Source organism: Triticum aestivum, chromosome 3A (genome assembly GCF_018294505.1).
Source record: "Triticum aestivum cultivar Chinese Spring chromosome 3A, IWGSC CS RefSeq v2.1, whole genome shotgun sequence".
NCBI lineage: Eukaryota > Viridiplantae > Streptophyta > Magnoliopsida > Poales > Poaceae > Triticum > Triticum aestivum.
The window spans coordinates 94,552,426-94,624,514 of NC_057800.1; the positions used below are offsets into that span (position 1 = coordinate 94,552,426).

Sequence of the window (72,089 nt, forward strand, 5' to 3'; positions counted from 1 at the left end):
AGAGGGTTGCTCGAAGTTTAGAATTTACACATCACAGACCATTTGTCGGTATTCCGGTTAGAAACATCACGGGGACCAAGAAAAGAATGGTGATGTTAATAAGTATCACTGGTATCAAGAATTCTTAAGGGTGGTGAATTTCTCACAACATTGAGGACATAAGAGATGTTAATGTTCCAAGGTAAAGAAGAACAATTACTGGATAGCAAGGAACTCAAGGTGTAACACCAAACAAGAACAAGCTTGTGTTGGTGGGAAGGCAATAAAGTGGTCGATGATAACGCAGATCATCGAGGGCAAGGATGGTATTTCTCATCATGAACTCATTTGATATCCTGGAAGAGCTCATAAGGTTGATGATGATCACGACACACTTTGTCGAGAGATTTCAAGATGTAATCGATCGGCGATGACATCAAGTCAAATGAATGATGAAGTGAAAGGTTATTGGAACCAAGGGTACGACACAAACTCGAAATCAAGCTTGTTGTCCAAGGAGAAATGATATGATGAGGAAGATCAACGTAAGCTTAGCTCATCATCAAATAATTGTGCTACGGGAAGAAGGACCGGGTAGCACAGTTAAAATTTAACATGGTAATGATATAGCCGATCAGGCTAGGAATGACTTGAAGGTTTATTAAACTCGTAAGCAACCAGATTTACTTAGATTTATTGAATTGGAGTGCGGAATCGATTCACTTATCGGTGTTCTCGGTTGACGACAACCCAGAACCCAGGAAAATTGGAATCGGTGAGAGATAACAGTTGATGAAGAACCCATAAGAAGTTATGTAGTACCCTGACATTCTCGCGGTACCAGAGGGTATACTCAAGGGTAGAGCGGGATAGAGGTTGGACAAGTGAAATCATTTGCAGAAGGCAAGCACTTAAACTTGTCCAAGAAATGGGAAAGAAGAACAATATGGTCGAAACCACGGTCGCAAAAGACCAAGCATAGATAAGAGAAGAAGTTATAACAAGGGGATTATTATTACTACGAGAAGCTTCCATGATAAGTTCCACCTCGGGTCCATGGGCATGAACACAAAGTTCAAGGTCGACTCCCACTTCTCCAAAGCATAACCTTACATTCACTTCTCGTTTCGATAATGGCATTAGTTGTTAAAAGTTTTACCTGGTGTAATACCAGATGAGTATGACTCGTGAAAACTTTCGAGTTCACACATATTAAGGAAGGCATAGGTTCAACCCATCGGGGCATCTTAGAATCATATACCAAATCTTCAGAAGTAATTAACTCAAGCTCGAAGGCAGAGCATGGTTGAGAAAGCAGAGGATACAATTTACCAAAGGCATTATGTATCAGAGGAAATGCTCACAAGGTTATTGAATATGAAGGGCGTTGTCAGATAAAACCCAACAAAGGATCTGGTGGTCCACAAGGGATCTGACGTGAGCATCGGTACTCAACTAGAGGAAGAAGAATGCAAGGAGGTTAGATTATAGAAACAACTGACTAACTCAATTTGTCAAATGCAAAGGAATTATGATTTCCAAATCAAGGGATCAGAAGCAATGCTCTGACTAGGGATGGATAAGTTGAATAGCCTTATGGTACAATCAACGACAATTGGATTGGTCGAGAACCAATTCCAGTTAAAAGAATGGCAGCTCAGCCGGAAAAGTAACTTATAAGGATCAAAGATGATTGCGTGTATTCGCAAACATATTGAGTCAACAGACTCAAAAATGATAATGACAAGGAATGTCAATAAGACTACGAGAGTTATGGGATTAACCATAATGCAAGCAAGCAAGAATTTCAAGAGCCAAAGGCTCCAGAGGATTTTCGGCAGATCGAATAGTATTTTGAAGACTTTTGTGAAGCACATGAACAACTGGGGATGAGCGGACACTCGATAAGTGCAAGAATTAACCGTAGGGGTATTCAAGTGACAAGAACAACAAGGTAGTAAGCTTAAGGGATTATCGTAACCACGACAAGTTTTTCAGGGTATCTTGTAATAACAAGACCACTGGGGATGAATGTAAGAAGAACAAATGCAAGTAGTTATCCATAAGGGTTTGCGGTGGAAGGTGAATTGCAAACGCGACGAACACAAGTTCTCGGGTTAACGACGGAGAGTATCTTCAGGGTCTTCTGGTGCAGCAGACGATCATTAGTAATAAGGGGCTCTCCGGGTGAAAATGATAACGAGATCCTAATGTTAGATTTAGTAAAATTCATTTAACCCGAATAGAAGAGATGTCAGAGTCCCAGAGTATAGACGAGGAATAAAAGATCCTAATACCACCCGATGGCGACGTGGGCCCGTAAGGCACACAGCCAAGTTAAAAAGTTTTTGCAATGTCTAGACTCGACTTCGGCCAAGGAGTGTGGAAGGGGGATTCCTACAGGCAGTCGGCTCTGATACCAACTTGTGACGCCCCCGATTCAATCGTACACTAACCATGCACGCAAATGTGTACGATCAAGATCAGGGACTCACGGGAAGATATCACAACACAACTCTACAAATAAAATAAGTCATACAAGCATCATAATACAAGCCAGGGGCCTCGAGGGCTCGAATACAAGTGCTCGATCATAGACGAGTCAGCGGAAGCAACAATATCTGAGTACAGGCATAAGTTAAACAAATTTGCCTTAAGAAGGCTAGCACAAACTGGGATACAGATCGAAAGAGGCGCAGGCCTCCTGCCTGGGATCCTCCTAACTACTCCTGGTCGTCGTCAGCGGGCTGCACGTAGTAGTAGGCACCTCCGGAGTAGTAGTTGTCGTCGTCGACGGTGGCGTCTGGCTCCTGGACTCCAACATCTGGTTGCGACAACCAGAAAGAAAGGAAAGGGGAAAAGGGGGGGGAGAAAGCAACCGTGAGTACTCATCCAAAGTACTCGCAAGCAAGGAGCTACACTACATATGCATGGGTATATGTGTAAAGGGCCATATCGGTGGACTGAACTGCAGAATGCCAGAATAAGAGGGGGATAGCTATTCCTATTGAAGACTACGCTTCTGGCAGCCTCCGTCTTGCAGCATGTAGAAGAGGGTAGATTGAAGTCCTCCAAGTAGCATCTCCAAGTAGCATCTCCAAGTAGCATCTCCAAGCAGCATCTCCAAGCAGCATCTCCAGTAGCATCGCATAGCATAATCCTACCCGGCGATCCTCTCCTTGTCGCCCTGTTAGAGAGCGATCACCGGGTTGTATCTGGCACTTGGAAGGGTGTGTTTTATTAAGTATCCGGTTCTAGTTGTCATAAGGTCAAAGTACAACTCCAAGTCGTCCTGTTACCGAAGATCACGGCTATTCGAATAGATTAACTTCCCTGCAGGGGTGCACCAACTTACCCAACACGCTTGATCCCATTTGGCCGGACACACTTTCCTGGGTCATGCCCGGCCGCGGAAGATCAACACGTCGCAGCCCCACCTAGGCACAATAGAGAGGCCAGCACGCCGGTCTAAACCTAAGCGCACAGGGGTCTGGGCCCATCGCCCATAGCACACCTGCACGTTGCGTACGCGGCCGAAAGCGGAACTAGCCCCCTTAATACAAGAGCAGGCTTACGTTCCAATCCGGCGCGCGCCACTCAGTCGCTGGCGTCACGAAGTGCTTCGGCTGATACCACGACGTCGGGATACCCATAACTACTCCCACGTAGATGGTTAGTGCGTATAGGCTCGTAGCCAACTCAGATCAAATACCAAGATCTCGTTAAGCGTGTTAAGTATCCGCGAACGCCGAACAGGGCCAGGCCCACCTCTCTCCTAGGCGGTCCCAACCTGCCCTGCCACTCCACCACAAAGTAACAGTCGGGGGCCGTCGGGAACCCAGGCCCACCTCTACCGAGATGGAGCCACCTGCCCCTTCAGCCCCCATCTCCGAACAGTATCACAGGTAATGTAACTGTGTAAAGTATATCGTATATGACCGTGATCACCTCCCGAAGTGATCACGGCCCAGTAGTATAGCATGGCAGACGGACAAGAGTGTAGGGCCACTGATGGAACACTAGCATCCTATACTAAGCAGTAGGATAGCAGGTAATGGTAACAACAGTAGTAGCAAGGACAGGCTATGCATCAGGATAGGAATAACGGAAAGCAGTAACATGCTACACTACTCTAATGCAAGCAGTATAGAGAAAAGAGTAGGCGATATCTGGTGATCAAAGGGGGGGCTTGCCTGGTTGCTCTGGCAAGAGAGAGGGGTTGTCAACTCCGTAGCCGTACACATGGGTATCGGCAGCAGTCTCGGGATCTATCGGAAAGAAGTAGCGGAGGGGGAACACAATAAATAACAGAGCAATCAAAGCATCATAAAGCATAATAAGGCAATACGCGGTGCTAGGGGTGACCTAACGTGGTACTAGGTGCTACTGGTGAAGGGGGGAAACATCCGGGAAAGTATCCCGGTGTTTCGCGTTTTCGGGCAGATGAAACGGAGGGGGAAAGTTGCGTGTTTGCTATGCTAGGGATGTGTGGCGGACGAACGGGCTGCGTATCCGAATTCGTCTCGTCGTTCTGAGCAACTTTCATGTACAAAGTATTTTCATCCGAGTCACGGATTATTTTATATGATTTTCTAAAGTTTTTAATTATTTTCAGATTTTAATTGTTTATTTAAATCCAACATTATCCAGAATAGTGCATGCCGACGTCAGCATGACGCCAGCATGACGTCAGCAGTCAACAGGGGTGTTGACTGGTCAACTGACGTGTGGGTCCCACTAGTCATTGACTGTTTAGTCTAATTAGTGTTTAACTAATCTAGTTACTGTTTAATTAAACTAACTAGTTAATTACGTTAATTACACAGGATTAATTAACTTAATTAATTCATTAATTTAATTAGTTAATTAATTATTCATATATTTTATTATTTTTATTTTTGTTTCTTTTTCTATAAACGTTCTGGGGCGGGGCCCGTTGTGGCGCGGTTAACGGGCGTGCGCCCGTGCGAGGGCACGGGGCAACAGGGGCGTCGGCGAGGCCGTAGCCCGGCACGGTGGTGCGAGGCCGTGGCCTCGGAGAGGCCAACAGGGGGCACGGGCGCGGCGCGGCCTATGGCCAGGCGCACGACGGCGGTCGACGGCGGCAACCGGGGCGGCTTGAACAGCGTCGAGGAGGGGTACAGGCGCGGCTGGGGCGTCATGCGCGGGGCTGTCGGGGCTGCAGCGGGCATGGCGTGGGCGCGAACGGGAGCTGCGGTGGCTTCCGCGGGCAGCGGCGAGGGAGGAGAAATAGGGGGGCGCGAGAGGGGTGCGAGGGAGGCTAGGACGGGGCAGGCCTTGTGGCCAGGGCGCAACGGGCGGCCGACTACAGCGGCAGAGCAGCGGGGTGCAGGCGCGCGCGCGTCAGCACGCCCAGGAGGGGGCCGGCCACGGCGCGGGCGCGTGCGGGAGCAGAGCTCCAGGCGCGGGGGGGGGGCGCGGTGGAGCCAGGGGGGCTCGTCCGACCTGAGACGAGGCGGGCGCGAGCGTGCGGCGGAGAGGGGAGAGGAGGCCGAGGGCCTCACCGGGGTGCGTAGGGTCTGGGGAGCAGGGGTTGAGGAGGAAGACGGTGACGACGTCGTAGAGGAGGCAGGCCGGTGGGGCGGAGGAAGCAGTCCGGCAGGGGAGGAGCTCCGGGCGCCGGCGTCAGGCGGTTCCAGGCGGCGACGGGGCACAGCGTCGGGGGAGAGGGGCGAGGGGATCGGGATCTCCTCCCGATCCGGATCCAAACGAGGGGAGTGGGGGGAGCGAGTGGGGCGATGGGGTGGTTAGGGTTTCGGGGTGGGGGGATATGGATTGGAGTGGCCGGCTGGGCCTTTGCTCAGTTGGGCCGGTGGCCGAATGGGCCAGCCTGTTGGGTCGGCTGGCCCCGGGGGGGCCTTTTCCTTTTCTTCTCTTTTTTTTGTTTGTTTTCTCTTTTGTATTTTCTTGCTTTTATTTATTTTCTTTTCTGTTTTAAATCATTTTAAATTACTTAGGCATTTTCTAAAAATGTGTTTACTTCACCATAATTACCGATGCAATAATTGACATAGCCCGAACATTTTTGTTTTAATATTTGAAAACTTTTGTCGTTTGACATATTTAGGATTTAAATTTGAAACGGTTTTGAATTAACCCGAGATTAATTACAGTGACAAAGGTGACGTGGCACCATTAATGTGAGATTACTGTAGCATGATTATCCGGGCGTCACAACTGCTCTTGTAAGTTGGATTAGTGCCTTCTCGATGCATTCATTGTTTATCTGTGGAGGAGGCTCGATCTTGCGTGCTTCTTTCTTCTTCGAGTCTAAAGAAGTAGAGGTTGCTTCCTCGCATCTAGTCTTATGTCTAGCCTCTAATCTAGCAACAAGTGCACTAGTCTCATCTCTAGTCTCTATGCTAGCTAAAAGTGCACGAACATTTACTAAATTGCGCTCTATCAATATATCGATGTACTCTTCTTTCCAATACCAAAACTTGCATCCATGCTACACCATAAAATTTTAAGTTAGCACAACTAGTCAAATCTAGGAGCACAAACCGAAGCTAAAAAGAACACATACCCCATCGTTTAAGCACTTGATGAACACCCATCCGGAATGTTCCGGCATTGTAGACACGCGGCGCATGACCTTCTTTGGGCAGTGGTCACACTTAATGTGTTGCAACGATGCGTCGGCAAGCTTTTCGGCTAGCACTGAGCCCGGCTGACCGCCATTCATGTATCTGCCGGCGGACCACCGACGGTGTAGATCCGAGCGGCCAGAGGAGGAGCCACTGCCTGCATGCGGCCTTGCGGCCCTGCCAGGGCCTTCCGGCCCGGTGCTCGGCCAGTCCATGGCGTGGCGCGGCCTCCCACAGTCGGGCGAGCTCAAGACCGACTGGATCCGCCCCAAATCCGGCCGGCGGGTGCGCAAATCAGGTGGCCGTGGTTGGGTAGCTCGGGGGCACTGAGGGGGAAAGGCTGGACGAGCGCACGTCCGAGCTGCATAGCTGCAATGGCAGTGGCGGCTGCGGCGACGAGGGAAGAGTGGGGATAGTTGAGAAGAGTGGAGGGGGTGCGGCCGGAGGGAGGGGGGCGGATAGAAAAAGGCGCCCCTCTGCCACCGACGGGTGAGCCAGGGGAGGACACGCGCAGACGCCCTGCCCGTCCGCGTGCTGTCCGTTTCACTTTAAAAGCGGCACAAACTTGGACCGGGGATGAGTCGAAAGTGGACAGAAAATGAACAAAATTTGTTTGCGCCCGCACGCTGGGCCGTCTAGTTTGTCTGTTTTACTCTAAACAAACGCATGCAGATAGGATGGGATAGCGCGGTGAAGTTGGCCTAACATGGAGTGCTGGGGTAGCCTTGTTAATGGGGGGGGGGAGGTGGTTAGTGTAACATAAGCGTAGAGTTGATTGGGAGGGCGGTTACTAGTTTCTACTCATTAACTTTCTACTACTACCTTTTGTGTTTGAAACTGAAGAGTTTGAAGGCAGTAATTAATTCCATGCTAAGAGATGAGGAGTGCAGAAGACTAGTTACAGCGGGAGTAACTTCAGCAGTAATATCGAGTCCAACTCAGCAAATTTGCTTATGTGGCAATGAGTTAATGAGGAAAGAGGCAGTTTGAGTAACTTAGCTAGTTACTGTAACATCACATGTCCCAATGCAATATGAATTTATAAACTAATAAATAAGACATTGCATGTTACCATACTTATGTAGGCTAGTCATAGTGGGAGTAACTTAGCTAGTAACATAGCGCACTTCGAGAAAATTCTGCTTATATGGCAAGTAATTAATGAGAGATGGTAAAATAATATGTTACTGTAACATAACGTTTTTCAAGACAAGATGAGTCTACGAGTTAATAAATGAAGCTATCTATGATACTACTAGTATGTTACTTTGCATTATGAAGGTAGTAACTTAGACTAGTGTCATATGCATGACACTAGTCTAAGTTACTCCCCACTATGACCAGCCCCACTATAAAGGTAGTAATATAATCTAGGGATATGTGTATGTTACTCTCCATTGTGGCTAGTTGAAGAGGGATAATCGGGCATTGGTTATTTTTGCGGATGCTAGCAACTGCTAGTCTTCGAGAAATGGCAAGGATTAGAGCATCTCCAACGGCGCAAATCCAAATTTTCAAAGAACAATTGAAGTTACAAAATATGGATATTTTGTCCAAATAGTACCTCCAACAGCATACCCAAAAGTGCAGCATCTTTTAAAAAAAAGTGTACGCGTTTAGGCATATACCCATATTTTGCTACGAAATACCCATCCTATCCAAAATTGTGGCGGAAAGAAAAACCGTCCAAGTGAAAATTGAACATCTCCACACTGACGTGTAAAACTGACACATATCGGTCCACATACACGGATACGACAATCGGTCATCCACCTTATTTCCTAAATGTTTTTTATTTCACAACACTCAAAATAATTATCGAACAGTACAATTCATTCATAAATAACATGCAAATATCTACTTCTAATGTCTCAGTTGGTAGTCTCCATGGTTAAATTTCGTTCCACCAACGCCGGTTTATTTTCGTTCTCCCTCCCACCTCCCGTATACCAAAAAAAACCTACCAAAACCACGTAAGAGCAATGCCACTCGTCCCTCGCACGCCTCGCACTCGCATGCCTGAACGAAAGAAAAACCAGCGAAAAAAACCGACAAAAAATCATCCGACTCGCACGCACGAGCGAGTGACCTCCAGAGTGCCCTCGAGCGAGGCCTCTAGATCGCTTCGCCGCCGCCCTCGCACTCCCATCAGGCAACTCGCAATCCAGTCCTTCGTCACAGCCCTCACGCTCGCATCAAGGATCGAGGCCTCCAATGGCCGCTGCCGATCCCTTCGACGGTGTCGAACCCTTTGAGGAGCCGCCACCGACCCCCTTGAGGAGCCGTTCGCCGATCCCCTTTAGGAGCCGACGCTGATCCACGCGCCGCCACCTATGCAGAACCCTAGGGCAGGGCGCTAGGAACCACCGACAAGAGCATACTCGCTCTCGTAAGCGATCGACGCACCCCTCCCTACCCTCCCCTGATTCGTCTGCGGCCTCACGGATCAGATCTGACTTACTGACCGGTCAGTTTTCTTCCCCTCGTGATGTTGCTTTGGTAGGTGGCCAGGGTCTCTATGGTCAGCATCGGCGTCGACGTCGTCTACGGCTCCATCAGGCTCGACATCCTAGGTAACGCTCCAAATCTCCCAACCTCCTGCTGCCTTCTCCTATGGTACCGCTCGATCAATGCGAATTTGGTTGCATCACTGTGTTGGCCGCTGCTCCCGTGGTTCTAGGATTAACAGCGCGTTTGGTTGGGGGGAGTAGGATGTGGGGAATGGGAGTTCACAGGGTTTGAGGTTCAATGTCCCATGTTTGGTTCAGGTACATGGGAATTCATCAGGGATAGGGAAGGGGAATTTGACAGTGTTACATGGGAATTCATCCATGTTTGGTTCAGGTACATGTCCGCAACAGAAGGCAATCGAAAATCACTGCTAATACATGGGAAAATTCATTGGTTATCGATAATACTCCTGGTAATCGATGAGGACCTATCCCCCTTCTTTTCTTTGTTCGACCATCCTCATGCTTCCGCAGCTGTAGTCGCCTGCTCTCCAGACCGTCGTCGGGTTTGTGAAGATTTGATGTCATTCTAATGGCCACTATGCGTGGATCACGGACACCCCGATCTGGCTCTCCACCTCACGCCGACACGGTGCCTCCTAGCGACGACTTCCTCCTCCTCACGCCCTTGCCATCCTCCTCCGCAAGACTTCGCCGTCGCCTACGCGAGACCGACGCGCGGGAGGACGACGTCGACCATGGAGCACCGCGGACGTGCTACCACCATGGTGGGGACGAGGCGGAGTATGTCGCGGTGGCGGCGACGAGCACCGCGAACGCACTACCACCATGATGGGGGCGAGGTGTTACAACCCTCCCCTCGAGATCAGCTCCAGCCTGATGACGACAACCTGATCCCTACAGGTGACGATGACGTGCTCCGGCCAAGACAAGCCCCGTCCATATTCGTCATCGCAGGCTGCACCCCTCTCTCTTCCTTCACCACCACGAGTTGAGGAGGAGCACCATCAACTCTCTTGATTGAGTGTCTACTCTAATAGAAAAGAAGATGAAGTATGTGACCATCGTAGCTACTATTGAATTCATGTATATACATTGAATATTCATCCAACTTTTTCTACTGTTTTCCCAAATGACAAATGTGTTGATCTGAAGGAGAGAGGGTGAGAAGAAAAGGTACGACGTGCAGCTGGTAGCGGGAGAGAATTGTCTAGCCGGCAATCATGGATTTATAGCAAGGGCCACTGAGGGAGTCCTGGATTAGGGGGTCTCCGGACAACCGGACTGTTGGACTATGAAGATACAAGATTGAAGACTTCGTCCCGTGTCCGGATGGGACTCTCCTTGGCGTGGAAGGCAAGCTTGGCAATACGGATATGTAGATCTCCTCCCTTGTAACCGACTCTGTGTAACCCTAGCCCTCTCCGGTGTCTATATAAACCGGAGGGTTTAGTCCGTAGGATAACATACAATCATACCATAGGCTAGCTTCTAGGGTTTAGCCTCTACGATCTCGTGGCAGATCAACTCTTGTAATACTCATATCATCAAGTTCAATCAAGCAAGAAGTAGGGTATTACCTCCATCGAGAGGGCCCGAACCTGGGTAAACATCGTGTCCCCCGCCTCCTGTTACCATCCACCTTAGACGCACAGTTCGGGACCCCCTACCCGAGATCCACCGGTTTTGACACCGACATTGGTGCTTTCCTAGAGAGTTCCACCGTGTCGTCATCATAAGGAGGCATGGCTCGTCTCGTTGCCAAGAACAACATCACCTTTGGGGGAGCTCTGGATGTAGGCCAAAACTCTCCGACTAGGCGGCTTCGTCATGACCGCCCGCTCGGCCGCTGCACCGACGACGACTTCTCGGGTCATCGAAAATAGCCTCCACATCGGCTCGAAATTCACCGAGCAGATGGATCCAATGGAGCTCTCCTCTTTGAACGAGCTCTTGGACCGCATCGCCGCTCTGGGAGTCTCCACAGACTATGATCAGATTGGGCTTAAACCCGACCAAAGGGAGATTAACTCTCCGTCGGTCACCCATCAGATAGCGGTGGTGGAGGAGCAATGCGGCGATTCTTCCTCTATCCTGAGGACGAACTATGTCCGGATTCCCGAGCTCTCTGAGCCGTATACCCGTCCACGGGAGGACATCGCCCTAACCCTGAACCTAGAATCAGGCTGCATGCCGAACCTGCGGGGCAACATCCCGGAGCCCGAACTTCCAAGACCAGAAACTCCCCCACCCCTGGGTCTCAGATTGGGTCAAGGTTTGGACTTAAATCCACCCACCAACCCAAATATAAACGATCTTTCCCACATTAGGCAAGAGCCCCAAGAGACAGTACATCACTATTGGGCCAGATTCCTCCTTGTAATGAACAAGGTCAAGGACTGTCGCGAGGAAGACGCAATTTCGTTCTTTTGCAACAATTGCATGGACAAGGGAATCCTCAACGCCATAATTCGCCGTGACATTGCACACTTAGCTAACTTGGCGGCCATAGTATGGAAGTACTATGTGATTGAAAGCGCCTGGAAAACCCAAACAAAATTTTGGGATAATCCGGCTCTGACAAAACCCCCAGTCCGAACTAAAAGGGTGCACTCTCATAAGTCGTCCGACTCAATTACAAAGAAGCAAAAGCCCACTACAGGGCATGGAACCGTATTGGAGGGATGGCTTAACAGGCCCTGCAAAATTCATAGTACAACGGATACCATACCAACACACAACCTTAGAGCATGTTGGGTACTCCGGCAGGTGGCCAAGAGCGGTGAGGATCTCCTCATTCAAAACACCACAGAGCACCATCCCGTGGATAACAATATAGTATTGACAGTCTTCGAGACCTTCACCTCAAATAATAGGCGTAAGCGAGCACTCCACAGCCTTGCCGAAGTCTGCCACGTGGCAGCAATAAATCCATGGAGCGACACAGCTATCACCTTCAATGCCAGTGACGAACCTAAATTCCGAATAGCCCGAGCACCAGCCTCCTTGGTCCTCAGTCCAATTGTGGACGGCTTTCGGCTTACTAAAGTGCTCATGGACGGCGGCAGCGGATTAAACCTCATTTATGAGGAGACTCTTCAAAAAATGGAAATAGACAGAAACCATATTGAGCAAAGCAGCACGACCTTCCGAGGAATCATCCCCAGTCGGGAGGCACGTTGCGCTGGGAAAATCACACTAGATGTGGTATTCGGCACTTTAGAGAATTACAGGTCCGAAGAAATTACATTCCAAGTGGCCCCATTTAGTAGCGGATACCACGCCCTTCTAGGGCGGGAGGCATTCACGATCGTCCAAGCCATACCCCATTACGGGTACATGAAGCTCAAAATGGCCGGGCCCAATGGAATCATCACTCTAGCTAGTGACTCGGACATAGCACTCCGCGCCGAGAACAAAACAGCCGCACTGGCCCTCGAGGCATTATCCGAAGCCCTTGCGGTGGAGGAATTAACTGCGCTGCGCTCCACAGTGGACAGGGACGACGTGATACTCGACAAAAGATCCAAGTCCACCTCTTTTAAACCAGCAGATGAAATAGTCAAATTCCAAGTCCATCCAACGGACCCCACAAAAACAGCATCCATCGGGGCACAGTTAAACCCCACTATAGACGCCGAACTACGGGAGTTCCTGTGCTAGAATTGGGACATATTCGCCTGGCATCCTTCAGACATGCCAGGAATCCCATGCAGGCTGGCCGAGCATAGCCTTAACATTCTAAAGGGATTCAAGCCGGTCAAGCAGACTCTTCATCGTTTCTCTGAACCTAAGCGACAAGCCATGGGAGAGGAGCTAGCCAAGTTACCGGAGGCCGGATTCATTAGAGAAATAAAACATCCAGACGGGCTAGCAAACCTGGTAATGGTACCAAAGAAGGACAAATCCTGGCACCTATGCGTCGACTTCAAGGACCTTAATAAGGCTTGCCCAAAGGATCCCTTCCCCCTCCCTCGCATCGATTAAATTATCGACGCCACCGCAGGACACGACTTATTGTGCTTCCTTGATGCATAGTCCGGTTACCACCAAATTAAGATGGCGGAGTCCGATCAAGCTGCAACGACATTTATCACTCCATACATCCCCTTCTGTTTTAACACAATGCCCTTCGGGCTCAAAAACGCCGGCGCAACGTATCAATGCATGATTCAGACATGTCTGGAAAAGCAGATCGGCAAAACAGTGGAGGCATACGTAGACGATGTGGTCGTTAAAACCAGACACATTGACTCCTTAATAGATGACTTGAGGCTCACGTTCGACAATCTCTGAACATACGACATTAAGCTCAATCCGGAAAAATGTGTTTTCGGCGTACCCGCCGGAAAGCTCCTGGGCTTCATCGTCTCCAGTAGAGGAATTGAAGCAAATCCGGCTAAAATCCGAGCTCTGTCGCAGTTGGCTATCCCAACTGACCTCAAGCAAATCTAGAAGTTAACTGGATGTGTGGCGGCCTTAAGCCGCTTTATCTCCCGATTAGGAGAAAAGGCACTCCCCCTTTATTGCATTCTTCGGCGCACCGAACACTTTGAGTGGACGGATGCAGCCACGGCCGGATTGGAAGAAATAAAAGCCATCCTAGCCACCAACCCAATCTTGGCCGCGCCAAATGTCGGCGAACCAATACTGTTATATATAGCGGCAACTCACCAAGTTTTAAGCGCAGTGCTCGTCGTCGAATGAGAGACGGACGGACATAAATTCCCACTTCAAAAGCCGGTATATTATGTATCCACTGTCCTCACTCCATGCAAATCACGGTACCCACATTATCAAAAGATAGCATACGCGGTATTCATGGCATCCCGGAAATTATGACACTACTTTCAAGAGTGTTCAATTACGGTGGCCTCAGAAGTACCACTCAACGACATAATAAACAACCGCAATGCCACGGGCCGGATTGCCAAATGGGCTATCGAGCTCCTCCCGTTCGACATAACATATAGACCACGGCGAGCCATTAAGTTGCAAGTACTAGCCGATTTCGTCACCGAGTGGACAAAAGCCGAACTCCCTAAAGAGTACGGCGCGTACTCCAATTGGATCATGCACTTTGACGGCTCTAAAATGCTGGCTGGTCTGGGGGCCCCACCGAAGATACAGTCCAATACGTACTCCAAATACTATACACAGACTCCAACAACGCAGCCGAATACGAGGCCCTATTACATGGTCTCCGGATGGCAGTTTCCATGGGCATTCAATGCCTAGAGGTGCATGGGGACTCGAACCTCGCAATATCTCAAATAAATGGAGACTTCGATGCCAAGGATCCGAAAATGGCGGCATACAACGTCGTCCTCAAAATGTCAACTCGGTTCGAGGGGCTTGAATTCCACCATGTGGCTTGGGAAAACAATCAGGCGGCGAATATCCTCTCCCGTATCGGCGCTAAGCGCGATCCTATCCCACCTAACATATTCTTGGAAAGGCTGTTTAAGACATCCGTGGTATGGGAAGGGGACACCGGTAACAATAGTCCGGACCCGGCCACAACACCAAATACCGAACACTCTGACACAATCGGAGGCTCTGCCATCGAAATAACACCTTCAGCCCATGTGATAATGGCCGTCATCGCCCAGTGGATAGAACCATTCCTGGCCTACCTAACCAGGCAGGAACTACCCGAGGACCAAAATAAGGCACGCTGCATAGTGCGGTGATCTAAAGCCTACAAGGTCCACGAGGGAGAGCTTTATAAGAAAAGCACTACCGGAGTCCTTCAAAGGTGCATCTCTGAAGAGGAAGGGCGGAAGCTTTTGGCAGAAATCCATGCTGGACTCGGCGGCCACCACGCCGCAGCCCGGGCCCTTGTAAGCAAGGCCTTCCGTACAGGTTTCTATTGGCCGACGCCCGAGCATATGCACAAGATCTGGTCCAACATTGCGTCGGTTGCCAGCCTTTTGCAAACCAAAGCCATATGCCGCCTACCGCTCTCCAAACAATCCCCATTACTTGGCCCTTTGCGGTCTGAGGGCTTGATATGGTCGGACCCTTTAAAGGGGAACCCATAAGATAAAATACTTACTAGTCATGGTGGATAAATTCACCAAATGGATAGAAGCCAAACCCGTTAAAACGGCTGAATCCGGACCGGTGATAGACTTTATATCTGGGGTTGTACACCGTTATGGCATCCCCCACAGCATCATCACTGACAACGACACGAACTTTACAGCCGACGAGGTAAAACTTTGGTGCAGCAACATGGGCATCAAGCTCGATTATGCTTATGTCTATCACCCGCAAACTAACGGTCAAGTCGAGCAAGCAAATGGTCTTATCATGAGCGGCATCAAACCCAGATTAGTGCGGTCCTTAAAGGAATCAAACACGCACCGGGTAGAGGAGCTCGACTCTGTACTATGGGGGCTGTGGACCACGCCAAATCGCACTACCGGATACACACCATTTTTATGGTGTACGGCGCAGAGGCAGTTCTGCCTTGCGACATAATTCATGACTCACCTCGAGTGCGCATGTACGAAGAAAAATAGGCCGAGCTCGATCGACAGGACAGTTTGGACGCCCTGGAGGAGGAGCATGACATGGCAAAAGCCCGTTATGCATTCTATCAGCAACATGCTCGAAAGTATCAAAGCAGAGAAGTACAGGCCAAAACCTATAACGTTGGCGAACTAGTTCTACGCCTGCCGGAGAAGAAAAAGAACAAGCTCAAGCCCAAAGGGGAAGGTCCCTCCATTATTGACCAGGTTCTGACCGGTGGAGCGTACCGCCTGCGGGATGCATCGGACAATCGACTCGAGCCAAACCCATGGAACGCAGCCAGACTCCAAAGATTCTACGCCTAGTGCCGGACTCTATGTTCGTCTCCTTACCCCCGCCAATTTTTTGCATATCCGTTATCTGTCTTTTCTCTCTTTCTCTCTTCTTTTCTCTTCTCCTCAAGGCCTTAAAAGGCTAACTTGTGTCTTGACTACACAATCTTGATGCGCTAACCACGCTCATTATACTTGGGGGCTTCTTATATAGAAGCTTAATATAACTATTTTTCTGGGCTTTATGCCCCACACATGTGTTATTCTTCCACATGTACCTTTTTCGCCATTATATGCATCGATATGACTTAAGTTTTAGCCAAGCTGGGTTTCCTGGCTCTTGTATTTATGCCCTATGTTCTCGTTAATTCGGCTAGGGCATAAGGGGAGCACCTCTGCGATTGTTACTGCCGGGTCAGCCGGATGTGCACCTCAGACTGGGTGAAGTCGAAAGCTAGTGTTCTTAAGGGAATATTCGGTCAGTGAACAAAAGATGACTTTTATTTATTTTGATACATGCCCCCAGATGTTTATAGCATGCGTCTCTTTTCATAGTTCGGACATGCACATTAGGGCATGCGTACCCAGTGAAAGGAACCCTTAACGGAACTATTCTCCCTGGAAGATGTTTCTTACTATCCATGTCATATAACATAGCTAGTTGGGTACTTGTCTGTTCAGGCACTTATGACCCCTATGCCTGGTTTCCAGGCATACCGCGACTTTTACATAACCGAGCGGGTATTCGACTACACTCCGGACTATCGGGTCCGGAGGTCGAAGCGAAAAGGTCCGCCATGACAAATGATTTACAATCCGTCTAGGGACATTATATATGTCACTCAAAGTACACAGTCACTAAGACTGACTAAATTCTTCTTTTATACCATCAAACAGGCTGTCTAGCCTACAATCCTGTTGGGAATACTTTGCGGCTAATTCTACTTGGTCATACACCAAACTGACGGGGATCTCTTTCCTATCGGGCCCCATGGGTCCGACCTAGGCCATGTGGTTTGGGTCAGCTTTGGTATATCGCGTCTTCACCATGGCCCAGGCTTCCCTTGCACCTTGTCGGCAGGCTGATATCTTCCATAATCGGAAGTGCCGCCGTGCTCCCTTGAGCTTCTCTATAAGCTCCCCCATGCCTCCTAGCGGGGAGGCGGATGGCCACAAGGCTTGGGCAATACCCTGCATCACCTGCCGAACTTGTTCGTGCAGTTGTGAGAGCTCTGGTAGAAGATCACCTGCAGACCCGGGCATCTCCTTCGCGGGACGACCCGTCAGCATACTTGCAGACATAACTCTGTTAGCCGGCTTCTTCATCGAACTCTTTCAAAAGTTTGTTCAAGCACTTACTGAAAATGTCGCGTCGAAGCCGCTTATTCTCCTTCATGGAGTCCGCAAGCTGGGCTCGGACATCTTTCAGTTCCATGCCCAGCTGGATATTGGCGTCCTAGAGATTATTTTTCTACTGCCTGACCCGCGTAAGCACGCGCTCGCCAGCATTTAGCTGTCGATTAGCACGTTGCGCATTCTCCGGCACGGCCTCCGGCTTCACTCCGGAGTCATCTGCAACATCTGTTGTTAGATTTGCATGCATGCCGCATACTATCTGGTACCTGTCATTCTTTGCAATGGAAACAAGTGTTACCAGAGGGGGCCTTCTCGGACTCCTTCAACGCGGCAACCGCGGCCCGTAGCTGGGCTTTGCACTCTTCCAGATCTTGAGACAATTGGGTATTCTTTTCTGTAAGAACCTGCACAAATAATGATCCTTAAATCAGTTGTATCAACTGTTTCAAGTCTCAGGGGCTACTAATATATATAATCGTTAGATTTTCTTACCCGTATATCCTTTACATACTGGTCAGTGGCTCTGGCCAGACCGTTTTGAGCAGCACGGATGTATGCGTCTCCTGAGTTGAAGGCATCGAATGCCCCTTGGGAGAAACAAGCGTCACGAAGTATGGCCCGGCGACGCCTGTGATTCATGGCGCTCTCCACTTTGGAATTTGTAGCGGATAGTCTATCCGCATCCTCTATAGGAGGAGCATCCAGCGTTCGCCCTGTGTTAGCTTCCGCCTTTATGTCCGGCCATGGAGCCCGACTGGTGGAGGCGTGATCGGCAACCTCTCCGGATATAGTCCGGCGAGCATTTTTCCTACTAGGAAACATGGACGTCATTATATTTTAATAAAGACGACAACCACGAAGCGAGGTTCTGTATCATACCTCTGCGCCGGCGTCTCAGTCCTGACCGCCTTCCTTTTTAGCCTACCTGGCTTCGGTGTCCCTTATTGGCGAGTCACTGCGGGTTCGGCATGGCGTCCCGAGGGCCTTCCCTGTAAAACACCATATGTGTACGGTAGGTGGAGTGCATAAAAGAGGATCCTTCTCGAAAGTTGGGACTTCGGTTTTCTTACATGCGATGCAGGGAGTAGCCCAGGATAGTCGGCTATGATGGCCACCATGGCATCATCGCAGCTCAATTGATAGAATGTCCTGTCAATCAGCTCCACAAATATGTCCGGATCCTCTTCGAGTCCGGGATCGAGGGCCCGGTCAGGGTCCTCCGGTTGTGGAGGTGGGATGTTGACCTCCCTTACGGCTTTTCGCAGTTCCTGCCATGAAATGGCAAGGTGAGTATTTATGACGAAGAATGCGGGGAGGTTGGGAGTAAAAAGTGACAGCTCACCCAGCTTGGAGGATTGTACATGGAGAATCCATCTCGTGGCTTAATATGGATGAACTCCTCTTCCTCTCCCTTGAATAAATCAGACAGAATTTTTGCTAGAGCAGCAACTGAGTCCGGTCCCTTACGCCCACAGCGGGTGGCATCATCTTCCCCGTTAAAGCGCCACATGGCGTGCCCTCGATATTGAAGTGGCTGCACCCCCCGCATTATACATATTGAAATAACCTCGATTATTGTCAGTCCTGATTGAGCCAACACTTTTATCCGGCCCATCAGGTAACGGACTTCTCTGTTATCTTCCTCCTGAGGGCTCCGTGGGCGCCAGCTTCAGCGTTTCTTCAAAGAGGCATTGTCGAACTCGGGAAGACCCATCCGAATAGGGTCTGGAAGGGGGACGTCCTCCATGTAAAACCACTCCGAAGGCCAGTCTTCGGATGTCTTCTTCAGGGTACCGGACAGGTATCTGGTCCCGGCGATGCGCCATATTTCGGCTCCGCCCACTTGATATATTGACCCCTTCTGTGTATGGGGCACAAGGCAGAATAGCCTCTTCCACAGCTCGAAATGAGCTTCGCAGCCCAGAAACAGCTCACAAAGGGCAACATAACCAACGATGTGTAATATGGAAGCGGGGGTGAAATTATGCAACTGGAGGCCATAAAACTCTAGGAGCCCGCGGAGGAACGGATGGATCGGAAATCCAAGTCCCCTTAGTAAATAAGGGACAAGGCATACCCGCTCCCCCTTGGAAGGATTGGGGAAGCTCTCCGCTTGCTCCCCTCCATTATAGGTGGCGAGCCCGGCTCGAACGGGGACCATATACGCTGGAGGGAGAAATCCCTGGTTCTGTAACTCTACTAATTGGCTGTGCGGGATGGAACACTTCTCCCAGTCACTGGGCTTAGGGCTACGGGAGCGGGAGGAGGAGCTGCGATGGCCGGACATGTTAGAATGGATTTTTTCCGAGCGCGCTCTGATGGATACTCGCCGTGGGAGGATGGTGTGGTTTGGATCTAAGAATCCCCGTCTCTTTAATAGACAGTTTACTTACATGGCTAGGGTGGCGAATTTAAAAATGCCCTGGCTCCTCGCATTCGCTAGACACGTGGAAGATAGCCCTTATTGGGCGTGGAAGCCAAGAAGTGCAACATTTATGGGGAGCCAGACACTACTCAACAGATATTCAGAATTTGGAGAAGAACCCGCCTTGCAATGCCGAAGACAATCTGCGCGCCGGACTCATCGTCATTGAAGCCTGGTTCGGGGGCTACTGAGGGAGTCCTAGATTAGGGGGTCTCCGGACAGCCGGACTATATCCTTTGGCCGGACTGTTGGGCTATGAAGATACAAGATTGAAGACTTCGTCCCGTGTCCGGATGTGACTCTCCTTGGCGTGGAAGGAAAGCTTGGCAATACAGATATGTAGATCTCCTCCCTTGGAACCGACTCTGTATAACCCTAGCCCCCTCCGGTGTCTATATAAACCGGAGGGCTTAGTCCGTAGGACAACATACAATCATACCATAGGCTAGCTTCTAGGGTTTAGCCTCTACGATCTCGTGGTAGATCAACTCTTGTAATACTCATATCATCAAGTTCAATCAAGCAGGAAGTAGGGTATGACCTCCATCGAGAGGGCCCGAACCTTGGTAAACATTGTGTCCCCTGCCTCCTGTTACCATCCACCTTAGACGCATAGTTCGGGACCCCCTACCCGAGATCCGCCGGTTTTGACACCGACAGCCACAGAGTGATTTCTAGCAATCAGGGAGGCTAGAGAGACTTGGTTGTTGTTCTATTTGCTGCGTGAGAGGATGGTCACTCGATGTAAGAGCGCAGGGAATGTTGCTTGCTACTGCTACTGCGTGTGCTATTGTGTTGTTTTGTAATATGTAATATTTCTGAACTGTTAGAGATATTGCCGCAATGAGATTTGTTACCATTATGGATATATGGTCTTTTCCAGTGCATTGCAAAACTAACTAATAGTTTCTGATCAGATACCCTGGTAACCCTCATGATTGGGTGGTGAGTATGTAAGTAGTTTCTCTTACTGTATTTTCCATTCTTATTTAGGCTTGCTCAGAGGATAGTGCAAGGAGATGTCCCACAAGCACTGACAAATTGTTGAGTAAGTATACTTTTCAATGCAAGGATGCTATATTGTCGAGGGTTATATCAGATGGAGAGAACTACACCAAAAAATTGAAGGAGACGTACGGGCCTGACGCTGATCTTCACGTGCTACCGTTTGACCCTCTTGTGGCCATTGCCACGGCTGGCGGTAGACTGAATGGCCGGATGGCGGTTCACCTCGATTCTTTCATAACCTCATCCCTTTCGAGAGTCAACACGCTCCGTGCTATGAGTACTGGCTCTACTCCTACCGTAGAGCGTCACATACCACATTCCGTGAGCATTATTGAGGATATTCAGGTCAGTGCTTCTTCATTGATCCTTCATGGTCTTGCATATTTGCATTTCAACATGAATGACATTTGCATTGCCATATTGTAGACTCGACTGATTGACACCGAGAAAGAACAAGATGAAAATCATGCCAAGCTGAAGGCACAAGATGATCTAGTGAAGTATTTACAACATATGGTGGCCAATCGTTATTCCATGCAAGGCCAACCAGTGCCAGAGATGCCACCGACGCCAAAGTGGAACATTGTGAGTTTCGTTCAAACTATTTCTATCACCATTTTCGGCATTACCATATGCATTCATCTCACTATTTGGTCAATCCATCACAACTCAACCCATCACAAGGGTCGAACAATGTTCCGGTAGTTCCACCTCAAGTTGGTGGAGTTGGGGCAGCAAACGGAATGATGCCTTCTAATGTTGATGTTATCACTCCGGTTGATGGAGTTGGGGCAGCAAACGGAATGATGCCTTCTAATGTTGATGTTATCACTCCGATCTCCAAAATCGCGTTAACTTCATGTTATGTTATGTTTGAAACTGTTCCTTGTATGTTGAGAACTCTTGCATCTTGAGACTTGTAAACTTGTGGTAGTCGAGTGTCTTCACTACTATTGCTTTTATGTGGAATGTTTTTCAGAATCAATCATTGCTTCTTTTGTTCAGTGATGCCTATATGTGACATGTTCTATGTGTGATGAACTATATGCTGCTGCTGTATATGTTTTGCTGCAGGAAAGAAACAGAAATAGGAAAAAAGGCTCCTGGGCACACAATTACCGAGGGTGGCTCTTGGCAATGACCGTGAAACTAGACTAGAATGCACCCTTTACCGAGAGGCCTCTCGGTAAAGGTGTCAGGTTACCGAGAGGCCTCTCGGTAAATGATAATAACATGTGGTTCCCCTGACAACTTTACCGAGAGGAGCTCTCGGTAAAGGGAAAAGGATTGCTAAGGTTGGCTCTCGGCAAAGTTGGCCCTCGGCCTGTTCTCGTGGTCCCACATGTCAGGAGGTGACACGTGTCCGCCCCCTAGTGGTTCTCTTTTCCGGGAGGGGCTCTTGGCAAAGTTGGCCCTTGGCCTGTTCTTGTGGTCCCACATGTCAGGAGGTGACACGTGTCAGCCTCCTAGTGGTTCTCTTTGCCGAGAGGGGCTCTCGGCCAAGTTGTCCCTCAGCATGTTCTCGTGGTCCCACATGTAAGGAGGTGATATGTGTCAGCCTCTTACTGGTTCCCTTTGCCGAGAGGGCCTCTCGGCAAAGTTGGGCCTCGGCTTGCTCTCGTGGTCCCACATGTCAGGAGGTGACACGTGTCAGCCTCCTACTGGTTCTCTTTGCCAAGAGTGGCTCTTGGAAAAGTTGGCCCTCGGCCTGCTCTCATGGTCCCACATGTCAGGAGGTGACACGTGTCAGCATCCTACTGGTTCCCTTTCCTGAGAGTGGCTCTCGGCAAAGTTGGCCCTCGGCCTGTTGTTGTGGTCCCACATGTCAGGAGGCAACACGTGTCAGCCCCCTAATGGTTCCCTTTGCCGAGAGTGGCTCTCGGTAAAGTTTACGTGGTCCCACATGCCTGGAGCTAACGGACTTATCCGTTAGCTGCTTTATTTTGCCGAGACGGGCTGTTTAGCTCTCGGCAAAGGCTTTGCCGAGTGCCCGTGTTATGTCTCTCGACAAATTCCTGTTTGCCGAAGAGGTGTACACCGGGTGGCTTTTGCCGAAGGTGACACTCAACAAAGGCGTTGTCGGCGGTTTTTGGGCCTTTGCCGAGTGTCCGTGGCACTCGGTGTATAGGGCGATTCCAGTAGTGGGAGGATCATATGAGTGATTTTTTACTTTTGTTTTGAGCAGCTAATTACCAATTGACATGGGTGGTTTGATTGCCGGTGCAAAATATCGAGGAGAATTTCAGGATAGGCTTAAAGAAGACGTAGATTCTGATGGACAGGTCATTCTCTTCATTGAGGAGATTCACACTGTTGTTGGAGCAGCTAACAAGATACATGAATCGTTATTGCTTTGACTCATGAAATCATGAGATATTTTTTTTATTTCTTACACTAACTTCCTACATGTTTTATTTGATAATGACATTTACCTCGTTTTTCTTTAAAGATGGCATGCATAGGCTAAAAATTGAGGATTAGACTGATCTATTTACTCAATAAGTTTTACGAAACATGTGACGGTTGTGCTGGGGCTACTGTCATCCTTTGGATCTCATAGATCACTGAATTTATGTTCAGCATAAAAAAAGGCTGCTTGGCTGCACCAATTCCATGTAGCTAATTGATATGTCTCCAATGTATCTATAATTTTTGATTGTTCCATGCTATTATATTATCTGTTTTGGATGTTTATGGGCTTTATTATAAACTTTTATATTATCTTTGGGACTAACCTATTAACCCAGAGCACAGTGCCAGTTTCTGTTTTTCCTTGTTTTAGAGTATTGCAGAAAAGGAAAATCAAACGGAGTCCAATTGACCTGAAACTTCATGGAACTTATTTTTGGACCAGAAGAAGCCCACGGAGTATCGGAGATGGACCAGGAGAGTCCCGGGCTGCCCACGAGGGTGGGGGCACGCCCACCCCCCTGGGCACGCCCCCCTGCCTCGTGGACAGCCCGGAGATCCACCGACGTACTTCTTCCTCCCATATATACCCATATACCCTAAAAGCTTCGGAGAGCACAATAGATCGGGAGTTTCGCCGCCAGAAGCCTCCGTAGCCACCGAAAACCAATCTAGACCCGTTCTGGCACCCTGCCGGAGGGGGGGGGGAATCCCTCTCTGGTGGCCATCTTCATCATCCCGGTGCTCTCCATGATGAGGAGGGAGTAGTTCTCCTTCGGGGCTGAGGGTATGTACCAGTAGCTATGTGTTTGATCTCTCTCTCCCTCGTGTTCTTGAGGTGGTACGATCTTGATGTATCACGAGCTTTGCTATTATAGTTGGATCTTATGATGTTTCTCCCCCCTCTACTCTCTTGTAATGGATTGAGTTTTCCCTTTGAATTTACCTTATCAGATTGAGTCTTTAAGGATTTGAGAACACTTGTTGTATGTCTTGCGTGGGATACCCGTGGTGACAATGGGGTATTCTATTGATCCACTTGATGTATATTTTGGTGATCAACTTGCGGGTTTCGCCCATGAACCTATGCATAGGGGTTGGCACACGTTTTCGTCATGATTCTCCGGTAGAAACTTTGGGGCACTCTTTGAGGTTCTATGTGTTGGTTGAACAGATGAATCTGAGATTGTGTGATGCATATCGTATAATCATACCCACGGATACTTGTGGTGACATTGGAGTATCTAGATGACATTAGGGTTTTGGTTGATTTGTGTCTTAAGGTGTTATTTTACTACGAACTCTAGGGCTGTTTGTAACACTTATAGGAATAGCCCAATGGATTGATCGGAAAGAATAACTTTGAGGTGGTTTCGTACCCTACCATAATCTCTTCGTTTGTTCTCCGCTATTAGTGACTTTGGAGTGACTCTTTGTTGCATGTTGAGGGATATTTATAAGATCCAATTATGTTATTATTGTTGAGAGAACTTGCACTAGTGAAAGTATGAACCCTAGGCCTTGTTTCAACACATTGCAATACCGTTTGCGCTCACTTTTATCATTAGTTACCTTGCTTTTTTTATATTTTCAAATTACAAAAACCTTTATCTACCATCCATATACCACTTGTATCACCATCTCTTCGCCGAACTAGTGCACCTATACAATTTACCATTATATTGGGTGTGTTGGGGACACAAGAGACTCCTTCTTATTTGGTTGCAAGGTTGCTTGAGAGAGACCATCTTCATCCTACGCCTCCTACGGATTGATAAACCTTATGTCATCCACTTGAGGGAAATTTGCTACTGTCCTACAAACCTCTGCACTTGGAGGCCCAACAATGTATACAAGAAGAAGGTTGTGTAGTACACATGAAGCTCTTTTCTGGCGCCGTTGCCGGGGAGGTTAGCGCTTGAAGGTATATCTTTAGATCTTGCAATCGAATTTTTTTGTTTCTTGTTTTATCACTAGTTTAGTTTATAAAAGAAAACTACAAAAAAATATGGAATTGAGTTTGCCTCATACGCTTCATCTTTTTAACATCTTTCGTGAGTATGATGGAAAGGAAAACTGTGCCAAAGTGTTAGAAGAAGTATGCATTAAAATGTTTGGCACTGAATCTTTGTATGATGAGCATGATTGCAATGTTGTTAGTATGAATTCCTTGAATATCCATGATGCTAATGATATGCAAAGCCACAAGCTTGGGGAAGCTATGTTTGATGAAGATGATATTTTTGTCCCCCAAGTTCTGATGAGCAAATTTATTATGATGAAAGCATGCCTCCTATTTATGATGATTATATTGATGAAAGTGGATTTGGAGAGGTCATGACTTTATTTTGTGATGAATCCACTATTTCGGAAGAGGTTCCAATTGATTATGAGAACAAAGTTGCTATCTATGATGATTATTGTGATGACTTGTATGCTATAAAGAATAATGATATCCATGAAACTTGTCATCATGATTTTAGCTTTCAATTGGATTATGCCTCACATGATATTTATTTTGTTGAGTTTGCTCCCACTACTATTCATGAGAAGAAATTTGCTTATGTGGAGAGTAATAAAAATTCTATGCTTATGCATCATGAAAATAATGCTTTATGTGATAGTTATATTGTTGAATTCATTCATGACGCTACTTAAAATTATTATGAGGGAGGAACATATGCTTGTAGGAATTGCAATAATATCAAGTTTCCTCTCTATGTGTTGAAAATCTTGAAGTTATCCTTGTTTTACCTTCCTATGCAAGTTGATTCTTGTTCCCACAAGTTGTTTGCTCACAAAATCCCTATGCGTAGGAATTGCGTTAGACTTAAATGTGCTAGTCATATTATTCATGATGCTCTCTTTATGTTTCAATTCTTATTTTTTATGTGAGCATCATTGAAATCATCATGCCTAGCTAGGGGCGTTAAACGATAGCGCTTGTTGGGAGGCAACCCAACGTTATTATTGTTCCTTACTTTTTGTTCCTGTTTAGTAATAAATTAATCATCTATCCTCTGTTATGATTGAGTTTTTATGTTTTAATTAGTGTTTGTGCCAAGTAGAACCGTTGGGAAGACTTGTGGAAAGTCTTGTTGATCTTGCTGTAAAAAACAGAAACTTTAGCGCTCACGAGAATTGCTGCCATTTTTTATTGGAGAGTGCTATTTAGTTAATTATTTTTGAAGATGATTAATAGATAAATTCCTCACGTCCAGAAATTTATTTTAGAATTTTTGGGGTTACAGAAGTTTGCGTTAGTTACAGATTACTACAGACTATTCTGTTTTGGACAGATTCTGTTTTTCGTGTGTTGTTTGCTTATTTTAATGAATCTATGGCTAGTAAAAGAGTTTATAAACCATAGAGAAGTTAGAATACAGTAGGTTTAACACCAATATAAATAAAGAATGAGTTCATTACATTATCTTGAAGTGGTGTTTTGTTTTTTTCGCTAACGGAGCTTACGAGTTTTCTGTTAAGTTTTGTGTTGTGAAGTTTTCAAGTTTTGGGTAAAGATTCGATGGATTATGGAATAAGGAGTGGCAAGATGTAACACCCCGGATGTAATTTACCTTATCTGTACTCCAACTCTTGCCATTTCCGGCACTAATTATATTATTTCCTCGTTGTCGGGTTTTTGTCTCCGTGTGTTTTGTCTTTGTCATGCATCTCATATCATGTTATCATGTGCATTACATTTACATACGTGCTCGTCTCATGCATCCGAGCATTTTCCCCGTTGTCTGTTTTGCATTCCGGCGCTCCTATGTCACCCGGTGTTCCTTTCTACCTCTTTTCGTGTGTGGGGGTTAAACGTTTTCGGATTGGACTGAGACTTGTCATGCGGCCTTGGTTTACTACCGGTAGACCGCCTGTCAAGTTTCGTGTCATTTGGACTTTGTTTGATACTCCAACGGTTAACCGAGGGACCGAAAAGGCCTTGTGTGTGTTGCAGCCCAACACTCTTCCAATCTGGCCCAAAAACCCACCTAAACCCTCTCCATCATCTAGAGCGTTCGATCATGATCGCGTGACCGAAAACCGCGCCTCCTTTGGAGCTTCCTAGCTCCCTCTACCCCTATATAAAGATCCCCCCACGAAAATTCTGGGTCTTCTTCTACCCTAAGCCTAAAATTTGCTCTCGCCGCCGCCGGACAACATCCGCTCAGTCCGGACACCTCGCCATGGCCAATTGAGAGCCGCCACTTGTCCTGATGCGCCCCACATCGCATGTCTCCGCCGCCGGCCCGCAGAGGCCCGTGGAGGGCCCTCCCGTCCCACGCGCGCCCGCCGCCGCCACTCCTCGCCCGCGGAGCCGTGCCGCCCGCGCCGGCCTCCCGCTTCACCGCCGACGCCCTTCGCTGCCCCGCCGCCATCGCCGCCGACCAGCCGCCGCTCCGGCGCCGCCTCCAGTGCCCCGCACCGCCGCCGAACGCCGCCGCGTCGACCCCCTCGTCGTCCGCACCGGCGAGCGCCGCCAAGTCCGGCAAGTTCCACTTCGGTGAACCCCCATCTCCGGCAAGTTCGTCGTCAGCTACAGGAACTTCGGCCATCCTCGTAACCCGCACCGGATCTGGATCTGGGTGATTCGCGGTTGACTTTTCCCCCTCCGAACCCTAGATTTTTGCTATCTTTGACATGCCATAACTCCGTCATCGTAGCTCCAATCCGTGCGTGTAGCATATCAAAATGTTCGTCTCGACGAGTACATAATTTCATCTCATTGCATCATTTTCTTTTGAGCTCATCTTCATGCCCGAAATGCTATTGGAAGAGGGCTATGTGAGGAATATTTCAGATCTGTTTCAGCAAATGGCCTTTTGTCATTTTTGCCATGATTTATGTGTGCATGATATGATCCTGAGCTCTACATGTGTTTTGTTATATGCCATGCCATCTTTGTAGAGGTGCTTACCATGTATTTTTGTGATATTTGTGGTGACTAGCACAAGCATGCAAAGTAGCTTAATCGTTGATGTTGATTTCAGGGACTTAGGATTATTCTAAGTCCTTGTCCTGATATTGTTTTTATGCCATATGTTCATGTTGTTTCCTAGTGATCCGTGCCTCTTTTGAGGATGGTCAGTAAGGATGTTTTGTTAATATTGTGGTGCTGTATCCATCCATGTCTTTGTTTGCAATTATGGAGAACCCTAGCTTGAGTCAATCGAGCTCTACTTTTGCTATAAAATGTTCCTGGCAGATTGTTAACTTGTTTAGTGATTTTGCCAAGCTTATTGTTGTTGATCCGTGCATGCTATGTTGTTGTTCTTGTCATGTCTAGCTTCTATGCCATGTCTTCTTGATGGGTGTATGCTTAGTTGGTCATGCAATGCCTCGTAGTGAGTGCATCGAGCTCGTAAACATGCCTGCTTGTTAATCTGTTTTGCATGCTCCAGTTTTTCACTAAGTCTGAATCTGTTTATGTTTTTGCTATGTTCACATGCTTGCAATTGTATTTTCTGATCCCTTTTGGCTCAAGGTCACTAAGGGACGTTTGTTATATGCTTAGAGTAGCTTAATGCCATGCCTTGCTTTGCCATGATATGTCCCTGTAGCATGTAGTTTTCATGCTCTAAAGATTGCTTCCTGATGATACATTCCAGACTTGTGTTAATTTCACTAAGTCTGAAACCTGTTATCATTTGCACTTTTGCCATGCTTGTTTAAACCTGCTAATGGATGAATTAGCCGTAGCTCAGTGTTCATCTTTTGTCAAGTTTCATGAGTGGATCCCTGCCATGTATTTTGTTGTCATGTTTGAGTGCTGTAGCATATTTAGCTTGATGCATTTAGATGGCTACTTGCTGTTTATCGCAGACCGGTGCCGTATTTGTTTTGCTTGCCATTTCCAAATCGTGCATCCGATTCCGGTGATCTTTATATCGATTTCAACCGAAATCACCTCACCTTTCCAGTGGCACTCTTGGATTTCCAAGTTGAGGCCAGGTTCAATCATTCCTTTCCAAATCATGCATATGCATCATATATCGCATCCCGCATATCATACCATGTTTGCATCATGTTGTTTGTGCGTTGCACGTGGTTGATTGTTCTCCCTTTTGCTTGTTGTTCTTGTTTGGGTAGAGCCGGGAGACGAGTTCGTGAACGAGGAGCCTGTTGAGTTCGCTTACGAGGATCAAGGCAACTCTGAAAACTTTGCAGGCAAGATGACCATACGCTCGAAATCACTTCTATCTTTGCTTGCTAGTTGCTCGCTCTTTTGCTATGACTATGCTACGATACCTACCACTTGCTTATCATGCCTCCCACATTGCCATGTCAAACCTCTAACCCACCTTGTCCTAGCAAACCGTTGTTTGGCTATGTTACCGCTTTGCTCAGCCCCTCTTATAGCGTTGCTAGTTGCAGGTGAATATTGGAGATCGTTCCTTGTTGGGAACATTGTTTATTGTTGGGATATCACAATACTATCTTGTTTATCTTAATGCACCTATATACTTGGTAAAGGGTGGAAGGCTCGGCCTTATGCCTGGTGTTTTGTTCCACTCTTGCCGCCTTAGTTTCCGTCATATCGGTGTTATGTTCCCAGATTTTGCGTTCCTTACACGGTTGGGTTATAATGGGAACCCCTTGACAGTTCGCCTTGAATAAAACTCTTCCATCAATGCCCAACCTTGGTTTTACCATTTGCCACCTAGCCTCTTTTTCCCTTGGGTTTCCGGAGCCCAAGGGTCATCTTTATTTAAACCCCCCCTGGGCCAGTGCTCCTCTGAGTGTTGGCCCAAACTAGAGCCCTGTGCAGCGCCCCATCGAGGAAACTCGAGGTTTGGTTTTAGTTGTATGGAGCGCTCATCTGAGTGTGCCCTGAGAACGAGATATGTGCAGCTCCTATCGGGATTTGTCAGCACATTCGGGTGGTGTTGCTGGACTTGTTTTACCATTGTCGAGGATGTCTTGTAACCGGGATGCCGAGTCTGATTGGATTGTCTTGGGAGAAGGAATATCCTTCGTTGACCGTGAGAGCTTGTGATGGGCTAAGTTGGGACTCCCCTGCAGGGATTTGAACTTTCGAAAGCCGTGCCCGCGGTTATGGGCAGATGGGAATTTGTTAATGTCCGGTTGTAGATAACCTGAAACTTAACTTAATTAAAATGCACCAACCGCGTGTGTAACCGTGATGGTCTCTTCTCGGCGGAGTCCGGGAAGTGAACACGGTGTTGGAGTAATGTTTGACGTAGGTTGTTCTAGGATCACTTCTTGATCATAGTGTTCGACCGTGCTTTTGCCTTCTCTTCTCGCTCTCTTTTGCGAATATGTTAGCCACCATATATGCTAGTCGCTTGCTGCGGCTCCATATCATACCTTACCTTACCTATGAGCTTAAATAGTCTTGATCGCGAGGGTGTGAGATTGCTGAGTCCCCGTGACTCACAGTTTACTTCCAAAACCAGATGCAGGGACCGATGATACTGTTCCAGAGGATATGACCGAGCTCAAGTGGAAGTTTGATGAAGACTCTCGTCGTTACTATGTGTCTTTCCCAGATGATCAGTAGTGGTGCCCAGTTGGGGCGATTGGGGACTTTGTCGCATTTGGGGGTTGATCTTTATTTTGGTACCGTAGTCGGACCCTGAGTGTATTGGATGAATGTAATGACTTATTTATGTATTTGTGTGACGTGGCGAGTGTAAGCCAACTATGTACTTTACCCCTTTATTTATTTACATGGGTTGTTGTGAAGATTACCTCACTTGCAATATTGCTTTCAATGCGGTTATGCCTCTAAGTCGTGCTTCGACACGTAGGAGATATAGCCGCATCGAGGGCGTTACACAAGAGCCTAAGCTTGGGTATGCCCAAGGCACCCCAAGGAAATATTAAAGGACAACCAAGAGCCTAAGCTTGGGGATGCCCCGGAAGGCATCCCCTCTTTCGTCTTCGTTCATCAGTAACTTTACTTGGAGCTATATTTTTATTCACCACATGATATGTGTCTTGCTTAGAGCGTCATTTTATTTTCTTTAGTTTTGCTTGTTGTTTGAATAAAATACCAAGATCTGAAATTACTAAATGTTAGAGAGTCTTCATATAGTTGCATAATTGTTCGACTACTCATTGATCTTCACTTATATCTTTCGGAGTAGTTTGTCATTTGCTCTAGTGCTTCAGTTATATCTTTTTAGAGCACGACGGTGGTTTTATTTTGTAGAAACAAATGAACTCTCATGCTTCACTTATATTATTTTGAGAGTCTTTAGAACAACATGGTAATTTGCTTTGGTTATGAAATTAGTCCTAATATGATGGGTATCCAAGAGGGATATAATAAAAACTTTCATATAAAGTGCATTGAATACTATGAGAAGTTTGATACTTGATAATTGTTTTGAGATATGGAGATGGTGATATTAGAGTCATGCTAGTTGAGTAGTTGTGAATTTCAGAAATACTTGCGTTGAAGTTTGTGATTCCCGTAGCATGCATGTATGGTGAACCGTTATGTGACGAAGTCGGAGCATGGTTTGTTTATTGATTGTCCTCCTTATGAGTGGCGGTCGGGGACGAGCGATGGTATTTTCCTACCAATCTATCCCCCTAGGAGCATGCGCCTAGTACTTTGTTTCGATAACTAATAGATTTTTGCAATAAGTATGTGAGTTCTTTATGACTAATGTTGAGTCCATGGATTATACGCACTCTCACCCTTCCACCATTGCTAGCCTCTCTAGTACCGCGCAACTTTCACCGGTACCATAAACCCACCATATATCTTCCTTAAAACAGTCACCATACCTACCTATTATGGCATTTCCATAGCCATTATGAGATATATTTTCATGCAATTTTCCACCGTTCCGTTTATTATGACACGTTTCATCATTGTCATATTGCTTTGCATGATCATGTAGTTGACATTGTATTTGTGGCAAAGCCACCGTTCATAATTCTTTCATACATGTCACTCATGAGTCAATGCACATCCCGGTACACCGCCGGAGGCATTCATATAGAGTCACACTTTGTTCTAGTATCAAGTTGTAATCATTGAGTTGTAAATAAATAGAAGTGTGATGATCATCATTAATAGAGCATTGTCCCAAAAAAAGGAAGGCCAAATAAAAAAAAGCAAAAAAAGGAAAGGCCAAATAAAAAAATAAAAAAATAAAAGGGACAATGCTACTATCCTTTTTTCCACACTTGTGCTTCAAAGTAGCACCATGATCTTCATGATAGAGAGTCTCTTGTTTTGTCACTTTCATATACTAGTGGGAAATTTTCATTATAGAACTTGGCTTGTATATTCCAACAATGGGCCTCCTCAAGTTCCCTAGGTCTTCGTGAGCAAGCAAGTTGGATGCACACCCACTTAGTTTCTTTTGTTGAGTTTTCATACATTTATAGCTCTAGTGCATCCGTTGCATGTCAATCCCTACGCACTCACATTGATATCTATTAATGGGCATCTCCATAGCCCGTTGATACGCCTAGTTGATGTGAGACTATCTTCTCTCTTTTTGTCTTCTCCACAACCACCATTCCATTCCACCTATAGTGCTATGTCCGTGGCTCACGCTCATGTATTGCGTGAAGATTGAAAAAGTTTGAGAACATCAAGAGTATGAAACAATTGCTTGGCTTGTCATCGGGGTTGTGCATGATTTAAATACTTTGTGTGGTGAAGATGGAGCATGGCCATACTATATAATTTTGTAGGGATAGCTTTCTTTAGCCATGTTATTTTGAGAAGACATGATTGCTTAGTTAGTATGCTTGAAGTATTATTATTTTTATGTCAATATTAAACTTTTGTCTTGAATCTTATGGATCTGAACATCATGCCAAAATGAAGAGAATTACTTAGAGAAATATGATAGGTAGCATTCCACATCAAAAATTCTGTTTTTATCATTTACCTACTCGAGGACGAGCAGGAATTAAGCTTGGGGATGCTGATACGTCTCCAACGTATCTATAATTTTTGATTGTTCCATGCTATTATATTATCTGTTTTGGATGTTTATGGGCTTTATTATACACTTTTATATTATTCTTGGGACTAACATATTAACCCAGAGCCCAGTGCCAGTTTCTGTTTTTTCCTTGTTTTAGAGTATACCAGAAAAGGAAAATCAAACGGAGTCCAATTGACCTGAAACTTCACGAAACTTATTTTTGGACCAGAAGAAGCCCACGGAGTATCGGAGATGGACCAGGAGAGTCTCGGGCTGCCCACGAGGGTGGGGGCGCGCCCACCCCCCTGTGTGCGCCCCTGCCTCGTGGACAGCTCGGAGATCCACCGACGTACTTCTTCCTCCCATATATACCCATATACCCTAAAAACTTCGGAGAGCACAATAGATCAGGAGTTCCGCCGCCAAAAGCCTCTGTAGCCACCGAAAACCAATCTAGACCCATTCCGGCACCCTGCCGGAGGGGGGAATCCCTCTCCAGTGGCCATCTTCATCATCCCGGTGCTCTCCATGACGAGGAGGGAGTAGTTCTCCCTCGGGGCTGAGGGTATGTACCAGTAGCTATGTGTTTGATCTCTCTCTCTCTCTCTCTCTCTCTCTCTCTCTCTCTCTCTCTCTCTCTCTTTCTCTCTCTCTCTCTCTCTCTCTCTCTCTCGTGTTCTTGAGGTGGTACGATCTTGATGTATCGCGAGCTTTGCTATTATAGTTGGATCTTATGATGTTTCTCCCCCCTCTACTCTCTTGTAATGGATTGAGTTTTCCCTTTGAAGTTACCTTACCAGATTGAGTCTTTAAGGATTTGAGAACACTTGATGTATGTCCTGCGTGGGATACCCGTGGTGATAATGGGGTATTCTATTGATCCACTTGATGTATGTTTTGGTGATCAACTTGCGGGTTCCGCCCATGAACCTATGCATAGGGGTTGGCACACGTTTTCGTCTTGAATCTCCGGTAGAATCTTTGGGGAACTCTTTGAAGTACTTTGTGTTGGTTTGAATAGATGAATCTGAGATTGTGTGATGCATATCGTATAATCATACCCACAGATACTTGGGGTGACATTGGAGTATCTAGGTGACATTAGGGTTTTGGTTGATTTGTGTCTTAAGGTGTTATTTTACTATGAACTCTACGGCTGTTTGTGATACTTATAGGAATAGCCCAATGGATTGATCGGAAAGAATAACTTTGAGGTGGTTTCGTATCCTACCATAATCTCTTCGTTTGTTCACCGTTATTAGTGACTTTGGAGTTACTCTTTATTGCGTGTTGAGGGATTTTTATATGATCCAATTATGTTATTATTGTTGAGAGAACTTGCACTAGTGAAAGTATGAACCCTAGGCCTTATTTCAACGCATTGCAATACCGTTTGTGCTCACTTTTATCATTAGTTACCTTGCTGTTTTTATATTTTCAGATTACAAAAACCTTTATCTACCATCCATATACCACTTGTATCACCATCTCTTCGCCGAACTAGTGCACCTATACAATTTACCATTTTATTGGGTGTGTTGGGGACACAAGAGACTCCTTGTTATTTGGTTGCAGGGTTGCTTGAGAGAGACCATCTTCATCCTACGCCTCCTACGGATTGATAAACCTTAGGTCATCCACTTGAGGAAAATTTGCTACTGTCCTACAAACCTCTGCACTTGGAGGCCCAACAACGTCTACAAGAAGAAGGTTGTGTAGTAGACATCACTAATAAATTGTGGGACAACACATTTTCGGAATTCCCAGCATTTGATTCATTTTGGGTGATGTATGTGAAATAGTAAGAGAGAGGGCGAGCTAGCGGTGCCTAGGGTTCCTCCTCCCGCTCCCTCCCGCCGCCGCCGGCCGCCCTCCCCTCCCCTCGCCTCCGGTCACGCGTGTCGCGCCTCTCCTCCCCTCCCCTCCCCCTCCTCTTCCGCCTCCCTGTCTGCTCGCGCGCCCCCACGCGGGCGTCGGGCGGACCCCGAGATCCGCCTCTCCTCCGGACCCACCTCCCCGTCCTTCTTCCCACGCCGCCGCCGGTGAGGTTCGTCGGGCCCTACCCGCGCAGCGCCGGCGGCGGCGGGCCGTTCTTTCCCCACGTGCGCTTGGGGAGGCGCAGGGGCCTCCTGAGGGCGGCGGTGCATCTCGGCCAGCAGCGGTACGACTCGGTGGCGGGCCTCGGGGTCCTCGGTGTGGCGGCGTGGTCATTGGTCGCTGGACGACTTGGCGATGTTGGTGGCCGGCGGCGCCCAGACGGCCCAGATATGGGCCCTTTCAGGCTTCATCTGGTCTTGGGTGGGCCGGCAGCTTGGTGCGTGGCGACGCTGCTCCCTGGTTGGTGGCGAGGAGGCGGTGGTCTGCGGGCGGTGGTGGCTTCGTCGGCCGGCGAGCTGCAGCGTGACGGCAGCGCCTGTCCGGATCCTTTTGGGTCCGGCCGGGCCTTGGCGCCTGGCAGGCCCCTTGTCCGTGCGTCCAGTCGGCTCCAAGGCGACGGTGGTGGTTGTCCCCTCACATCGGCGATGTTGCGGATGCCCCCGAGGCCTCTAGCTCTTCTCCCGCCCTCCAGGTCTCGTGTCGGTGACCTCAGGGAGACGACGAAATTGATTCGGTGACCGTGGTGGCACATGTTGGTCGTCGGCGTGATGGGCGGTGCACTATGATTCGTCTGGGGTGGTGGTGGGGGGGGGTTGGGTTGGGAGAAATCTCTGGCGGCTCTTCTGGCCCCGACGCGGCGACGCCTGTGGGTGCCGCCGGACCTTCCTGAAGGGCGTCGGGTACATCCTCCCCCCACTACCCCCAGCGTACCGGGGGAAACCCTAGGACTAGTCCGGGCAACAGCGGCGTCGTCGTCTCCTTCTTGAAGGTGTTGCTTGGTACGCGACACTTCGGAGTGCTGGGAGCGTGGTGGTACTTCTCTGGAGGGTGCAGCGGTCGCCGGTCGTCTTCGTTCGTTGATCTACCGTTGTTGGCATTAGTTTCTCTTTCTTTCTTCTCTGTTTTTTCTTTGGTCTTGTTTGTGCTGCGTCCCCAGCACCTATCGTTGGATGTATCGGTGGTTGCTTTGTAATACAAAGCGGGGGGAAACCCTTTTTTGTAATAGTAAGATTTATAGATACTGGGATGCATCAACGCAATTTTACAGCCTTAATCTATAATCTGGTTGATGATTGTTACATAGATAAACTCCTGATTCTTCCATACAACAAAACAGTTCGTCAGTTGTTTTACTCGTGTATTCTCACATAATATTTTTTTGCTGGGTTACAAAAATAATGCATAACATGTTGATCACAATACCGTGCCAGCTTGTTAGAGATGGCAAAGCTGTTCTATGCAGGGTACGCCTCCGAGCTAGCCGCCGCCTACTGTATCCAATGTTCTGTTGCATCCGGTGCGACCTCAAAGAATACCTTCTTCTACCTGGGCATTGAGCCCCTCAGGGACGACGAGGTGCAGCGCCTGGGGTGGAAGCAGTTCAACTACACGATGATGAAGTGAGTGAAGGGGTTAAGACGGTTGCGTTGTGCGTGCGCTTGCTTGCTGGTGAGTGTCGCCTCTGTGACTAGGTGTTCTTTGCTGTCTATGCCCTCTGTAGTTTAAGGTGTTTGTTCTTTTAGCAGCCACTAAAATACTGCAATGTAAATGAATGTCTTCTCTATGTCTACAGCATGCACTAGAAGTATAGAACTAATGGCAGTGTTTTGTCTATACAATATATTAGTATATTATACATGTTTTTGATTCTAAGTGTATTATAAATTAGTATAGACTATCTATCATCCTTTCATTCAGTTTTTGCAGAGAAGTTCAGTTGCCTTACGTATGGCTTTACCAACAGTTCTTTTTGTGCAGTTGACACAATGGTATGATGTAGCATGTTGGCGTATAGTTTTATCCACCATTTATAGGGAATACATATTAGGTTCCCTTGCTGCAAATGTTAAAAAACTTAAATGCAGTGAATGATTGTGTTTTTAGATGGAAAACGCCATTTCCAGTAATAGTTGGACAACCTGAAAAGAATTGCTCGAGTAACATGTTTCCAAGCAGCATACTGCGCATAATCTTTCAAATTATAGGCAAGGTTATACAAGAAACACTGACCTAGGAGTTAGTGTAGTACTTTGTTCATCATTCCATAATTTCTTTGCACCAAGACGTGGATCCTAATGGCTTACTAACATCCTAATTTTCCATCATGGTGGTTTGAGTTTGTTGCCTGCGCTTATTACTAGGAAATGAAGCTCTCAGCCTGGTTCTAACAAACTTAACTGAACTTCTATACACGAGATAAATAAATACACTATATTAAGATGTTAAGAGTCCTTATACTGATATTTTATTTAGTTACTTTTATTCAAGGATACATTAATTAAGCTTCAAAGTTAATTGTCATTTTTAGTAAATTGGTGTGTGGTAGCATTCTTTAGGTAGTTGTTAATTTACAACACTCTGCACATGTATTGACCGTGCGTCCATTCTGCTTCCTTCTTTTTTCTTTCTTTCTGATTCTAGAATCGAATTCATCCTTGGCGTGGCCCGCTGAAATTTTCTCCAGTCTGTTTCCTTGCAAGAATCAGCACAGGCAACGTAACAATTCAATTCGTTGGGTGTTTTTTTTTGCGATTCCCCTCCGGGCCGTATGATTCTTGGCAGGGGAAGAAGCTATTTGGGCTGAATCAGACGAGGTGCAGGAGCAGATTGGGAAGGGCTCCTTTGGCTCTGCGCTTCTGGTGAGGCACAAGGTTGAGAGGAAGAGGTTGGTGCAATTCCATTGCAATTCCACCCTTGCTTGCTCTCCACATTCCCTGGACTATCTCTCAATCTCAAGTATGCCTTGTTGCAGGTATGTCTTGAAGAAGATCCGGCTTGCCCGTCAGACCGTCAGGTGACGGCGATCCGCGCACCAAGATGTCTTTTTCATTCCCTATTTTGTGCCGTGTCACATGTCAACATTCAACTTAGACGCATGGTTTCTTTGACCTTTGGATGAAGTTCGGCATTTTGTTCATGCAGATGGAGCTCATCGTAAAAGTAAGTGTTGAGTATGTATTTTATACTGCATGTGTATTAGAGTTATGGCCCACCTCCTATTTTTTATAGATGTATAATTAAGGTAGAGGCCTTTCCTTATATTATATATGCGTGCACCAGCACCCCAATCAATATATCGCATTGCAAATCATCTGTTAATATGGTATCAGCCTTTTCGATCTACGCGCTGCCGCCGCTGCACCCCACCACCGCACCCGCGCCGCCGCGCCCCTACTGCCCCGCGCAGCCGCCGCCCGTGCGTAGCTTCCGCCCCGCTGGCCAGCCGCTGTCGCCGCCTTTTGTTTTCCTCTACGCTGCCGTTGCTTTTTTCCTCTAAAGCTGCCGCGGCTTTGCTAGCCAGCCGCCGCGTTGACTTTTCTTCACGTAGCTAGCCAGCACGTCCGCCTCGCTTGCTTCTTGTCACGCCCGCGTAGCCGCCTCGCTTGCCCGCCGTCGCGATCTTCCACCCGCGCCGCAGCTTCCTTTAGCCGCCGCGCCCGACGCCGCTGCCACCTCCTCCACTGCCTTGCTACGTTTCTACACGCATGTCTCGAAGCCGCTGCTGCCCGTGCGTCCCGCACCGCTGCAGCCGCTCCGTGCCTTTTTCTATCGCGCGCCGCAACTTCCCCGTCGCCATGCAGCGCCTTCCCGCGCGCCACCGCCGCCGCTGTGCAGTGCATTCCCGCGCGTGCCGCAGCGCCATGCCTTCCCACGCGCGTCACCGCCGCTATCCATGGACTCTTCGGACTACTTCACCATCTGCGGTGAAACTACACCACCGGCCGCGTCGATCCAGTCGCGTCCTCCCGCACCCGCCGGGTGTTACCCGTTGTCGCCATCATCGCCTCCCCCGCAGCACCCGCAAGAGGGAGGGGGCCGACGCAACCGGCATGGCGGAGGTCACCACCGCCTGCCGCAGCAGCGGGCCCAGGACGCCGGGGGGGGGGGAGAGGGAGGGGGGGCGCTGCACTATCAGCAGGCTCTTCCCGCTGGCCACCAGGCGTTCATCGGCGCACCCTTCCAGCGGACTGGCGCCGGCTATGGCGCCCTTCTTGCGCCGCCGCGCCTCGGTGGTCATGACCCGACCGTTCCGACGCCTCCCTACGGGGGCCTTCCGCCGCCGCCGGTACCTGCGCCATGGGACCCCACCCTCCTTGCCGCCCAGTACTCCGCGCCATCGCTGAGTAGCTCTGTCGATGGAGGCGACTGGTACATGGACTCAGGTGCTACTGCGCATATGGCAGCTCATCCCGGTAACCTAACCTCCTCCACTCCCGTTCACACACCCACTCGTATCACTGTCGGCAACGGCTCCTCCTTACCTATTACTCATATCGGTAGCACTAGCTTTCCCTCCACTCCCACTCCCATCACTATGTCTAATGTTCTTGTTTAACCTGATTTAGTCACGAACCTAGTTTCCGTTCGTCGTCTTACTCGTGAGAACCCACTTACTGTTGAATTTGACGGTGTTGGCTTTTCTGTGAAAGACGCCCGTACTCGAATGGTCCTTCACCCAGGGTCGGCCCTGTGTTTTGGAAGGCCCTAGGCGAACTCGGTGACATGGGCCCCTATATAAATTTCAACCAAATTTGACTATAATAATTCAACTGACTCCATCGACAACAATAATAACTAAATTTGAACCGACTCCATCGACAAAATAATACTAAAAAGATGGCAAAATAAAACTAACATGCCATGATTACCTCAAATAAGAACCAAATTCAACTGACTCCATCGACAACAATAATACTTCAGTGCTTCAAAAAAAGTTTCTTCGGACGTTTCTTGATGCAATAATACTTTCTTTTTTTCTTCTCCTTTTTTCAGCACCAACATCTTCTTCTTAGGCAACATGGCAGGATAATGTCCTAAAATCATAAAGAAAAGAGGGTATAAAGAATTAAGAATTTATAATCGGATGATTGGAACCCTAAACATACATGTGGATAGTTGAATACGTACATACTACTGAAATTGTCAAATTGGGATCTGGGAGGATGGATTAGGTCATCAGGAACATGGATGGATCATGGATACATATACGGGCTGAAGAAACTGGCGGATGGAATGGATCATGGATTACGTCGTTGGCTCGCTGCAGACTTTGGGTTACCGGACTGCTATGCGGCGCGCACAGCGGCAAGCCGGCGGCGGCTGAGACGGCAAGGCGCCGAGCGCCGAGCGGCAGGCAGGATGAAGAGATTAGAGACCAACCGTCCAGACTCCAGACGAAGGAAAAGAAAATGAGCAGCCGGTACCGATTGCTGGCTAGCGCTAGCGTAACGCTTCGTAATCAATCGCATGGGCCTCGCGCCCTAGCCCATCTCGTTTCTTTTACCATTTTTTGCTGGGCATTAGTATGTATATGTACTACATCATGCGCCCCCCTCCCGCCTGGGCCCTGGGCCGCCGCCCCACCGCCCATGCCCCAGGGCCGGCCCTGCCTTCACCGATGTGACAGTCCTGATGAGCTCTACCCCGTGCACGCCAGCACCTCCACATCCACACCCGTCGCCCTTGCCGCCGGCGTTGACCTTTGGCACGCTCGTTTGGGTCACTCCAACCACACTGTCTTACGTCAAATTCTTAGGAGTTTCTTTTTCTCATGTGATAAGCTCGACGAGCACTCTTGTGAGGCCTGTCGCTTAGGCAAGCACGTTCGTCTTCCCTTTAGTGCGTCTTCTTCAGTTTCCACTTTTCCGTTTCAATTACTTCATAGTGATGTTTGGACGTCTCCTGTTGTGAGTAACACGGGCTATCTATACTACTTGGTGATCTTAGATGATTATTCTCATTATGTGTGGACTTTTCCCCTTCGTCATAAATCCGATGCTTTCGCCACACTCACAGCCTTTTATTCCTATATGTCACCACCCAGTTCGGTCGCCCCATACTCGCACTTCAAACTGATAACGGAAAAGAGTTTGACAACGTCGCTTTTTGCACACTTCTCGCCTCTCACGGCACCACCTTCCGTCTGACTTGCCCCTGCACTTCCCAGCAGAACGGCCGCGCCGAGCGCATTCTCCGTACTCTTAATGATTGCGTTCGCACGTTACTCTTTCACTCTAACGTGCCCACTCGGTTTTGGCCTGATACCCTCGCTACCACCACTCTCTTAGTTAACATTCGTCCATGTCGCCCTCGGTGGAACTACGGCCCTCACCACCTTCTCTTCGGCACACCACCGTCTTATGATGGTCTCCGCATCTTCGGGTGTCTCTGTTATCCTAGCACCGCATCCACCACGCCACACAAGCTCGCACCACGATCTGTCCCATGCGTCTTCCTTGGCTACCCTCCTAACACCAAAGGTTACCGGTGCTATGATCCTGTCACTCATCGTGTGTACACCTCGAGGCATGTGTACTTTGTTGAGACGGTGTTCCCTTTTTTTCAGGTTCCTCCGGCTTCGGCCCCTTCGGCGCCGACCCCCGCGCCCCCTTCGTGGAGTGGTGCGCGGTGGCAGCCCCCGGCGGCCCCCCCGGCACAGGGCCCTCTGCCGCCACCACCTGGCTTCGTGGCTCCCTCCCCCGATGTCGAGTCCGAGCGGGCCCCCGGGTCCCTGTCTCCCTCCTACGAGGTTGAGCCCGGCACCCCGCCCGCCCACCCTGCGACGGGCTCGACGTCACCCTCACCCGTCGCCTCTTCCGCCGCCGCGGCCGCCACGGCCTCCGCCTCGCTGCCGCACTGGGTGCCCCTGCCGCCGCGGCACCCGCCGGCCCTGCTGCCCCACCATTTGGCGTGACTACCCGTGCCCGAGCAGGAGTGCTTCGGCCCAGCACGCGCTACTCCGCCGACGAGTATGTGTGCGTCGCCTCGATGTCGACGCCATCACCCGTCCCCACCTCCGCTCGCGCTGCCCTTCGGGATCCCCACTGGCTAGCTGCGATGCAGGAGGAGTTCGACGCCTTACAGCGCAACCGCACGTGGCAACTTGTTCCGCGACCCCTCCGTGCCAACATCATATCTGGCAAGTGGGTGTTTCGTCACAAGACTCGTCCGGACGGTTCTCTCAAGCGCTACAAGGCTCGATGGGTGGTTCGTGGTTTTCGGCAGCGCGCGGGCGTGGACTTCACCGACACCTTTGCCCCGGTTGTGAAACCGGGCACGATCCGCACCGTCCTTTAGCTGGCCGTCTCGCGCGCCTGGCCTGTGCATCAGTTGGACGTTTCCAACGCCTTCTTGCACGGTCATCTCGCCGAGCAAGTGTTCTGTGAGCAGCCTACTGGTTTCGTCGATGCCGAGCACCCTGACTTCGTGTGCTTACTCTCCCGCTCTCTGTACGGGTTGAAGCAGGCGCCTCGGGCTTGGTACCAGCGTATCGCAGCCTTCCTGCAGTCTCTAGGCTTTCGGTCCACTTGCTCCGATGCCTCACTCTTTGTCTATCATCAGGGAGTTGACACTGCATATTTGCTGCTCTACGTCGACGACATCATCCTCACGGCGTCCACCCCCGATCTCCTTCAGCGGCTGACTGCTCGTCTTCGTTACGAGTTCGCCCTCAAGAACTTGGGGCCCCTGCACTACTTTCTCGGCATCGAGGTGACCCGCTGGGCTGACAGTTTCTTTCTGCATCAGCAGAAGTACGCCCACGAGCTCCTTGAGCGTGCCGATATGCTTAACTGCAAGCCGGCGCCCACCCCTGTCGACACGAAGGCGAAGGTCTTTTCTCTGGAGGGGTCTCTCGCATCCGATGGAGCGTTTTATTGCTCTATTGTCGGTGCTTTACAGTACTTGACGCTAACTCGCCCCGACCTGCAGTACGCTGTTCAGCAGGTGTGCCTCCATATGCATGCCCCGCGTGACTCTCACTGGACTCTGGTGAAGCGTATTCTCCGTTACATACGCGGCACCATGTCCTTGGGACTCACCCTGACGGCCCGCGCCTCCACCGACCTCGTGGCCTACTCGGATGCTGACTGGGCTGGCTGCCCCGACACGCGACGCTCTACGTCAGGCTACTGCGTCTACCTTGGGCCCTCGTTGATCTCTTGGTCATCGAAGCGGCAGCCCACGGTCTCCCGCTCCAGCGCCGAGGCAGAGTATCGCGCCATGGCCAACGCCGTGGCCGAGTGCTCTTGGATACGTCAGCTGCTCCAGGAGTTGCTTTGTGATGTTCACAAGGCCACTCTTGTCTACTGCGATAACGTCAGCGCGGTCTACCTCTCCGCCAACCCGGTGCACCATCGACGGACGAAGCATATTGAGCTCAATATTCACTTCGTGCGCGAGCAGGTTGCCCTTGGCCGTGTTCGGGTTCTCCAGGTGCCGACGACGCAATAGTTTGCTGATGTGATGACTAAGGGATTGCCTACTCCCGTCTTCGAGGAGTTTAGGTCCAGTCTCTGTGTTTCCGACGACGCTTCGACTGCGGGGGGGTGTTGAGTATGTATTTTATACTGCACGTGTATTGGAGTTGTGGCCCACCTCCTAATCTTATATAGTTGAGGTAGAAGCCTTCCCTTGTATTATATATGCGTGCACCAGCATCCCAATCAATACATCGCATTGCAAATCATCTATTAATAGTAAGGAGCCCTTACATCGTGGAATACAAAGATTCTTGGGTGGAGAAGGTGAGCATGGTCCTCCCCTCTTCTCTTATGATCTTATCTTGCAACGTTTCAATGTTCCTACTGAAAATTTCAAAAAGAAAAAAATGTTCTGACGGAAGGATTCATGTGACCGCCGACGTCTGAAATTCGTGTTTTTTGTTGTTGTCATCAGGGGTGCCATGTGTGCATCATGATTGGTTACTGTGGGGGAGGGGACATGTATGTGTGTAACTTGTGAAGTGAGCTCTGAACTGAATTTGGAACCTGTAACGAAATTGTGGTTCGCTGTTTTTCCGTGTGCATTTGCAGGCTAGAGGCCATTAAGAAGGCTAACGGCAACCATTTCTCGGAGGAGGTGCTCAACTACTTTGTAATATGTCTTGTTCAGTAGCCGCAAATTCCGCTTACTAAATTTTGCCCCGTTGCAATGCCAAATTTTCTGGATGCAGAAACTCTGTGTGTGGCATGTGCAGCTCCTGATGGCGCTTGATTACTTGCATGCCAATCATATCCTTCATCGAGATGTCAAGGTTGTTACATTTGTAATCTTTATCTGGTACTCACATTTCATTTCAGTTAAGCCTAGCCGGTTGCTCACCATGCATAGTACTTTTTTCAGTGTTCAAATATATTTCTTACAAAGGACCAAAATATACGGATCGGTAAGTACGCTCTAATAAAACTAGTTACTAGGAAAAATACTTGAAAGAATTGACGGCAATATCTTCTGTTTCCGAATATATATGTTGTCTGAAACAGGTGATTTTGGGTTGGCTAAAGTGTTTACTTCTGATGATTTAGCTTCGTCGGTAAGTTGTTCTTGCTCAATCCACAGGCACGTGTTTCTTTCTAATATATAAGTTGCTTATATAATTTGATATATTGTGTTTGTTCTGAAGGTTGTAGGAACTCCCAGTTACATGTGCCCTGAACTTCTTCCTGACATTCCATATGGCTCCAAGTCCGACGTATGGTCGTTAGGCAAGTATTCCTATCTAATATTCAGTCACATGTCTTGCTCTGAATGTCGCATTGTTCTCTTGTCTAAACATCAGCAATTTTCAGGATGCTGCATCCATGAGATGACTGCGCTGAAGCATGCATTCAAAGCATTTGTAAGTTGATATGCTCTTTAAGCATTTGGTATTATGTTTTGCCAAAAGTTGCATTTAAGATGATGTTTTTCCCTAACAGGATATGCAGACACTGATAAACAAGATTAACAAGTCTGTTGTCGCCCCTCTACCGACTATATATTCTGGCGCATTGTAAGAACTTGTAACAGATTAACTTGTAGGAAGTTCTTGTGAGCTATTCATGGCATCTGAAAATTATTTTTATAATATGTTTAATTTCTGTCATGCAGTAGGGGACTCATCAAAAGCATCCTGCGCAGAAATCTAGATCACAGACCGTGTACGAGTCATTTTCCTAGAGAATATTTATTTTATTTTAATGACTATAATCTTGTTTCTGCACTCATTTGCGCATCTCATCGCCTCATACTGATTATGTTTTCCAGGCTGTAGATCTGCTAAACCATTCGCATCTTCAGCCCTATGTGTTGGAAATCCAATCGAAATCAAGTCCGGCTCAAACGGATCAGGCCCCCGCGTCGCCCCCCCGCTCGGGCGACTCGGGTGGCTCTCCAACCCTAGCCGCCGTCGGGGCCTTGCCCATCTTTCTCCCCTCCTCCCGCCGCCGCTGGAGGACGCCGCCGGCTTGCGCCTGGAGGCCGACGGCGGTGGCGGGGGCTCTTCCTCCCTCCCGCGTCTCAGGGGTGGCGGGGCCCCAACATGCGTGGAGGTGCAGCCGATCTAGAAGCGACGGCGTTGGATTCGACGGCGGCGGCGGTCGGCCCTGCCTCGGACCACGGGCGGCTGCTGCGGTGGCAGGCCTGGATCGGGCGGCGGCGCGATGCGGTTTTCGGCGGCATGTCAATTGGCTTTAGATCGGCGGCGGCATCGAGGGCCTGGTGGACTGCTTGGCGACACCCATGGCAGATCTGTTCTGGCCGGTGTAGCAAGTGGTGGTGGCCATCTTCTTCGTCGGCGGTGGCCAGCCAGAAGCTTGGTGATCGGATTTCGAGATCCATTATCTAGTCCCGGCTGCGAGTTGGGGAGACATGGTTGCCAGTGAAAACCGGGCCGACGGCAGGCGATGGCGGCGTTCTACGTTGTTACCTTGATGAAGGCATCGCCGTGTAACTACTGTCGACCCACTCGTGCTGCTCCGGAGGAAACCCTAGGATCTGGTGTTTCAGATCGGACGATGGCGGCACTACGGTGTCGTTTCTCTCTTGGGAGCATTGTTTGTGGAGCAGCGTTGGAAGTCAGAGGCGGGAGGTGGAGCGGCTTCGTCTTGCATGGAGCTTCGGTGGAGATGTCAAGTCATGCCTGACCGACAGGTGCTACGCTTTGTCATGCCTGGTCGGCAGGTGCTACGCACGACAGATCTTCCAAGGACTTCAAGCTGTGTTGGCTGGTGGTACTTGACAGCATGGCGCTGAGGTGTATCAGTGGCGACCGCTGTTTGCGCGCAGGGAGGGGGTGCCATTGGGCGCCGTGATGGCGTCGGCGATAGCTAGACCGAGCAAGGTTGATGCATCAGTACAGTTCTGAAAATGGAGCGGTGGCAGTTGGCGGCGGCGGCTTTTGAGAGCACGCCGGATCAGTGTGTGCCCTAGCCCCGGCAAGTGGCTAGGTTGGGGTCTCGGGTCTTAGATGTTAGGCTTGGCTGCGATGTCTGTTTAGTATTAGGCCCAGGCTATCTGCGCCCCTTCATCAACTGAATAGGTGTAGCGACAGTTTGTTGCTTAGACGGCGGCTTTAGTCTTACTGTTGTATCACTTTGTAAGGTTTTGTGAAAATAATTAATAAAGTGGCCGTATGCATCGTCCAGATGCAGAGGCCGGGGTCATCCTCCTTCTCTAAAATAAAAAATACTTCCTAACAGACATGAAAAAACAAGACTGTGTTCTGATGATGAAGACAATTGCAAACCCCGATATATTAAGAGTCATTCATTTAAAGTACAGAGGATTGTGGAACTTTGCAATGCCACTGCTAACCATGGCCCTCCTCAGTCTACCAGAACAGCAAAAGATTGTTCAAAACTGCTTCATCAAGAGATGGGTCAGTTACCAGTCCAGGTCACCAAGGAAGTTGTCAAAGAAGCGATGCGGGATAAACATTCAAAAGAAACAGGATCACCGGGACCTACTCCACGAAGGGCGTCCTCGACTCCTAGGAGACGGCTAGAACCTGCAAAAACATTTGATGCTAGAACAGCTCACAAAGAGGAGGTACGTACTATCTGGCCATACAAAAGGTTAAACTCTTGTACACAGTAAAAAATAATTGAACACGCGGGAGAGCTGTGTATCAACTTGCAGGTTCGCGTTATGTGTAGTACATGTGTGACGTATTGTGTGTACTTTGATCAAATATTATGCATTAACCTTTTGTTGTTTTGACACTAGCAGCCTCCGCCGTCAAGGTCTTCAGTGGACTAGACGATACAAGCTACACGACGAGCATCACTGTCCCCACACATGTTCAAAGCAGCTGAGAAGAGGCGAATCGCCGACATTCTCACCAGATTGAAGTCTCCTGATGTTTCAGTTAATGCACCTTGAATCGACAGAATTGCTGAATTCCCACTGGCATCGTCTGAAGATCCATTGCATCCCATCATGAAGCTCTTGCCACCATCTATCACTGACAAATCAGTCACCAAGGACAAATGCACTTTCCAAGTGCTCAGGGGGGACAGCGAAAGCCACACCAACACGTGATTTGAACCTGCTCAGTATCGACAATAATCAACTCGGAAGTTCATCCAATTGGAGGCAGAAGAGGTTCGACACGACGTCCTACCGGCAGCGAGCTGAGGCTCTAGAGGACTTGCTTGAGTTCAGTGCCCAGTTGCTCCAACAAGAGAGAGAGATTTCAGGAGCTCCCCCCCCCCCCCCCCCCCCCTTGTGGATCAGTAATTCAATTTTCTAACATGAAATGGTCCTCTGAGTACAACTCCGAAACCATGTTGACATTTTGAGAAAGGAACAATTCTTGGATGTACTTCAATACTATAAGTTATCTTAAGATTTTGCTGATATCTGAATAAAGTTGTAATTGTTGTTCTTGTTTTTGTATTTCTGCATTGATAAGATTGTTTCAGTGTAGGCCCTTCTGCCTTGAAAGATCACATGGATATGCAGCCGACACTTCTTCTCCAAAATAATAAGGGAAAAACGAGCTTTTAACAGGTAAGACTATAAGTCGTACGTTATATTTTGCTATTTTTGCTTGCTTGAGTATATAGCATGTTTGGTGATGAATAAGCTTGTGGTGAGCTGTATTCTGAATTATCTGATATACATGCAGGCTCCCAAGTTTATTCAAAGTGTTGTTCTATAAGATGATAGGCGCCCAAGAAGATTAATGCCATTGACTTGTCATGATCACAAGGGCTTCAATCAATTGAAGTGGTGTTTTATCCGTAATCTGATTCTCTTTCAAGCCAAAAGTAAACTGTGAGAGCCGGCGAAACATAGAAAAACTATATTTATAGAACAACATAATTTCCTCATTTTACGCAGATATCTTATTCACTGAAAAATCGTAAACTCAACACACATCAACAACGTACAGCTCTGTATGTAGATTCACTCATTTTGGACATATTTTAGAGTGTAAATTCACTCATTTTGCTTCGTATATAGTCACTTGTTGAAATCTCTAAAAAGACACAAATATTTAGGAACGAAGGGAGTATGTCTTAGAGCATCCACATGATGACATCAAGAACCTAAGGGGTGAGAGGAATAGGGAGACAACAAGTCTGATTTCATGTTAACAAAAACTGACACAACATTTGATGTGATGTGGGTCAAAAGATACACATTAGACATAACTAATATTGAGCCACTAGAATATGTATGTGTTGGGGATCGTTGCAGAAATTTAAAATTTTCTATGCATCACCAAGATCAATCTATGGAGAAACTAGCAACGAGAGAGAGGGGGGGGGGAGTGCATCTTCATACCCTTGAAGATCGCGACACGGAAGCGTTATAAGAATGCGGATGAGGGAGTCGTACTCGTGGCGATTCAGATCGCGGTTGATTCTGATCCAAGCGCCGAACAACGGCGCCTCCGTGTTCAACACATGTGCAGCCCGATGACGTCTCCCACGCCTTGATCCAGCAAAGAGAAAGGGAGAGGTTGGGGAAGACTCCGTCCAGCGGCAGCACGACGGCGTGGTGGTGTTGGAGCAGCGTGGTACTTCGGCAGGGCTTCGCCAAGCGTCGCGAGAGGAGGAGGAGGTGTTGGGGAGGGGAAGGGCTGCGCCTAGGATGTGGTATTGCTGCCCTCCCACCTCCTCTCTATTTATAGGGGCAAGGGAGAGGGGGGGCGGCCCCCTCCAGATGGATCTAGAGGGGGGCGACGGCCAAGGGGGGAGGCTTGCCCCTAAGCCAAGGGGGCGCCCCCTTTAGGATTCCCCCAAACCCTAGGCGCATGGGCCCTAGGGGGTTTGGCGCCAAGCCCACCTAGGGGCTGGTCCCCCCTCCATATTCAGCCCATAGGGCCCTCCGGGGCAGGTGGACCCTCCCGGTGGACCCCCGGAACCCTTTCGATTGTCCCGGTACAATACCGATAAACCCCCGAACACTTCCAGCGACCGAATAAGGACTTCCCATATATAAATCATTGTCTCCGGACCATTCCGGAACTCCTCGTTACGTCCAGGATCTCATCCGGGACTCCGAACAACATTCGGTAACCACGTACAAACTTTCCCTATAACCCTAGTGTCATCGAACCTTAAGTGTGTAGACCCTACGGGTTTGGAAATCATGCAGACATGATCGAGACATCTCTCCAGCCAATAACCAACAGCGGGATCTGGATACCCATGTTGGCTCCCACATGTTCCACGATGATCTCATCGGATGAACCACGATGTCGAGGATTCAATCAATCCCGTATACAATTCCCTTTGTCTACCGGTATAGCACTTGCCCGAGATTCGATCGTCGGTATACCGATACCTTGTTCAATCTCGTTATGGCAAGTCACTTTACTCGTTCCGTAACACATCATCCCGTGACCAATCCCTTAGTCACATTGAGCTCATTACGATGATGTCTTACCGAGTGGGCCCAGAGATACCTCTCTGTCATACGGAGTGACAAATCACAGTCTCGATTCGTGCCAACCCAACAGATACTTTCGGAGATACCCGTAGTGCACCTTTATAGCCACCCAGTTACGTTGTGACGTTTGGCACACCCAAAGTATTCCTACGGTATCTGGGAGTTGCACAATCTCATGGTCTAAGGAAAAGATACTTGACATTAGAAAAGCTTTAGTAGACGAACTACACGATCTTGTGCTATGCTTAGGATTGTGTCTTGTCCATCACATCATTCTCCTAATGATGTGATCCCGTTATCAATGACATCCAATGTCCATGGTCAGGAAAATGTAACCATCTATTGATCAACGAGCTAGTCAACTAGAGGCTCACTAGGGACATGTTGTGGTCTATGTATTCACACATGTATTACGATTTCCGGATAACACAATTATAGCATGAACAATAGACGATTATCATGAACAAGGAAATATAATAATAACCATTTTATTATTGCCTCTAGGGCATATTTCCAATAGTATGTCCCCATTGCAACACATGGGCAATTAGCTAAATTTGAGGGGACCAGCTGCGGCTTGATCACCTTTTTCCCTTCTCTATCCTATTCTTTCACTGATCAGGAGTGTATGTGGAAGTTTGAGGAGGATTGGAGGGGACTGGATGTAAATGCTATAACATTATTGTGTTTGATAATATGTGTTAGCTGATTGTCAAAAAAATATGTATGTTAGCTAAGAGGGTACTGTTCTCGGTTATTTCTTAGCCACGTGAATTGTATCTTAATTTTTTAAAGCCCGTGGCAACGCATGGGCACTCTACTAGAAAGTACTAATGATGTATCTACCTCTTCCAAGATAGGTAGGAGTAGCATGTTCTAGAAGATGTATTTTGCTACCGTAGTTTCTAAATGGGGTTTCAAGTGCCTAAATTTATTTGTAATAGTTTGCCAGCCAATTGCACATTGCAATTAAGTTTCTTGTTGTAACATCTTGGAACATTCGTTTAAAGGGAACACAATCATCCATGTGTTAATTTTAATTAATGGATAATAGCAATATTCATGCTTTCACGAGACACTCGATCTTAAGCATAAATTAAAAAGAGCATTCAAGTGTTTTTATCATTTGTAATGCAGAGCACAATAAAGAGGTCAATGTTTGGGTACCACCTTTATTTTGTTCATCATGATATGATAATCTTTATGTGTATAAGGTAGAATTAATTTCTTTTATTGAAATACATTGCATGTGAAGTAGATTAAAATTATTTTTTCATTTGTTATTGGCTATCTTTTATATCTAAATAAAATTCGACATGCAACTAATACAAAATTTAAAAAGCCCGTGGCAACACACGGGCAGTCTACTAATATCACTAATATAACAATAGTTTAATTGTAAATATTACATCTGAGATAGCAGGACGTGCAACAAGTTTCTGAAATTCATTGATTCCAAATTCAACGATGCTAGAGTCATAGCCGGCAAATATCGTCCTACACATAGTTCCCCTTGAGCTTATAACCCAACAAAATATGAGCGTAAATGGGCTGCCCTCGGTTCTCTGGTACATCACGGCAGCGCATCTAGGCTATACAACGTGATGATTATCAAGTTGCAACAATGAGTGGTGATGGAGTGGCGGAAAGTAGACCGTAAGGGGATATGAGTGGGCCGGGTGTGTTAGACAGTTAGAGTCATACGTGGCAGCAGTCTGGACTCTCAGAAACCTCTTCCTCCCTTCTCCCCCTCTAGTTTGCCTCCGGTTTGCAGAAAAACGAACAGCCGGACGCGTCAACGGACCGATGCGGGACTGCATTGCATGAAAAATCCGTCCAGACAACTTAGTCCGGATGGTTGCCGAAGGTTTGAGGGTCTTGAAATTTTGATGTAATTTTTATTATGTTTGAGATGTTTATACTTTGAACTTTGATAATAGTTCTGGAATAATTTTTCGCAACAAAAGAAGACATTGTCAGAGGTCAAATTTGTTGCTAAAAATGCAAAAATGTTGTTGGCGAGGAATGTGAGGTATTAAAATTCACCACTCAACTGTTATTAATAAAATGTTTGTTGGGCATAAAAATGTTTGTTTTATCAATTGACGTGGAAACGGTGGGGTAATGAGCCATACTCTTTGGGCTTGGGGACATGTGATGTTAGATAAGAAAACCAAGAATGTTGTATGGGACCATGGTTCACCCGAACCTACGCTCCATGCCATTGATCTTCGGACAACATTTTTCGAGATATGTGCATGGCGGAAACAGTTTACGCAAGATGGCAAACAGATATGCATGGTGCCAATAGTTTAGTGAAGATTAGAAGCCCTACATTGATAAAATAAGCCTACTTGATGCTTACATCATAGGTAGTAAAAAATTATTATTACATGTATACAAGCACTGTTCATCATTGTTTATTGCATCGTTTTGTGCATCAACTCTCTCCCCAAGATATGCATTGAGTAGGCTTAAGGAATCACGCACAATTGATTCACAACAAGGGCATCTCATTTTGATCTGGACATTTTTAAAACACATCGGCTTGTCACAAGTTTTGAATATAATTGTGTAAGACAATAAGTTTTGGGGAACCAGCACAACCCTCTAGGGGTGGCTTATCTCATTATATATAATGGCTGTGTTACAATATGTACCATATACGTACATAGGTACAGAAGCTATACATAGTCTAACACCCTCCCTCAATCTTAGCCACTTTCTAAAGAACTGAGAAGGGTAAGATTGCGCCTACAAGCCTCAAACTGTGGCAGCGGTAAAGGCTTAGTGAAGATGTCTGCAAGTTGATCCTTAGATGAGATAAACTTGATCTGGAGTTGCTTCTGTGATACACGTTCCCGTACAAAGTGATAGTCAACTTCAATGTGTTTCATTCGGGCATGAAATACTGGATTTGCAGAAAGGTATGTAGCACCGATGTTATCACACCAAAGAATAGGAGGCTGTGGTTGAGACAAACCCAACTCCTGAAGCAAAGACTGCATCCAAATAATCTCTGCAGTAGCATTAGCCACAGCCTTGTACTCAGCTTCAATACTGCTACGTGACACAGTAGCCTGTTTCCGAGCACTCCAGGCGATCAAATTAGAGCCAAAGAATACTGCATAACCCCCCGTGGATCGCCTGTCATCTGGGCTACCAGCCCAATCTGCATCAGAGAAGGCCGAAAGGACCCGAGAGGAAGTCGGCCGAATATGCATACCAAATGTCAGGGTGAACTGAACATAACGAAGAATGCGTTTAACAGCAGCCCAATGAGTATCTCTGGGAGCCTGAAGATACTGACAAACCCTGTTAACAGCATAAGAGATATCTGGTCTCGTGATCGTCAAGTACTGAAGTCCACCAACAATGCTCCTGTACTCTGTGGCATCCGCAGGAGACAAAAGCTCACCATCAACAGCTGTTATCTTGTCAGTAGACGACATGGGTGTGGTGGTCGGTTTGCACTTCAGCATGCCAGCTCTCTGTAACAACTCCAAGGAGTACTTCTTCTGCGTAAGGACAAGACCAGTAGCACGAGAAGTGACGTCAACTCCAAGAAAGTAGTGAAGCTTCCCAAGATCTTTGACCGCAAAATCAGCACCAAGAGAGCAGACAAGAGCATCAGCAGCATACTGAGAAGAGCTGACAAGGATAATATCATCGACATATACCAAAAGATACATAGTGACTTCTGGCTTCTGTAGAAGAAATAACGAAGTGTCAGCAGTAGACGGCACAAACCCATGAGCACGAAGGGCAGAGGCAAGGCGGGCATGCCAGGCACGAGGAGCTTGCTTCAAACCATATAGTGCTTTGGAAAGACGACAGATATAGTCAGGACGATCAGGATCAGAGAAACCAGGCGGCTGTTTCATATAAACCTCTTCCTCCAAAAATCCATGTAGAAAAGCATTCTGCACATCAAGTTGACGAAGTGACCAACCACGAGAAACAGCAATGGAGAGAAGAAGCCGAATAGTGGTAGGCTTGACGACAGGACTGAAGGTGTCCTCATAGTCAAGACCATGACGCTGCCGAAAACCGCGAGCAACAAGTCGCGCTTTGTAACGCTCAATAGATCCATCCGAATGCTTCTTCACTTTGAATACCCATTTTGAGTCAATAACATTTACCCGTGGTGGTGGAGGAACGAGAGTCCAAGTCTTGTTACGAAGAAGAGCATAAAACTCCTGCTCCATAGCCTCTCGCCAATGTGGAATGCGCAGGGCAGCCTGATATGAGCGAGGCTCAGAAGATGGATCCGCAACAGCAGCAGCCAAACAAGCAGCCAACCAAGCAACCGTACCATCCTTACGTTCCTTAGGTTTGAAAATGCCACTGCGACTGCGTGTATATGGTCGGGACACAGGAACCACCGAGGTCGACGGAGCAGCCTGCAACGGGCTGGAGGACGGCGACGTTGACGAGTTAGCCGGTGACGAGGAGCCAGTCACGGTAGCCTCGGACTCGGTTGGCGAAGAAGGCCGACCCACCAGCGAAACCGGCAGAGCAGACGAAGCAGCTGGCGACTCCGGCATCACAGACCGGGCCGATGGCGAGCTCGGCATAGTGGGCCGTGGCGCGGCCAGTGTTGCGGGCCGATCCGCTGATGAAGGCGACGTGAGGACCCGAGCCGCGGGCGAAGACGGCATGACGGGCCGAGCCGCAGGCGAAGACGGCGTGACGGGCCGAGCCGCGGGCGACTCGGCGGCCGCGGGCGACTCGGCGGCCGCTGGCGAAACGGACCGAGCAGTGGAGATGCTCGGCGCGACGGGCTCGTCGGGTGACCATGCATGGGCACGCGAATCGATGCCATGCAACATAGGGCGATCGACGTGCCCACTAGAAGACGACGATGATGATGGTGAATCCTCCAACAGCTCCAGACGATGATGCATGGGCACGTGAATCCTCAAGGATAGGGCGAGAGCGACCCCTGGATGGAGGAGAGGTTCGCCTGGTCCTGCCCCGTCCAGGCGCGATGGGCCGGATTGTAGACCGGACCGTGCACGCTGTCTACCAGCGCGGGTGGGCAGGGAAGCGATCCGTCGACGTAGCCTAGCAGGTAGTGACTCCCCAAGAGCGGGAGAACCTGCGCACGCCAGAAGATGTAGTTGTCGGCGGAGAGCTTGATGGTGATGAGATGACCGAAGTGAAACGGCGGCGGCGAAGACAATCCCATCGAGGAGGCTGCCTGGGGTGCAAACACCATGGAGGCAGCCGGAGGCACCGAAGCCGATGCGGGAGGAGGCGGGACCGCAGCCAGGGCGGGCGCCGCAAAGCTCGCGGCCGGGGCGGACGCCGCAAGGCCCGCGGCCGGGGCGGACGCCGCCAACCCCGCCAGCGGGGCAGTGTGATCCGCTTGCGGCAGGAGCGGCGGGACGACGCCTGCGGAGTCTGCAGCGGACGGCGGCGCCGCGGTGTGGACCACGAGGTCACGCCCAAGCGAGGGCGCCGGCGGCGTGGAGAAGACGGAGCCGATGCTCCTTGTCCCGATCGGAGTCGGAACACAGACGACATCGAGCGGGAGGTTGAGCAGAGCCGCAAGAGAGGCCGGGAGGAAGCCCGCAGCAGTGGAACCGGTGGTGGCGGCGCTCGACATGGTGGCGGCGCGATCGATGGCGCGGCTGCGGCGGCTGCGGCGGCGGTGCGGGTATTAGGGTTTAGAAGCGAAAGCGATCGTAACCTAGCGTGATACCATGTAAGACAATAAGTTTTGGGGAACCAGCACAACCCTCTAGGGGTGGCTTATCTCATTATATATAATGGCTGTGTTACAATATGTACCATATACGTACATAGGTACAGAAGCTATACATAGTCTAACAAATTGTTTGTAGTCGTTGGTATATTTACAACTCCCGTCTCTTAAATACTGTGCTACATGATATGTCACGTTTAACCTTTTCTCTTTTTTTGTCTTTTCCCTATATATAGGTTGATGTCCTACTAATCATGCAGGCAAAACCGAACAAAAACTGTTAGAAAATTAGCGTTTGCGACATTGACATCAGTACAGATTCTTACAAACATCAATGAATATGTTGTATAATTTGTACATAAGTTTTACTATGAAACGAGTTTGTAAACGTTCTTTTGGCCTAATATTTTTTTAATAGTGCAAGTGAATTCCTCTTTTTCTTATATATACAAGTTATGTTCATAGAGACGTGTGCAAAAAGTGCTACAGCGCTTAGAGACATGTGCTAGCCCATGAAAAAGAATTACTTCCCACGCAAGCCTAGAGGGTCCTTATAAGCACCAGGTTTAACCGTGACTTTGACTAATTAGGACTTAACGCGGAATTTTGAATTTAAAACAGGACACAGATCCACAAGTGAGGGCTGATACATTTTACGGCATGGATCATAGGTTCGGGTGAACCATGGTCCTAAAAAAACCTCTCTAAAAAAACTCAATCTGCACGTGGATGATCATGATTTTATCCACACTGAATTTTAATATTTCGAATGGATCCACATTTTTCTTTTCTTTTCTTTTTGCCAGAAGTGTCCACACTATTTGATCACCTGTATCGATTTAGAATTACGTGAAAATCATGACGTAAGTTTAAAAAATGATATAAATTTAGCAAGATAAAAGGGAAACACAGATATCCAAACCTGAAGCAAACCGAGACGTGGAGATGAAATTACAAAGAGCGTTGTGCTCTTTTTTTTTTCTGTCTAATAACACACTAACGTACGTGATTATTACATGACGATTCCATCAGCTAAGCTAGCTACAGAGAGGCGGGAGGAGAGGGGTAGGATTTCGCGCAGTCGGCAGCGGCGAAGGTGACGGTGCCCTTGTCCAGGTCGAAGCCCACCCGGAAGTTCTGCTGCGCGATGTTCCCGATGATCGCCACCGACTGATCGTCCGTCACCGGCGCCATCGCCAAGCACACGGTCCCCACCGGCAGCTCCGCGAACGCGTTCCGCGCCTGCAGCGTAATCGCGGCGCCGCCGCCAAACTCCAGCGTCACTTCCGGGAAATTCTTCTCCCAATCCTTCGTCGCACCGCCCACGCCCACGTCGTAGCACAGATGCAGCTGCTTCTGCGGGGACTGCTTGCGCGGGAGCTTGATGCTCTTGCTGAGCTCCTCCACGATCGGGTCCAGCAGCGCCTTGTCGAGGAACGTCAGTGACGTGCCAGAGTCGACGATGGTGGGGTACGGCTTCGGCGGCGCGATGGTCGAGCTCCCGATCTTGACGGACGTGAGCAGGATGGTGTAGAAAGCGTCCACGGCGGAGGGGATCAGCGGCGTGGTCACCGCGCCCGGCTCCGTCACGGTGGCTTGGGCGCCGAAGTGGAGGATGGACGAGACGTTGACGTAGAAGGGCGCGAGGCAGTAGGCGAATCTCCGGCCGAGCGACGTCAAGGCGCCGATCTGGTTCACGAGGGAGCCGTTCCCGGCGCCGAGGCCGACGTAGCCGGCCAGCTGGAACGTGTTGCCGGTCGCTTTCGTGGCGCAGCCGAAGTTGACTCTGGACAGATGCAGCTGCGGACGCTCGCGGCATCCAAAACAGCCGCCGGGAGCGTCGTCAAAGTAGAAGGTCTCGGTGGAGAGGATGCCGGACGTGGTGGAGCCGTCGCCGTAGGAGTACTGGTACTGACAGAATTGGTTGGCGTCGCAGGACGTGCCGTAGATCGCCTGGCACGAGGGTAGCCGGCAGGCCACGAGGCCGTAGGTCGACGAGGAGGACAGGTCGAACAACGGCGCTGCTCCCCCGGCGGCTGGCCGAGGACCGGAGGTAGAGGTTCCGTTTCTGCATTTGAACCACACGAGGTTGCTGCCGGTGTCGACGAGGGCGAGCATCCGGGTGGGTGGCGTGCCGACTCTGACGTACATCAGGTACTCGTACGGAGTGGACACGATCTCGGCCACGCCGCCGCTAGGATCGCCGCCGGCGTACGAGCGCGCTGTGGAGCGCCGCACGGCGGCAAGCACGCGGTCGTGCAGGGTGGGCGACGGGTCGTGGAGCGGCGACTTGACAGAGTCCCGGTGGATGAACTCCACGCTAAACCCGCCGTCACCGACGTACGCCGCCGTGGACCCGCACAGCTGCGCTGTCAGGACGAGGACGACGAGCGAAATAGCGCGACCCGCCATCGTGCGCGCACTCTTCTTACTGTCAGTGTTGGTTAGCTCTGCCGATCGCTTGCTAATGGCCTTCTCTGCTTGGTGCGTATTAATAGGGGGTGGGGGAGTGGGGAGGCGAATGTGGCATGTAAGGATTTGGTATAAATTGCTGATTTCCCGCCGTGTGCGTAATGGTGAATTGGAGAGAGATTGGTGATTTTGAAGGCGGTAATCAAGTTCGTCGTAAAGGATGATTAGTGGTTACTTTGTTAATTAGCACGCGAATATTCCATTGGCAAGACAGGGCAGCTGATTGAGTACTTCGCCATAGAAATGGCATGACATTAAATCCTTTAGAACGGCAGCGATTAAACTGAATGCAAAGTTTCGCGTTTTCTTTTCTTTTTTTTTTTGAAAGAAAGTTTTCTTTTCTTTTGTTCTCCCCACTTTCTCCTCTAACCTCATTAAATAATTCAAATTTCATACTTAGTCAGTCCAAAAGTGCTCATGGTCGATCGATCAAGCACACTGATCGGTATCGCTAAGAGCATCTCCAACGGCCGCATAAAAATTCCGCGCCTAATAAACGTTATAGCGCGCCACTGTAGCACTTTTAATGTGCCGGTACCAACTTTGCTTTGGCAGACGCCTAAAAACGCGCGCCCAAAAGGCAGACAGTGCAAATTGTGAAGCGCGCGCAATTCGGCGCCAAAAATATGTGCGCGCGATAGCGTTTTTCATCGCACGCCCAAAAACTTTTAGCGCTACAGCTTCTGCTGGAGCTGCCCGGCGCCCAAAAAAACTAAACTTTTAATGCGCGGAGCTCTTTTTGGGCGCCTGTTGGAGATGCTCTAATTCGGCCAAATAAAACCTTGTTGTGCAAGACTTATCCTAGCCGCTGCATCAACACCTTGCCACCTTGGTGATGGCAGGCGATGACGAGTTGGACTAAGGTATTTCCTACCTCAACGACGTCTAATCCGGCTCCAGTGAAGGACCTGTGAAAGTTTGTATCATCAAATTCGTTGGCTCTCTTCTGATCTCACTAGTTGGTGTTTTTTTTTTCAATGAGAGCAATTGGTTGCCCTTTGGTGCGACAACTTCGATATCTATTTATATGTTGTACCATGTCATGGTCTAGTTTCTCCAATCCTCGGGATTGGTGGTGATGGATTCCAAACCTAAATTTCATGGGTTGATGCTCCAATTGATGCTTCTTTAGTGACTCCTAGATCTCGTCTAAAGGGCCGAGTGACTATTGTCTTTAAAGCCAGGTGTGACGAAGGCGTTTGTAGGTGTATTTTTCTTTATTGTTGTTTCAGTTCAATTTTCAAACTCAAGGGGGGGGGGGGGGGGGGGGGGACGCTCACAATTGGATGAAGAAGAAGTCTAATATGTTTTGGAATGTAATTTTATTTTGTCTTGGTCGATCTACGTCTAGTTGTCATTCCATTGTATCAGCTATTATTTTCCTAATAAATATAAGATATGATATGTCGTTTCGCAGTAGGGCATTTTTAGGATGAACTCCATAAAGCTTGTTTTCTTGAAAAAAATGAAAATGATATTTTTAAGTGTAAAAAAATTCTGGAAAAAAAATCAAACATGTTCATATTGATGTGTTTTACATGTGTGTAAAGTCAGACGATGAAATACATTATGGTTGGAGCTACACACAAAAGAAAAAATCATGATCATTTCAAAACCAATCTTCAAATTTCACAGACATGTACTACTATACATCAGTATGAACTTGTGTGTTCTTTAGATTTTCTGAAACTTAAAAATAAGGTTTAAAATTGTAAAATAAAGGGCTTCATGGAGCTCGTCCTCCATTTAGCACTTTCAGTAAACCCTAAACCCTAAAGACCACGGATAGGTCGCCTCTTACACCATAGGATTGGGCCACTTATTTTCGAAATTTCACATATTTCAGTGGGGTCCAAAATATTTTTAACACCGAAATTTCGATGCATTTTAAAACTTATTTCAAAATAAATTTAAATTAGATCAGGATTCATTAAAAATAAGTGAAATTTGAGGTCTTAAAATCTGAAATAATTTCCGGAATATGTGAAATTTCCGAAATTTCGTATATTTCAGTGAGGTCCGAAATTATTTTGTTTCGGAAATTAAAAACCTTGTGCATGGCAAAACATTAGACGTAGGGGTTATTAGTTATTCGATAGTCCTAGTTATTACATGGTGATATTAGCTATATCTACTCATGGTGATTAGCTATATCTACTCATGGTGATTAGAGGCGGGAGGAGAGGGGTAGGATTTCGCGCAGTCGGCAGCGGCGAAGGTGATGGCGCCCTTGTCCAGGTCGAAGCCAACCCAGAAGTTCTGCTGCGCGATGTTCCCGATGATCGCCACATTGTCCGTCGCCGCCGACATGGCCAAGCACACGGTCCCCGGCTGCGGCTGTATGAACGCGTTCTTCGCCTTCAGGGTAATCACGGCGCCGCCGCCAAACCCCAGCGTCACTTCCGGGAAAAGCTTCTCCAGCACCCAGTCCTGAATCGTCCCGCCCACGTCGTAGCACAGGTCCAGCAGCTTCTCTGGCGACTGCTTCAGCGGGAGCTTGATGCTCTTGGTGAGCTCCCCCATGATCGGGTCCAGCAGCGCCTTGTCGAGGAACGTCAGTGGCGTACCGGAGTCGACGATGACGGGGGACCACTTCGAGGGTACGATGGTCGAGTTCCCGATCTTGACGGACGTGAGCAGGATGGTGTAGTAAGCGTCCACGGCCGAGGGGATCAGCGGCGTGGTCACCGCGCCAGGCTCCGTCACGGCGGCGCGAGCGCCGAAGTTGATGATGGAGGAGGCGTTGACGGAGAAGGGCGCGAGGCAGTACGAGAACCTCCGGCCGAGCGATGTCGCGGCGCCGATCTGGTTGACGAGGGAGATGCTCCCGGCGCCCAAGCCGACATTGCCGGCCAAGAGGAACGGGTTGCCGCCGTTCGTGTTTGTGTTGCAGCCGAAGTTGACTCTGGTCAGTTGCAGCTGCGGACGTTCGCGGCATCCAACACAGCCGCCGGGAGCGTCGTCGAAGATGAAGGTCTCTGTGGAGAGGATGCCGTCCGTCGTGGAGCGGTCGCTGTAGGAGAAGTGGTACTGGCAGATGGAGTTGGCGTCGCAGGAGGTGCCGCGGACCGCGTGGCATGAGGGCAGCCGGCAGGCCACGAGGCCGTAGGACGACGAGGAGGACGTGTCGAACACGTAGCTCACCGGCGCGGCCCCAGCGGCCGGCGGAGGACCGGAGGTCCCGTTGGTGCATTTGAACGACATGAGGTTGCTGCCGGTGCTGACGATGGCGAGCATCCGGGTGCGCGGCGTGCCGATGTTGACGTACATCAGGTACTCGTACGGACTGGACCTGATCTCGGCCACGCCGCCGGAAGGATCGCGGACGGTGTACGAGCGCGCCGTGGAACGCCGCACGGCGGCAAGCACGCGGTCGTGGGAGGTGAGCGACGGGTCGTGGAGTGGCGACTTGGGAGAGTCCCGGTGGATGAACTCCACACTAAACCCGCCGCCGACGTACGCGGTGCACCCGCACAGCTGCACCGTCAGGACGACGCCAAGGAGCAACAGTGCCCGCCATGTCGTACCCGCCATTGTGTCCTAACTCTTCTTCTCAGTGTTAGCTCTACACCCGATCGCTTGCTAATGGCCTCCTCTGCTGCTGGTGCAGTATTAATAGGGGCATGGGGAGACGAATGTGGTAAGAAAGAATTGCTAATTTCCTGCAATAATTTGATTGGAGAGAGATTAGAGATTTGAAGGCGGTAATTAGGTTCGTGCTTAAAGCTTTTCTGTGATCACTTGTTAATTAGGGCATCTCCAGCCGTTGGCCCCCTAGGGGGCGTCTAAAAGCGCCGCCTGGGGGTGAGCCGGCGCAAAAAATGGCCCTGGGGGCGAGTCGGTCCCCAGCCGTCGGCCCCCAGGGCCGCCCCCAGGCGCGTACTAAAAAAAGGACCATTCGGCGAAGTTATGATAAAAACTAGTTAAATTTCGGCCAAACATGGCAAATTTCGATGAAATTCGCGCATTTTCATTACATTAACCTAATCTAAAAACGAAAGGGGCTGAAGTCGTCGCCGCCGTCGCCGCCATCGTCGTCGTCGGCCTTCTCTTCCTTGGCGCGGGCGCCCTTGCTGGACCCCTGCCCGGCGTCGCCATGGCGGACTGGTGCCGACAAGGAGGAGGCGCGCCGGCCGCCCTCGTTGATGACGATGCCGACGCTGCGAGTGCGCCGGCCGATTGGCGTCTTCGCCGCGGGCTCGGCCTTGACGCCGAGAAGCGCCCGAGAACCGGAGGAGTGGGAAGATGAGCGAGAGGAGGAGGACGAGGAGGAGGCGAACCTCCTTGGCGCCCATGCGCGTCGGTGTTGCGACGGGGCGGCCCTCATCACAGGATAGGTCAACGCCGGGTTGTTGCCGCCGTCGAGGTGCGCCATCACGCCATCCAGCGTGCGGCCGGGGACGCCCCATCACAAGTGGCGCCCCTCGCTTTTCTTCACGCCGCCGACCACCGGCGCGCCGTTGGTGGAGGCCAGATGCTGCTGCTGGCGGCGCTGGAAGTACGCCGCTCAAGCCGCGTGATTGTCGGTGGCGTACTGGGGGAGGGAGCGCTCGTCGTCGGTCAGGGAGGCGCGCGCGACCTCGATCTCCTCGGCGAAGTACCTGGGCTTCGCCACGGCGTCGGGTAACGGGGGAACGGGCACTCCCCCGTCGCTGAGCCGTCACCCCGTCGGCCCGGTGCGCATGTCCGGCAGCGCCGGGATGTTCGCCTGGAACAGGAGCCAGGACTCCTGTTCGCGGAGCGAACGGCGGCCGAAGCCGTTCGCCGCCGCCTCGTCTCCGGGGAAGCGCTCTGCCATGGCGACGGCTCGGCGGTGGTAGAGAGGGAGAGAGAGGGGCCGCCGGTGGCGCTCGGGAGAGGAAGACGGAGACGGAGAGAGGGGCTAGGCGGCGGCGAGGGGGGGGGGGGGCGAGTCTGGTGTGGGCACCGGCGAGAACCGCCGGCTTTTATAGCCGCTCCGCGCCCGTGTGTACGCGTGCGAGGGAGGGGAGGTGTCGGCGCACCATCCCGTGACGCGCCGCCCGTGAGGAATCAATGGCAAGGCTGACCGGCGGCAGCCTTGCCATTGATTCCCCGCGGGAACCGGAGCAGTTGGGGGGAAGACGAGCCGCCGTGTCCCTGACGCGGCTGGCCCGCGGCTTTTTCGCGCCAAAACAGTTCGCCCCGGCGCCCCCGGGCGCCCCCCAGCGCGCCGGGTTCGGTCTGAGTCCGCCGGTGCTGTTTTCGGCCCAGGCCGGCGAAAATCGGGCTCCTGGGGGCGCGACTGGACCGTTTTTTCTGCGCCGGCGCAAAAAAAAACCGCCCGAGGAGGCCTTTCTAAGGACGCGGCTGAAGATGCCCTTAGCTAGCATGCGAATATTCCAGTGGCAAGATAGACAGCTGATTGATTCTTTTCCTCCGCCGAAAAAATGGCAGGAACATTAAACCATTCAGAAAGGGAACCGTTAAACTGCATGATTTCCTCCTATTTTTTTATTAACTTGTCCTCACTCTCTCATCCGACCTTATTTAAAAATTCTCATGCGTCTCCCTAGTGAAAAATAATTTGATTCTATCACTATAGGAAAAACATATTTTGCCTTGTGTTTCTCGGTACCTCAAGAGTGTTATATCGGCCACTCGGCTTATGGCCCTCTATGGAGTATGTCGACACCGAGATGGTGTGTCTCGACGTACGACCACATATGCCGTGGCATGACCTGAAAACACTCAGCATATAGTCATACAACCCGAGTGTTATTGTGGCACGTGGCGAACAACCACGTGGCCTTCCTCATCGCGCTTGATGGTACAGTAACGATGGTCTGTATAAGCCGAGTGCTGCCTAATAGAACTCACGGCCTATATAATACTTATTCTTAAATCCAAAAACATTAATCGGCAACAACCAGCTTAAAAAACACATCTGTTCCATGCATCCTCGCAACACCTAAAAAAAGAAGCTCTAATATGTGACATTGTAGCGTCATGCAGCCACTAACACCCGGAAACTTCCCGACATAAGTATGAATTATTAGCACATCATAAATTACACTGCCAAGAAAGCGCACTAAAACACTGTATTATAAGAAAAACATATTCCCCATGTGCCAACCCAAATAATAAACAATTTTTTTGAAATCCCTACAACACCTACGGCACAACGAAGTGCACACAACCCTTCTAATACATACTACATCTGTAATAGCCAGCATTCCTGCAATTGTTATTCCATTATTTTTATGCTTGGAGTTGAGTTGTTTGGTTTCAGATTTGCTAGATAGAACTATTGAGAGCTGTGAGTACCAAATGTGTCAGCATGTTATTTTATGCTTTTCATTTGTATTTATTGTTTTGCCTCGATGCACTCTTCTCTGCTGAACTATTCATGAAACACTGATATAGAGGCACGAGCATCTTGCACAATTCCACAGATGACTCTAAGGAAAAAATAAATTAGCAAATGCTTAGTTGTTTTACATCAAAAATTATATTATACTTAATGGGCATGACAAGATATTGTTTATATTTACATCAACGTACATTAAGATATGCTGACAACTGAATCTTTAAGACTCATTGTTCTTTCTTTTGAAGTCCATGGTGCAACATGGGATGGGATCCATTAGTTTGGTACAAGATGCGGTGCATTGATCCATTTCCCAAAGGTTACCATGAAGCATGGGATCTCGTGCTCATTCAAAGATGATGATGTAGCTATCATGTCGAGGAGAAGCCGAGTTAGCATGAAGTGAGGAATAGGGCAACAAAGTCTTTTTCTCCAAATGAAGAGGAGAAAAAACCACATGACTATACAGAAGAAAGCTGAAAGAGTGCCCGTCGCTCACCCCGCATGGGCACGGTGTAAAGACTTATACTCATGGGAGTATTTAGAAACGGAGGGAGTAGTATTTATGTTTTGCTTTGCACAGTACAAAATGTAGGCAGTATTTGAATAGGTTTAGCAAGCAATTAGTTTTATCTTTCCCCGCAAAAAAAAGTTTTATCTTGCACCACGTGTATCGTCTTTATGCGATTACGCCAAGCAAAATAACACCTTTCCTCATCACCTAAATAAAACTAAAAAAATAAAATAAAAAAGTAGCTACAAAGAAGAGTCCGCCGGCCATGGATAGGAGGTAGCACAGTCTACACTGGCGAATGTGGCGGTGCGCCTGTCGAGGTCGAACCCGATGTGCATGTTCTGCTGGGCGACGTTCCCCAAGACCATGCCCTGATCTCCCTTGGTGACCTCCACCAATGCCATGCACATCGTCCCCTCCCGCAGCATCACGAACGTGTTCTCCGCCTTGAGCGTCACCACCCCGCCGCCTCGCAGGCCCAGCTTCACCTCCGGGACAATCTTCCCGAACGCCGTCTCCCCCACCCGGGACACGTCGTAGCAAATAGGTATACCCTTGTCCGGCGACTTCACCCGCCGGAGCTTGATGCTCCGAGTCAGCTCCTCCACTATCGGGTCCAGCAGCTCTTTCACAAGTAACGTCAGGGTCGTGCCAGAGTCCACCACAATGCGGGCCCGCCGCGGCAACGGCAAGCTCCTGACCCCGATCCTGACGGACTCGAGCGCGATGGTGAGGTATGCGTCCACGTCGGGGTGGAGCAGCGGCGTGGTTGCTGCGCCCGGCTCCGTCACGGCGGCGCGGGCGCCCAAGTTGAGGATCGAGGGGGTGTTCACGAAGGACGGCACGAGGTAGTAGGAGAACCTCCGGCCAATCGATGTGGCCGCACCGAGCTGGTTGGCGAGGGAGAAGTTCCCGTCGCCGAGCCCAACCAGGCCGTCCCCGGTGAAGGAGCCTTTCGTGGACGTGGAGCAGCCCAAGTTGAAACGGGCCACCTGCAGCTGCGGACGGTCGCGGCACCCGACGCAGCCGCCTGGGGCGTCGTCGAAGGTCAAGGTCTCCGTGGAGAGGACGCCGCTGGTCTCCGAGCCGTCGGAGTAGGAGTAGACGTACTTGCAGTGGACTTTGCGTCGCAGGACACGCCGGTGCCGGTGAACGCGTGGCACGTGCCGGAATGGCAGTCCACGCGGCCGAACGTCGACGACTTGGACGGGTTGAACACCACCCTGGGCGGCGCTCGCCGGGCGGCTTCGGGATGATCGGCGGTGCCGTCGCTGCTGCATTTCACCCACAAGAGATCGCTGCCGGTGTCGGCGAAGGCGAGCATCCGTGTAGGCGGCAACCCGATGTTGATGTACATGAGGAAGTCGAACGGCGGGATGGAGATGACCTCAGCCACGCCGCCGCCAGGAGAGCCAGTGCCGGCGGTGGCGGCGTACGAGCGTGCGAGTGCCGCGGCGCGCCCCGTGGAACGCCGCGCGGCCGCGAGCATGCGGTCATGCGGGGTGAGCGATGGGTCGTGGAACGGCGACTTGACGGAGTGGTCACGGTGGATGAGCTCGACGCTAAACCCGTCGCCACGGCCGACGTACGCCGTGCACCCGCACAGCTGCGCCGCCAGGAGGACGACGCCGGCGAGCAGGACAGCATGAGATACCACACCCGTCATTTCTGCCCGAAATCCCAAGGATTAGCTTCACTGATCGAGTCGCGGGTGCCGCTGGTGCTGCGTACGTACGTATAATTATAAACGATGATGGTGATGCATAGATGGTAATTAGTAAATGGGGATCCGAGACGAATGGGGCAAGTCATGATTTCATATGAATTGTGATTGACTGCAAAATAGTGCACACTCATGCATGCATGGGCAATGAATGGTGATCGCACATTAATTTGATTGGAGAGGGGATCATGCGGTTTCGATATTGCTAAAATTATGATTAGTGATTTCTTGTCAGTTTTGTACTGACCGTAATCCAGATCGACTGGCAAGACAGGGAGGCGGTCGATTCTTTTCCAATGCCTGCATGAGCATGACCCATCCCACATGCACACATTAGGTTTCAGATGCATCTAGTATACTAGTAGATCATTTGTCTTGTCACAAATTGTTCAAAAAGTTGTGTCGCCCCAATCCGTTGCGAAAATGTTGATCTTCCGGACATCCTCCAATCCTTCCCGACCAAGCCTTCCTCCTTTCCGATAAAATACCTTGGGTTGTCTTTGTCCGTAAAGAGTCTAAAAAGAATTCACTACCAACCGCTCGGGGACAAGGTGGCGTGTCACCTCACTCCTTGGGTGGGGAGGCATATTGCGTTTGGCGGATCATGCGGTCTTGGTCAAGTCGCTCCTCACATTGATTGTTATCTACTACATGACGGTGTTAAAGTTACCAGTCGACTAGGGGTGTAAACCAGGTCCCGTTTAATCCTGTTTAAAGTCCACTTATGATATGATAGCTCAAAAAAGTTTTCTGTTTGTTTAAGGAAAATGAACTACTCAAGCTAGCAAAGACTAACTAGACAGGATTGCGGACGCCATTTATTTGCCACCTACATCCCTACAGTCGAGGTCAAGAAGATCGATGCCCTCGGACGGGCTTTCCTTTGGGCAGGTTGCAATAAGGTCACAGGTTGAAAATGCAAGATAAATTGGGAACAAGTGTGCAAGTTCAGGCTGCATGGTGGTCTTGGAATCCTAAATCTCGACAAGTTTGCCATTGCTCACTTGTAGTTTTGTAGAAACGTAATATGGTTTCTATATAATTAGTGATTACTTGTCAGTTTTGTAGAAGCGTAATATGATTAGTGATTGCTTGCAGGGAGGTGGTATTGTTTTCCGGTGATTCAACGGTAACTCTTTGAGAAAAGGCCAGGAATAAACTCATGGACAACCTGCATATGACCCCCATCCCACATGCACACCTTAGGGGTTTTCTTTTACATAGTACAATCGAAATCGCTCACACACACGAGCATACACTCACATCTATAAGCGCACACACGTACACCCTATCTCTACGAGCATCTCTGAAAGAATGAACCGGCAAATCATCATGAGATTGACAAAGTCGTCACAGACGTCTTCGTAGTCGTCGGGACCGTATTCTCCTATTGTAGGCACATCTCTGCAAGGTCTGGAATGAATACAAGAAAATGCGAGCACCAATGTCAAGCCTAGAAATTAAAATCTGATGGGCTGGGGATACCACTGCCCTCGCCACACATTAGATTTCAAATGTATCTAGTATACTACTCCCTCCATTCACTATTGTAAGATGTTTTGAATATTTTAATATAAACTATATACACGAACTGAAATGAGTGAACAAATCACCAAAACGTGCGTACATACATTTGATTTCAGAAAAAACTTATACAACTTAGTGAATAGATGGAGTAGATCATTGATGGCGCGCATTGCCGGGTTACAACGCCTGCCTATATTTATAGTAGAAAGACTGAATTTTCAAATAGGCAGGCATGATAAAAACATAAAGCACTAATGGATAGTTGTGAATGGTCCTTTTTTTCTTGGGTCTAACCGGCTTAGAGTTGAACATGAGAACACACATTGTTGTACATGAACGGTTCACATTGCAGTGTTGCAATACATGCTAAGTAATGATTGATCATTTGTGCTAGGTTTGATAATGGATATGGTTTGGTAATAATCGTATTGTATAAATCTACATGCACATATCCATGAGGTGTCATCTTAAAACAAGAAATTGATAGCCCTTATAAGCATAGTCCAAGAAATTGTTGCAAATAAATTAGAGCCTTTTGAATACGGAAGATATGGGAATTTGTGACAAAATAGCATGGCCGAAACCTAAGCATTGTTCTAAATCAGATTTCTAAGCCACTCTATATGTTTTTGTTTATGGGCGGAGCCACATACAGATACTTAAGCAGCAACCCCGTGCCTCATACGCAACTACCATTCATTCCCACGCCGGTTACTGAATGGTAACTAAGGGTGTCCCCATGGATGCGGCTAAGTCGGTCTTCGTTTAGCCCCCCCCCCCCCCCCATTGAATGGTCTGAGAAGGAGGGAGATAAGCATTGTCACCACCGACCTCCACTTCGCACCTTCTCACCAATAATAAGAACCTTCCGTCCAAAGGAGGCATATGTTGGATGGTCGACTTCACTCAATATCAAGAAGATCACTAATATAAACATATAAAGAGGATACCAAATCATATTATCATATAATCATAAGCCTACTAAGGTTCCTCCATATGCCCGAGAATTGGGGTAACTACTCGCACATCGAGAGTACAAACATCGCAGGATGAATCATGATAAATATGGTGGTAGCGTTAAAGTAATATGAGTGTGAATCCACACCGACTAATGTACTACAAAGAGATGGAGATGAAGTGGTGATGATGAAGCTGGATGGTGATGATGCCCTTTCAATGCGGTGATGTGGCGGCGGAGACCCTGAATCAACCCCCCTCTGGAATCCTTCAGAGGCTAGAGTTCTTCGTTCTGGATCTGTTTTCTGGTTCCGTGACATCTTTGATCTTCAATCCATCTGCACGGGGGTGAAGTAGTTGACGAGGCGGAGGCGGCGGCAGGCGGTACGACCGCTGTATGAGCACATGTGCTCGTAGCATACGCCGTCTTTCGCTTTGGAGGATTTTGTATGAGCTTTTTCTTCTCGATTTGTTTCACCCTTTTTATGGCGGTGTTTTATCACGTTAATTAACATGATTTTATCACCACAAATTGAGTTCTTTCCTTAATGTTCTAGATTATTCCCGTATATGATATCCTGGCGATTGCATACAAAAAGAAGTACACGAATGCAGTAAAGTCCAAAACATCTTATACTATGGAACGAAATAAAATGTGCAAATCATCGCAAAAATTGGACTCATGACCACCACTGACGGGCCCAAACAGGTGCCACCACATGTAACAACTTAGTAGTGGTGGGCGTTTTCTGGCGCCCGCCACTGATTTGTATTTGTGCAAAAAAAACCTTATCGAGCTATTTTTGTTTTATGGGTATATTTTTGTTTTCATTTTTTGTGGGGTTGAATTTAGTACTTAAGTACAGTCAGCTCAAACTGTTGCCATTTTTGAGTTAATTTATTATTTTTAAAGTATTAAATGAATGTCTAGCCAATAAAAAGAGCAAACTGCTCTGTGATTAAAACACGATACACAGCTCAGGGTTATCTGCCTGCTGTGGAGATGGTGGAGTGAAAGGAACATGATTCGCCACGGCGAACGGAGGACTCCTGCGGACGTGTTTGCCAGCCAAATGATGATCAGTACCGCGGAATGGAATGAGTTCCATGCGAGTCCACCAAAGGCGCTGTCTCTGGACAAAGGTAGATGGAAGCCGCCACCTCAGGATTGGATTATGATCAACCTGGATGCCTCTTTTCTTGCCGTGAACGGACAGGGGGGTTGGGGCTGCTTAGCCAGGGACATGCTTGGGGATGTCCTGTTCGCTGCAGCGGGACATCTTGCTAATCTTTCCACGGCTACACATGCTGAAGCTTTGGCCCTCATGAAAGCCATCAATTTAGCAGAAAGCTTTGGTATGGGACGGGTATTTTTCATGACTGACTGTCTACCCCTGAAGCAAGCGATGGAAGCCAACTTATCTGATCGAAGCAACCTCGGGTGCCTCTTCCGTGAGTCCAAGTATCTACTGCAGATGGGTTTTATTGAGTATAAGATCTTGTTCGAACGTCGCTCGTGTAATAAGCCAGCCCATCTGTTGGCTGGCCGTGGTGGTAGAATGGGCATCGGTAGTGACCATGTGTGGCTCACGAACCTCCCCCCTGATGTAATGTGTGTTGTGGCCGACGATTTGGTCGATCCCACTAGCAAATGGAATGCATGGTGTTCCAGCTCAAAAAAAAACACGATACACAGCTGAGGACTGAAAAGAATGAAACTTGGAATGGTGTCATAACGTGACCCCTATAGTGTGTGGTCAATATTTGAGATCATTACAGGAAAAACATAATACACTTCGTGTATAAATTGAAGAGTCTCTCTTGAAATGTCAGAGTTTCTAACGGAAACTGTCAACTTTTGCAATGTTGAATATATACCAATGAAAGTCCCATGCTCAAATTTCCAACTATTTTGAGTTGATTTGACAATTTTAGAGCATTATATGAATTTCTAGCCATTAAAATGAGCAAAATGAAGTTCAATTTAAAAATATATGCAAATGAGGTCTGAAAAGAATGAAACTTGGCATGTTGTCATCACATGATCCACATAAGATGTGGTAAATTTTTTAGAGATTAGGGGGAAACTTGATGCACTTCGTGTACAAATTGAAGAGCTTTTTGTGAAGTATCAGGGTGTAAGGGCATATTTATCCCTAAGTGTTTTGGTGTTTGATGACAACGCATTTGCGAAATAATCGTGTGCCTTGAGTATTCCAGATACTTCATTGCTAGGCACAAGACGGTTGGGTGCCCCTCGAAGACTGATGAAGACGGCGTCTTTTCTACGTTTCTTTTTGATGGATTTGAGTCGTAGAAAAGCCGTACTATTAAGAGGGGGTCCGCGTTGGAAAGGTTTGGGTGTAATCATCATGTACACGTCTCCTTCTTGTCCCCTCCTTTTTCCTTGGAGCTTCCTCCGTTTTCTTGCCTCCCTTGTCTGGCTGATGTGGTTTGTCGCGGTAGTACTGCTCCCAGGAAAGCGGTAGTACCGTAGGCACCCGCGGTAGTACCGCGCGGTGGCGCGGTAGTATCGCAGGTACCCACGGTAGTACCGCTCCCCTGGAGCCGCACTACCGCTGCCCACCAGGCTAGTGCCGCCCCTTCGCGGTAGTAGGGGCGGATGTAATTTTTTACATCCGCACCTACCGCAGTAGTACCGTTTTCGCCGCGCGGTAGTACTGCGCTATGCAATCAGGCAGTAGTACCGCCCCTCGGCGGTACTACTGTGTCGGGTTTTTGCTACTTCCGTTTCTTTGCGGAAGTAGGCACGGAAGTTTCCTTCCCTCTAGCTGGGTTTTTTTTGCCTTGCGGTAGTACTGCATGGGGGGCGCAGTAGTACCGCGCTTGCGGAAGTACCGCCCCCAGTTCCTGCGCGTCTGTTTATCTTTACTTTCACTGGGGTTGCGGCAGTACCGTGAGTCGGTACGGTAGTACCGCACAGCCGTGCGGTAGTACCGCTTGGTTGCAAGCTGTAGTACCGCGCGGCCTTGCGGTATTACCGCTTGCCAGGCGCGGTAGTATCGCTGGCCGCGGGTTGGTTGGTGGGTAACGGTTGGATCTTTGTCCCACACTATATAAGGGGTCCCCTTCTTTCCCGTTGACTCACCTC

The 72,089-nt window shown here is 48.9% G+C and overlaps 2 protein-coding genes and 2 pseudogenes across 2 annotated transcripts; 1 reads left to right on the forward strand and 3 right to left on the reverse strand.

Annotated features, from left to right (window-relative positions):
- The first annotated feature begins 5,052 nt into the window (after positions 1 to 5,052).
- LOC123056819 (uncharacterized) lies at positions 5,053 to 47,385 on the forward strand (annotated as a pseudogene).
- Positions 47,386 to 56,497: 9,112 nt separating this feature from the next.
- On the reverse strand, positions 56,498 to 57,868 carry LOC123056820 (aspartic proteinase CDR1-like). The gene has a single exon (XM_044480080.1). It carries the CDS (start codon positions 57,866 to 57,868, stop codon positions 56,498 to 56,500), a length of 1,371 nt encoding a protein of 456 aa, XP_044336015.1.
- Positions 57,869 to 60,082: 2,214 nt separating this feature from the next.
- Positions 60,083 to 61,462, reverse strand: LOC123058014 (aspartic proteinase CDR1-like). The gene is made up of 2 exons (XM_044480858.1): positions 60,533 to 61,462; positions 60,083 to 60,469 (listed from the first exon to the last, which is right to left on the reverse strand). The coding sequence occupies exons 1-2, from the start codon at positions 61,460 to 61,462 to the stop codon at positions 60,083 to 60,085; spliced, it is 1,317 nt and encodes a 438-aa protein (XP_044336793.1).
- A 3,550-nt stretch (positions 61,463 to 65,012) lies between these two features.
- On the reverse strand, positions 65,013 to 66,436 carry LOC123056821 (probable aspartic protease At2g35615; annotated as a pseudogene).
- Between the last annotated feature and the right edge of the window lie 5,653 nt (positions 66,437 to 72,089).

Bases quoted from the DNA above. Each gene is read 5' to 3' on its own strand.
- LOC123056820 (XM_044480080.1), bottom strand. From the start codon at position 57,868: ATGGCGGGTCGCGCTATTTCGCTCGTCGTCCTCGTCCTGACAGCGCAG.
- LOC123058014 (XM_044480858.1), bottom strand. From the start codon at position 61,462: ATGGCGGGTACGACATGGCGGGCACTGTTGCTCCTTGGCGTCGTCCTG. The intron at 60,470-60,532 runs GTACCCTCGAAG...TTCCTCGACAAG, and splicing joins AGATCGGGAACTCGACCATC to GCGCTGCTGGACCCGATCAT.